Source organism: Salmo salar, chromosome ssa10, assembly GCF_905237065.1.
Source record: "Salmo salar chromosome ssa10, Ssal_v3.1, whole genome shotgun sequence".
Taxonomy (NCBI): Eukaryota; Metazoa; Chordata; class Actinopteri; order Salmoniformes; family Salmonidae; genus Salmo; species Salmo salar.
The window spans coordinates 19,101,618-19,169,095 of record NC_059451.1 but is presented as its reverse complement, the minus strand read 5'-3'; the positions used below and the strand labels follow the sequence as shown (position 1 = coordinate 19,169,095).

General features: G+C 40.7%; 2 protein-coding genes across 3 annotated transcripts; both read right to left on the bottom strand.

Moving 5' to 3' along the window:
• Positions 1–28,356: 28,356 nt before the first annotated feature.
• On the bottom strand, positions 28,357–54,340 carry ranb3 (Ran-binding protein 3). The gene is given in 4 exon segments (NM_001146453.1): positions 28,357–29,378; positions 47,215–47,228; positions 47,385–47,440; positions 54,305–54,340. Coding segments are annotated over 4 exon segments (261 nt in total). The 5' UTR covers positions 54,327–54,340; the 3' UTR covers positions 28,357–29,209.
• Positions 54,341–54,456: 116 nt separating this feature from the next.
• Positions 54,457–63,522, bottom strand: LOC106613706 (cystinosin). Of its 2 annotated transcripts, XM_014216240.2 has the most exons (11): positions 63,447–63,522; positions 63,163–63,235; positions 62,985–63,063; positions 62,793–62,880; positions 62,434–62,537; positions 62,182–62,319; positions 61,976–62,075; positions 61,657–61,776; positions 61,238–61,408; positions 60,979–61,096; positions 54,457–57,449 (listed from the first exon to the last, which is right to left on the bottom strand). In XM_014216240.2, the coding sequence occupies exons 2-11, from the start codon at positions 63,221–63,223 to the stop codon at positions 57,307–57,309; spliced, it is 1,122 nt and encodes a 373-aa protein (XP_014071715.1). In that variant the 5' UTR covers positions 63,224–63,235; positions 63,447–63,522; the 3' UTR covers positions 54,457–57,306. The 2 variants fall into 2 exon arrangements, with proteins under 2 accessions (XP_014071715.1, XP_014071716.1); XM_014216241.2 differs by having other exon boundaries at positions 63,163–63,451.
• Between the last annotated feature and the right edge of the window lie 3,956 nt (positions 63,523–67,478).

The window sequence follows — 67,478 nt, the reverse complement described above, 5'->3', positions numbered from 1 at the left end:
GAGACAGAAAGAGAGTGATGAGCTGAGCAGCCCACAACAGCGGGTAGTTTAAAAAAGATGACAAGTATTATTGTTTGTATTATGCACAGCTCATGAGGCCCCTTGATGATGTGAGGCCTGAGGCAATTGCCTCTTCTGCCTAATGGTAACTATGCCACTGGGGGTAGGCCACATCAAATTAAGAGGTCATGATGAGAGTATTAATCTCAGTCCAGAATCATGCAATGAAAACATTGCCTCCATTTTGGATGAAAGACTTGTATACTTGCCTCCCGAGTGGCGCAGCGGTCTAAGGCACTCCATCGCAGTGCTGAGGTGCCACTATAGCCTCGGGTTTGATCCCAGGCTGTGCCACAGCTGGCTGTGACCGGGAGCCCCATGGGGTGGCGCACAATTGGCCCAGCGTTGTCAGGGTTAGGAGAGGGTTTGGCTGGGGTGGATTTCCATGGCTCATCGTGCTCTAGCGACTCCTTGTGGTGTTGCGGGCCGGGACCCAGCAAGCTGACTTCGGTTATCTGTTGGGTGGTGTTTCCTCTGTCACATTGGTGCCTGCTGGCTTCCGGGTTAAGCGAGCAGTGTGTTAAGAAGCAGCAGGTCATGTTTTGGAGCACGCATGACTCTTGACCTTCGCCTCTCCCGAGTCCGTTGGGGAGTTGCAGTGATGAGGGAAGACTGTAACTACCAATTGGATATCACAAAAAAGGGGGTAAAACAGACGTGTATACATTATGTGTCTTGTACTTGTTTGAAGTTTAATTGGAAAGGGGTGAAGTGTAATTAGGAAGGGAGAAGTTACTCATTCATTGTACTAGCTGTTAAACCTGTTTGTAGACCTACACAACTACATAGGAACGAAAATGAAAGCAACTTTGACGTGTCAACCTTTAAACCTATGTTCTTAAGAATTTCTTCAGAAAACGCTATGGTCATGAAAGCGTACATAGGCTTATGGACCAATCATGAACTTGAAAGCTGTATAGTCCATGCCAAGTTTATCTGTAACGCTACTATGTCTATCTTCACACCAGTATCCAGATTTCAAAAGACATCAGGGCCTATATGATACTATTTGTGTTTTTTTGTTAAGGCCCTAATGACAGTGAGTAAGTGGTTTAACTGGAAGAGGCTGATAGCATCTCTCTATCTCTACAACCAGCTTCAGTTCTAGTTGGAAGTCAAGTATCTAGGTGCTCCATAATGATCAGGGTGGCAAAATAATTTATTTTTGCCTGTATATTCATCTCTGACAATCATTTCAGGGAAGGCTGTTATGACAATTCACTCCTTTACCGTTAACACCTGTATGAAATTGCTTTGTTTCTCCTGTTTCAATAAGAGATCTGAACGTGATGACAGACTAGCGTTATCAAGCGAACATGCTGTTCTTTCAGGTATGTTCTACAGTTACTGAATAGGTCTACCTGTTTTCACAAAGTACTGTGAGGAGTGATGGGTTCATTTATTTGCCCAGAGACATACAGTTGAAGTTCGGAAGTTTACATACACTTAGGTTAGAGTCATTAAAACGTGTCTTTCAACCACTCCACAAATGTCTTGTTAACAAACCATAGTTTTGGCAAGTCGGTTAGGACATCTACTTTGTGCATGACACAAGTAATTTTTCCAACAATTGTTTACAGACAGATTATTTCACATATAATTCACTGTATCACAATTCCAGTGGGTCAGAAGTTTACATACACTAAATTGACTGTGCCCTAAAACAGCTTGGAAAATGCCAGAAAATGATGTCATGGCTTTAGAAGCTTCTGATAGGCTAATTGACATAATTTGAGTCAATTGGAGGTGTACCTGTGGATGTATTTCAAGGTCTACCTTCAAACTCAGTGCCTCTTTGCTTGACATCATGGGAAAATCAAAAGAAATAAGCCAAGACCTCAGAAAAAAAATTGTAGACCTCCACAAGAATGGTTCATCCTTGGGAGCAATTTCCAAACGCCTGAAGGTACCACGTTCATCTGTACAAACAATATTACGCAAGTATAAACACCATGGGACCACGCAGCCGTCATACCGCTCAGCAAGGAGACGCGTTCTGTCTCCTAGAGATGAACATGGGGACAAAGATTGTACTTTTTGGAGAAATGCCCTCTGGTCTGATGAAACAAAATAGAACTGTTTGGCCATAATGACCATCTTTATGTTTGGAGGAAAAAGGGGGAGGCTTGCAAGCTTAAGAACACCATCCCAACCGTGAAGCTCGGGTATGGCAGAATCATGTTGTGGGGGTGCTTTGCTGCAGGAGGGACTGGTACACTTTACAAAATAGATGGCATCATGAGGTAGGACAATTATATGGATATATTGAAGCAACATCTCAAGACATCAGTCAGGAAGTTAAAGCTTGGTCGCAAATAGGTCTTCCAAATGAACAATGACCCCAAGCATAGTTCCAAAGTTGTGGCAAAATGGCTTTAGGACAACAAAGTCAAGTTATTGGAGTGGCCATCACAAAGCCCTGACCTCAATCCTATAGACAATTTGTGGGCAGAACTTAAAAGGATAGCGGTGTGAGGATAGTAGTGTGCGAACAAGGAGGCCTACAAACCTGACTCAGTTACACCAGCTCTGTTAAGAGGAATGGGCCAAAATTCACAAAACTTATTGTGGGAAGCTTGTGGAAGGCTACTTGAAACGTTTGACCCAAGTTAAACCATTTAAAGGCAATGCTACCAAATACTAATGGAGTGTATGTAAACTTCTGACCCGCTGGGAATGTGATGAAATAAATAAAATCTGAAAGAAATAATTCTCTCTGCTATTATTCTGACATTTCACATTCTTAAAATAAAGTGGTAATCTTAACTGACCTAAGACAGGGAATTTTTACTAGGATTAAATGTCAGGAGTTGTGAAAAACTGAGTTTAAATGTATTTGGCTAAGGTGTATGTAAACTTCCGACTTCAACTGTATGTGAAATGTTTAAGTTGAATCACAGATGCTTTGTTGTACACTTATTCTAACATTAGTATTTTATTAGGATCCCCATTAGCTAATTCCAAGGCAGCCACTACTCTTGCTGGGGTCCAAACGGGAACAAAGCAACACATCACAACTACGGCTGTGGCGGTCACGAAATTTCGTCAGCCGGTGATTGTCAAACAAATAACTGTTGGTCTTACGGGTAATTGGCCCAGAATTAACATAAACACATTTAGCATCTCCTGGCTTTGGTTGAGTCCTCAACTAATGTGAATTCAACGTGAAATCAACAACAAAAAACACCATGTCATTGGATTACAAATTGGGTGAAAAAAATATGAAATGCCCTTACGTTGATGACTTTTTGCAAATACAATATGTTTTCCACATTGATTCAACCTCATCATATTCGATTTTTTGGGTTAAAATGATGTGGAAACTGTCACGGTTTTCGTCGGTTATGGTGGACCAAAACGCAGCAGGTATGTGTATACTCATCTTCTTTATTTACGGGAAAAGAAGGAAAAAAACCAAACAAACACGTATACAAAAAAATAACAACGCAATGACCGACAAAATAACAGTCTTGAAGGCAACACAGCAATCCAAGAACAATCTCCCACAAATACAAGACAAACACACCCAACTAATATAGGACTTCCAATCAAAGGCAACACCAAACAGCTGCCTTCAATTGGAAGTCCACCCCAATTAACTCAACATAGAAACACACTCACTAGACTACACATAGAAATACATAAACATAGACCATAACTCAAAACCCGGTAATAATAAATCAAACACCCTCCTAACTAACACACCACCCTGAACCACATAAAACAAATACCCTCTGCCACGTCCTGACCAAACTACAATAACAATTAACCCTTATACTGGCCAGGACGTAACAGAAACAATGTTGATTCAATCAGTTTTGCCCAGTGGGTAATGACTGGTTTGTTCTTTCATAGCCATCATAACAACACTGCTAGAATCTCTATCTTCTGCATATTTTACTCAGGAAGCTGAAGACTTTTTGAAGGGAGGCCCTCCTATAGAATCATTAGCTTTATACTGTAGGCCTAAAACCAGAAACATCATGCTGTCCACAACCTATTTTGAGCGTGCATGCAGCTCAGCATACAGTATGGTCTTGGAAAAGAGGGCAGGCCTCTGAGATGATAACTGAACTGTGTCTTCCCTCTGGCTGTGGTGTTTTGAAAAGTGAGCAGGATAAGACTGCTCCACTCTTGTTCAGTATGTGGCCCTTTACTGTAGTCTTTTAGGCTACCACAGGCCATTGCCTTTGCCTCTGTCATTGGAGCAGCACATTAACACTGAGGGGCAACACTCTGTTTCCCCTGTTTTTCCATAGCCACCTAACACACTGTTGGCCAAGTGTGAACTGAACACACAGTAGCACCGAGAGACTCATTTGCATGCAGATCGTTTCACACTCCATTTGAGTGCATTGTGCGATGTGTGTCCCTCACTTCGATGTGATAGTAGGCCTATTTATCCCCATTCAGACTGCTTGGTGTTGAGAAGGATTTATTGATGAATACGGTCCCCTATGTACTGTACTGTAATACCTAAATTCAGATTGTGTGTTCATCAAATCAAATCAAAGTGTATCGGTCACATACACATATTTAGCAGATGTTATTGCAGATGTAGCGAAATGCTTGTAATCCAAAATGTGTGCATCATGGATTACAATATAATATACAAGTTAAATGGACACATTAGGTAATAGCCTAACAGAATATCATGCCTAAATTATTGACCATGCATGTCTTAGGCACTTCTGGTAAACCCCAGCAACAGTGAAGATGTTTTAAACAAGGGGCATGTGAAAACCTGCTTTGGACTGCTGACATATTTTCAGTACGCTAGTATAAAAAAATTCAGTAGCACTGAACAAACAAAACAAGACTGCTAAGCAGTGGCATTCCAAACACATTTAACAAACTTCCCAATAGTTTCAGAGAAGTAACCGAACATAAGACTATTGATGACTATACAAAGATTAAGGACTGCATGATCTCGTCCCCCTATTATTGGTGTTGCGTCAGTGTCTGTGTCTTAAAAGTAAAGGTTGCGTAAAAACAACTATACCATTATTCATCTGCAACATCTAGCTGTTGTACTATAGCCAACACAACAAAGAAAGGAACACCTCCATTTCCGAAACTAAAAACGCAGACTTCTCTAGTACCCAGACCTGTAGTCCTTACAATGAACCTCCTGGTTGGCTAAACAGACCTTTTGTCACGACACAGTAAGACAACTCTATATGGAGCAGGGATCAAAGGAATTGAGTGCGAGTCACTTTGACGGGCGTCTGTATCATGTTTTCTTTAGCCAGATGCATCATCAATCATGGTCCCTCAACCATGTTTGTTTTTCCCTTTGTACTCAGCCTGTGGATGAGGTATGAATATCATTGGGCATAGAGTTGTGTGTGTATCATTGGGCATAGAGTTGTGTGTGTGTGTGTGTGTGTGTGTGTGTGTGTGTGTGTGTGTGTGTGTGTGTGTGTGTGTGTGTGTGTGTGTGTGTGTGTGTCAAAGTGTCAGAAACCATCATAGACACACACACAGACAAAATACACCTGTGGAAATGCCTCTTTGCATAGATATCCAATACTTATCTCATGACAGGCTGCACTTTATGAGTCATGTACAAAATATGGCAGTTGCTACAGTGAAGAGTTCCACAGAAAGTCAACCGCAATATCATAATAAGCAAACGTTGAATAATGTTGTTTCATCTTCTCAGTGTAAGAAATGCCGCCTCTATTCCAGAGAAATACAGGTAGTCAAGCAGGTACAGAGCAGGGCAGAGAAGAAAATACCAATTCTCAGAAAACAGTTTACGGTCACCAAATGGGAAGTGTCTTTCCACATAACTTTCCACATAACAAGCACAGTAATAATCCCACACATTTTACTGTACTTATCAGGACTCAGGATAAGACCCAAATGCAGACAGTTCGAATCACAGATGTTAATTTACAAAACAGGGGTGCAGGCAAATGACAGGTCAAGGGCAGGTAGAGGTCAGTAATCCAGGGCAGAGTCAGAAAGGTACAGAACGACAGGCAGGCTCAGGGTCAGGGCAGGCAGAATAGTCAAAACTGGGAAGACTGGTTGGGGGGATGCGCTGCTGACAGCAGGGTTACTGAGAGGCTGGGAGGTTACGGCAGTGGCTGGCTGTCTAATAGAAAATCCACGGACTTGCTCCAGCAACGTGTGGAAAGCACGGTTGTGGCGTTCCGCCAAGGTCTGGAATCCTTCCATAAGGTTGTGAAGTAACTCCTCTTTTCTTCCAATGGTGGCTCTGTGGGAGGAGACGGCGTCACGGACCTGGTCCGAGTCTGCTGAGTCAGTCATGGCCAGTTCATACTATCAGGACTCAGGATAAGACCCAGATGCAGACAGTTCGAATCACAGATGTTTATTTACAAAACAGGGGGCAGGCAAATGACAGGTAAAAGGCAGGCAGAGGTCAGTAATCCAGGGCAGAGTCAGAAAGGTACAGAACGACAGGCAGGCTCAGGGTCAGGGCAGGCAGAGGTCAGTAATCCAGGGCAGTGTCACAAAGGTACAGAACGACAGGCAGGCTCAGGGTCAGGGCAGGCAGAGGTCAGTAATCCAGGGCAGAGTCAGAAAGGTACAGAACGGCAGGCAGGCTCAGGGTCAGGGCAGGCAGAGGTCAGTAATCCAGGGCAGAGTCAGAAAGGTACAGAACGGCAGGCAGGCTCAGGGTCAGGGCAGGCAGAGGTCAGTAATCCAGGGCAGAGTCAGAAAGGTACAGAACGACAGGCAGGCTCAGGGTCAGGGCAGGCAGAGGTCAGTAATCCAGGGCAGAGTCAGAAAGGTACAGAACGACAGGCAGGCTCAGGGTCAGGGCAGGCAGAGGTCAGTAATCCAGGGCAGTGTCAGAAAGGTACAGAACGGCAGGCAGGCTCAGGGTCAGGGCAGGCAGAGGTCAGTAATCCAGGGCAGAGTCAGAAAGGTACAGAACGGCAGGCAGGCTCAGGGTCAGGGCAGGCAGAGGTCAGTAATCCAGGGCAGAGTCAGAAAGGTACAGAACGACAGGCAGGCTCAGGGTCAGGGCAGGCAGAGGTCAGTAATCCAGGGCAGTGTCAGAAAGGTACAGAACGGCAGGCAGGCTCAGGGTCAGGGCAGGCAGAGGTCAGTAATCCAGGGCAGAGTCAGAAAGGTACAGAACGACAGGCAGGCTCAGGGTCAGGGCAGGCAGAGGTCAGTAATCCAGGGCAGAGTCAGAAAGGTACAGAACGACAGGCAGGCTCAGGGTCAGGGCAGGCAGAGGTCAGTAATCCAGGGCAGAGTCAGAAAGGTACAGAACGGCAGGCAGGCTCAGGGTCAGGGCAGGCAGAGGTCAGTAATCCAGGGCAGAGTCAGAAAGGTACAGAACGGCAGGCAGGCTCAGGGTCAGGGCAGGCAGAGGTCAGTAATCCAGGGCAGAGTCAGAAAGGTACAGAACGGCAGGCAGGCTCAGGGTCAGGGCAGGCAGAGGTCAGTAATCCAGGGCAGAGTCAGAAAGGTACAGAACGGCAGGCAGGCTCAGGGTCAGGGCAGGCAGAGGTCAGTAATCCAGGGCAGTGTCAGAAAGGTACAGAACGACAGGCAGGCTCAGGGTCAGGGCAGGCAGAGGTCAGTAATCCAGGGCAGAGTCAGAAAGGTACAGAACGACAGGCAGGCTCAGGGTCAGGGCAGGCAGAGGTCAGTAATCCAGGGCAGTGTCAGAAAGGTACAGAACGGCAGGCAGGCTCAGGGTCAGGGCAGGCAGAGGTCAGTAATCCAGGGCAGTGTCAGAAAGGTACAGAACGGCAGGCAGGCTCAGGGTCAGGGCAGGCAGAATGGTCAAACCTGGGAAGACTAGGAAGAACAAAAACTAGAGCACAGAAAACACGGGAATACACTGGTAGGACTTGATGGGACAAGACGAACTGGCAACAGACAAACCGAAAACGCAGGTATAAATACACAGGAGATAATGGGGACAAATGGGAAACACCCGAAGATAGGTGAAACAGATCAGGGTGTGACAGTACTGTCTGGAACATAAAGCACAGCACACAAGAGGCTTCAATTCCAAGAGGAACAACATGATTTTCATATTCTCTAAAATATGAAATACACAGGTCGTTGAGGAGAAACCAAGTGAAGCCATAAGCTATTACTTTCACTATGTTATTTCTTGATACAAACTGTGGCGATTTGACGTGTAATTACAAACTGTGGGAAGTAAATGAGGAGCTTTGGCTGTGGCCCATGTTTACTGAAGCTTCTGAGCCCAGGCCAACCAATCAGCACACCGTGTACAAGTACAGTATACAATACATGTTTAGACAGAGAGATATAAGAAGCTCATATCCCTTCAGACTGTGGAATTTATCCATAGCAGTGTGGTGTCAACACACTACATTTATAGAATAGAAAGGTGAAAGAGACGTGCAGTGCCTTCAGAAAGTATTCACACCCCTTGACTTTGTTGTGTTACAGCCTGAATTACATTTCAATTCTGGGTTACTGATCCACACACAATATCCCATAATGCCAAAGTGGAATTTAGCTTTTTAGAATTTTTTACAAATTAATTCAAAATGAAAAGCTGAAATGTATTGAGTCAATAAGTATTCAACCCTTTTGTTATGGCAAGCCTAAATAAGTTTAGGAGAGAAAAAAATGCTTAACAAGTCAGATAATAAGTGCACTCAGTGTGCAATAATAATGGATAACATTATTTTTGAATGACTACTCCATCTCTGTACCCCACACATAGTACAATTATCGGGTGTGAATACCTTCTGAAGGCACCGCATACCTGTTGATGGAGAACTGACAATGGAAAGGTTTTCAATTTAATATCAGAATGTTCTACAAATATTATTTAGTATATTTTGTGGATAAGTAGGATGGTAGACAGTTCTACCCACAGATCCCCAATTTAACCCTTAATTGCATATCACAATATCACATATCACAACAGATCTGTTCTGGTCCATAATGTAATAATATAGGAATATTCACACAATTCACACAAGCATTGACCATTGAAATGATCATGACAACAAACACATAAGACAATACAGATGCATAACCTAAGACAAGTGGACAGCATCTCCATTTGTTGTCAAACTGCAAGACTGGGCAGTCACTCCAGTTAATTGTAGTAACTATAGAAAAACTGGGAAAGGTCTTGAAATAGCAAGGAATTAGGAATGTGAGCTGCCTTAAATCATTTAACGCATGACTGCTTCAACAGTTTTTTATAATAGGAGAATCAAGAACTGTAACTATGTACCAGTTTTAATCTCTAGATTCCCACTTTGTGTCATGTTGAAAGTGAGCTGTTCTTATTATGTTCTAGAAAAGGTGTAATCTTGGATTGTGGCTGTAAAGACTCATAATATTAATTTGTATATACCCTTATAATTAATTTCAGCTTTTTTATGTTTTTTATAACCTTTATTTAACTAGGCAAGTCAGTTAAGAAAAACCCAGACGAAGCTGGGCCAATTGTGTGTTGCCCTATGGGACTCCCGATCACGGCTGGCTGTGATACAGCCTGGGATCGAACCAGGGTCTGTAGTGATGCCTCTAGCACTGAGATCCTGTGCCTTAGACCGCTGCGCCACTCAGGATCCCCTATCATGTGTGCTATTAAGACATTTATAGACAGCTACACAGCTGGACCACTTTGTGAGTCAAATAAAAAACAATGCATTAAAACAGCATTAGTGCATTGGTAATCGACTCATCCTCATAATTTATTTTCATTGTGTGTTGGAAAGGGAAAGTCCTGAAGAACGTCCTTTTAAACAACCTCTTACTATGTCATTTGTTATTTGTGTATAATAGAATAAAAGATCAATGGAGAGAGAGAGAGAGAGCGAGAGCAAGAGAGAGGTTATTGTGTAAGTCCTAAAGGCATAATGAGTGGGTTGGCCTGGAATAAATAAATAAAAACCTGATCATGGGGCCTGTAGAAGGTGATGTGACTCATATCTCTTCCAGTCCTGACACTTCTCTGATATGTTTGTATTGTGGTAACTACAGCCAGACAATGTATTTGTTTTCCTTTTTAGTCATAATTACTTTTGTGTATATACCCTTTGGTGAGAAGCCATCAAAATGCATAAACCTTAAGGAAAAATGAAAATAAATAAAAATGTTTCCAACCTCCCTAATCAGTCCAGATCAGTCCAGCCTGAATTTTTCTGTGAACATAGCCATTGAGAAATAAAAAATTGCAATTCCTAATTGGAAATTATATAGCATTTGGAAACAAAAACAAAAATCCCTAAAAACACTACCTTAAACGTAAACCACAATGACGGGCTATCAGGACATGTAGGCTACTGTCCAGTGGCTTAGAGAGTCACAACACACTCCTGTTATTTTGAGAAACAGCCTTTTCAAAACCATGTCTAGTTGGAGAGCTGCTCTACTCTACACTCTTAGAAAAAAGGTGCTATCTAGTGCCTAAAAGTTGTTTGGGGCTGTCCCCATAGGAGAACCCATTGAAGAACCCTATTTGGTTCCAGATAGAACCCTTTTAGGTTCCATGTAGAACCCTTGGGGATGGCCAAAGAATTCTTTTTTTTCTAAGAGTGTAGCATAACATGTCTATCAAAGTCTGGCTGCCACCGTTTCCTTCACTGCTCCACAGTCAGATGGGCAGCAGCGAACCATGTTGTATCTGTCTGGCCGAAAGCTATGTGATTTAAATAAAGACTTTCAGATGCTCATTGTGTGGGGCCATAACACATGACAAATGGGGCCACACCAATAATCCACACTAATTTCAAGGGCTCAATTTCAAGTGCTAATTTCAAGTGACATTGACGCCCCCTTAGAGTTTGGGTTTAATATTTATCTTTCAGAATCAGTTCCACTAATTGAGGGGCCTAGTATTACCACTGTCCTGGTGGAAGGTTGAAATGAACCACTGGTATTCAGACATGGGTTCAATGAGAGAGCCAAGCCCCAGGGTGAGACGCCCTGTACTAGGATTTCACACTCGTTACTCGTAAAGCTACACAATGCTGTGTTTACTAAAACGGGAAAAGTGGGACCTACGTGATGAACAACGTTCCCGAAATATGCACTATATTTACGTCTGTGACGGAAAAAAAGATGGAGAGTATTTACACTGAGCTCAACTCTGCACTGTGTCAGTTTCCCGGAGGCAGATGTGTTCTCTAAACAAAGCCATGGCCACTTGAAAGTTTAAACCGTTTGAGCTACGGCTATAATGGCACACTTCTCATAACAGAGGCCTAGACTCACATTATTTACAACGGACTGGCAATGATATTAACATACACTAGTGATACTGTACTGTCTGGGCAACCTGTCACATTTACAGGTGTGACATTAGGTAGCTACTTCACACGTAGTATAGAAGGGCAATGATAGTATTCCATTCAAATCATGCCTCATCCACATTTCGCATATTATCGAAAAATGTTGCCCTTTGCTGAAAAGGATAATTTGGACCTTGCTTCCCGCCATTCACAACCCTTGAATGTGGACTTCTGCTTCTGTGGGGTGATGATCACCAACTCGATGGAACTTTCCAGATTCCTGCATTTTCGGGGAAGAGTGCCGTAACAGTTCAGAGCTTTCCACACACACTCCTATAACACCCCTGTGTTTACGGCTTAGGCCAATCAGAGAGCTAGAGGAATGGAGACACATATGGAAGACATCTTTACAGGATTTGGGGTTTCGTGCCTCTCACTCAGCCAAAGGCTTAATTTTTAGACATGCTATGAGTGCCGTTCTGAGAAATTACACCAATTGATTGGACAAGTTGGGTTTCAACACGATGGACTTTCAATTAGTTGCTTTTCCAGTCAGTTTTATGAAAGCACTGCTTTGGTGTCCTGGAACATTTCCCCCCACTATTATGACTCGTAGTAAAAATATAAGTCTGTATATAGTTCTTGTGAATCAACTAGTGATGGGGGGGAAATGATGTATACAGTTACGTATCGGGTTATTTTTTACAATATATCATATCGTTTGGACACTATCCCTATATTACTTTTGCACTTGTTTCCTGTGCTTTTGTTCAGTGTCTATTGCTGTCTAATAACAGTGTAATTGCAGCGGTGAGTAACACATGACAGTCATGGCCGTGCTTAGAGGTCATTAAGTGTTTGTCCTTCAAAGGAAAATCTCCTTCAGCTCTGTAACTATTTCTGATAGCTACCTAGCAGAATGACTGGCATTGACCTAGCAGAGAAATAATCCCCTTGTCTAGGCTACATGGTTATTCCTCTCACAGACCCACCATTGGGTCAGGTATGATTGAAGTTAAATGGTTCATATTGGGTCTTTATGATGGCCCCTCCATCCTGTTCTAACCCAAGCCAGGCTCTTCTTCACCTGGCCTCCGTTGACCGTAGGGCATCAAAAGACATGTCGGAATGGAAGCTTTTAAGAGAAAACTGTTCAATATGACAAGGATCATTTGTACTCTATTACGCAGTTCAAAGAACATTCTCTGAATTACCCCCAAATGACTCTCCCACAAACTCATATGTCGATTTTCGAAAAGAAAATTCACAAAAAAGAATTCACATTTTGGACTTGACTATGGGAGCAACCTAATAACACACATTTAATGGTCTTACCAGAATGTAGCAGAATCTATTATTGTGCCAATGTCGCCAAAACAAAACAAGAAATACAGAGTGCCACAAACACAAACAACCAAGTATTCAAATGACACGTGTCACAAATGCCACTCCCCTTTAGAAAAGCCTTCAATACAAAAGTAGGCAGTAAAACTGCATATGACATGTATATTTGGTTGTGAGGCCTGCCTATCTTCTGTATCATCTGGTAGTTGTCACCCCCCCCCCCTTCTGTAAACAGAGGCTGGGAGAGAAGATCTGTGGCGTTCTGCCGTGGAGTTCCTGTAGGTACACCACCTCCTCCTTTCCGGCTGGGAATCTGGGACTTCTCAAAGACTATGTAGCCTCCAAGTTCAAGGGAGGTTGAGCCTTTCACTCGCTTAAAATTCCTCCCTGATCGCTTACTTCCTGAAAATAACACCTCTGGCCCTGCCACACACACACACACACACACACACACACACACACACACACACACACACACACACACACACACACACACTCCTGTACTAATACCAGTCAAAACGCCAGACTGAGCAAATCATTAATTGTCTCTAAGCCTGGCAACTGAAAGGCACATTACTTGAATTTCTTGTTAAAACAAACAAGGTTGTACCATGTCAAATGTCTTTATTGTTACAAAAATGGGTAGGTAAAAAATAATGGAAAGAAGGAACAGTGAAACATTAGATGAGCTGAAACAGTGTTCATCAACATGTTCTACTTTGTAGTCAACTTACATTGCTCTCTCTTCCTTAAACATCACGATTAATACTTTGATGAGTGACTTGACCTTATGTGAGGGTCAAATTCACAGTGCAATGTGAAAAGAATTCTTCAACAACGCATTGACTGGAAAACCTCTCCCAAGAGAGCACTGAAGAAAATATTACCTGGGTAAAAATAGTCTAATGTTAGCTCTCTTGCTGAGAGACAGACAACGCTACTGATAATAACTGAAGTATTTAAAAATGTGCCCAATAAATAAAACTGTCTTGATGAAAAATATGGAGGCTTATACTTGCTTTTAAGATGCAAAGATAGACACGCTAAGCTGTGATCATTTATATCAAGACATAACTTTTCAGAAGTTTCATGATGAATATCTAATTGTGAGTTGCATTGACACAGTTGGAGTTTGAATTTAATCATTGCATACAGTACCAGTCAAAAGTTTGAACACCTACTCATTCCAGAGTTTTCCTTTATTTTTACTATTTTCTACATTGTAGAATAATAGTGAAGACATCGGAACTATATATTAACACATATGGAACCATGTAGTAACCAAAAAAGTGTTAACCAAATCAAAATATATTTTATATTTGAGATTCTTCAATGTAGCCACCCCATTGCCTTGATGACAGCTTTGCATACTCTTGGCATTCTCTCAACCAGCTTCATGACATGAGGTAGTGCCCTGGAATGCATTTCAATTAACATGTGTGCCTTGTTAAAAGTTAATTTGTGGAATTTCGTTCCTTCTTAATGGAATTGAGCCAATCAGCTGTGTTGTGTCAAGGTAGGGGTGGTATACAGAAGATAGCCCTACTTGGTAAAATACCAAGTCTATATTATGGCAAGAACAGCTCAAATAAGCAAAGAGAAACAACAGGCCATCATTACTTTAAGACATGAAGGTCAGTCAATGCAGAACATTTATATTACTTTCTTCAAGGGCAAAAACCATCAAGCACTATGATGAAACTGGCTCTCTATGTAGAAAATTGTAAAATAAATAAAAACTCTTGAGTAAGGAGGTGTGTCCAAACTTTTGACTAGTACTAGACTAATTGGACATGTTTCCGTGTTTGACAAAGAATAACAAAGAAAGATGGTTTTAATTTTTATATATATATTAAAAAATTAAAACCATCTTTCTTTGTTATTCTTTGTCAATGTTCACCATATAAGACTGCGGCTCAGTTGGTAGAGCATGGTGTGTGCAACGCCAGAGTTGTGGATTCGATTCCCACGGGGGGCCAGTACAAAAAAAATGCATGGTATGAAATGTATGCATTCACTACTGTAAGTCGCTCTGGATAAGAGCGTCTGCTAAATGACTAAAATGTAAAATGTAAAGTTCAATCAATGTGTTTTGTAAATATTTTAAGTCTTACCAAATCACTATGAAATGGAAATATTGAATGAATATAATAATGTATACAATTAACAGTTTTCCAGTTGTTCACAATAGTTGTTTTGTTTATGTCACACTTGAAATGAAAATGCTAAGTGTAAGTGGCAAGTCTGATTCTGATTGTTGCTAGTTGCAGTTTACTAAACAAACAGTAGGGAGACTGCATTTGTATCTCAACAAGTTACAGCAGAGAACGTTTTAGAAAACTGGAGTGATTATCTTAGAACATACAATTCTATTGTGCATAAGGAAATGTTTTATACTTTTTGGGGGTAATTTTTGGTTCATTGAAAGAAGCAGACTCACATGTAGGCATTATGCCCAGTGCCAATATGTAGACATAATTTATGTACAGTGCATCCGGAAAGTATTCAGACCCCTTTACTTTTTATACATTTTGTTACATTACAGCCTTATTTTAAAATGGATTACATCGTTTTTTTCCCTCATTGATTTTTAAAAACTGAAATATCACATTTACATAATTATTCAGACTCTTTACTCAGTGCTTTGTTGAAGCACCTTTGGCAGCAATTACAGCCTCGAGTCTTCTTGGGTATGACGCTACAGGCTTGGCACACCTGTATTTGGGGAGTTTCTCCTATTCTTCTCTGCAGATCCTCTCAAGCGCTGTCAGGTTGGATGGGGAGCGTCTCTGCACAGCTCATTTCAGGTCTCTCCAGAGATGTTTGATTGGGTTCAAGTCCGGGCTCTGGCTGGGCCATTCAAGGACATTCAGTGACCTTTCCCCAATCTACTCCTGCATTGTCTATGCTGTGTGCTTAGGGTCATTGTCCTGTTGGAAGGTGAACCTTCTGAGAGTCCTTTAGATGGGGGCTCCCGAGTGGCGCAGCAGTCTAAGGCACTCAGTGCTTGAGGCGTCACTACAAACACCCTGGTTCGAATCCAGGCTGTATCACAACTGGCCGTGAGGGCGGCGCACAATTGGCAAAGCGTCGTCTGGGTTTGGCTGGTGTAGGTCGTCATTGTAAATAACTTAACTGACTTGCCTGGTTAAATAAATAAAAAATAAAGGTGCCTTTAGGCAAATTCCAAGCGGGCCGTCATGTGCCTTTTACTGAGGCGTGGCTTCCGTCTGGGCACTCTACCATAAAGGCCTGATTGGTGGAGTGCTGCAAAAATGGTTGTTCTTCTGGAAGGTTTTCCCATCTCCACAGAGGAACTCTGGAGCCATGTTAAAGTGCCCATCGAGTTCTTGGTCACCTCCCTGACCAAAGCCCTTCTCCCCCGATTGCTCAGTTTGGCCTAACAAGAATATTGGTGGTTCCAAACTTCTTCCATTTAAGAATGAAAGAGGCCACTGTGTTCTTGGGGACCTTCAATGATAAAAAACATTCTAAAAACCAGTTTTTGCTTTGTCCTTACGGGCATTGTGTGTAGATTGATGAGTAAAAACATGTATTTAATCCATTTTAGAATAAGGATGTAATGTAACAAAATGTTTAAAAAGTGAAGGGGTCTGAATACTTTCCAAATTCAGTACACTGTCAGAAATAAACAGTCATGTCTTCATGAAGAATTTGGCCTCATGAACATTGACCCTAAGACTTACAGCAATATCTCCAAGTATTACAGCAGGCACTCATCTAATTTCCTATTACATGGCTCCTCAAGAGATAGGCCGGTAACTCATGCGTGAGGTCGTTTTGTGCTCAGGAAATAATCCAAATATAAACGTCTGACAAAACTCCAGCAGGAACAGATACAGTGAATTCGGAAAGTATTAAGACCCCTTCGCCTTTTCCACATTTCGTTACGTTACAGCCATATTCTAAAATGTATTAAATCGTTTTTCCCCTCATCAATCTACACACAATACCCCATAATGACAAAGCAAAAACAGGTTTTTAGAAATGTAGGTTCCAGTCCTTAACCCTAAATCAACCCTAACTCTACGTCTCTACCCAAACAGGACATCACAGTGCCTGGGACATCGTCTGCATATGTGAGATTTGAGCGTGCCTGCTCCTTGCTGCAGCTGGATACTGTATATTGTGGGGCAGCGCTACAGAAGAGTGTTAGGTGAACTATGGCGCTGGGAGAGAACAGCGTCCAAATCCCTCTGATTTATTATAGGGATTAACGTGTCTCTGATGAACCCTGAATCCTCATTGTCATCCAACCCTCTGCAGGTGTAACCAATTACCAGCCTTTATTACAGACACACTGCCCTTAATCACTGGCCGTATAAGAGCACTCACGGATATTGTTATAAGTTAGTGTGTGTATACGGTTTGTGGTTGTGTGTGTGTGTGTGTTATACACTGTCTAAGCCTATCAGATGTGTCGTTGTGAGTCAGGAGAAGAACATGCCAATTGTCTGGAAGTTGAAATGAATCTACTGTATTAGTCAATCATTTGTGGTCTAAATCATCTGAGTACATAGGAATGCCAGGGTGGCCTTACCAAAATAGTTATGCACCACTTGCAAGCATGTAATATGGAAAATACATAGATGTACTATACTGTAGGCTATTTATTCAGCAGGAACTGCAGAAATAGCATACTAAGACAAATACATGTTAGCATTGTTTTCAGAGGTATTATTCGAAAATTATAATAATGTTTAAAAAATATGATTCATGTCCTTTACACAATTTTGATTACATTTTGAGGCTTTGGTATTGCTAAGATGAGCAGTCTCTGTTGATCCTTTCTTGACACTGTACAATCTTCAAACCAAGAGCACCCTCCTGTGGTGAGATACCAACACTTACACGGACAGCGACGGACTGAGCTTTCAGGCTTGTCTACTAATAGGTAGTGCTGAGCGATTAGTGCTTTTTGCTGTTGCTTCTGTTTCTGTTCGATGATTAAAAATGAATGACGGTTTTCGATTTCGATTATTATTATCATGTTTTTTTTTACATTAAATGCACTATGCATTATGTGGGTTGGATGCTGTAACAACACTGAATAAAACAATTAATAAAAGTCCCATGATGGTAATGACTGCCCATTACTGCATAATTTACTCACATTACTTTAATAAAATATTTGTTTTATTTGATGACTATTATTTCATTCCAAGTCATCATCTCATCTCTATTGAGCTGCTGTCTATGCTGTCTTAAAAAATATATATTTTAGTAGTTCTTCAAGTAAATAAGGCATACTTTTATGACTGCTGAATACCAACTATCAATCACTTAGATCATGTATTTTAAGGCTTGCGAAGCAACTACTTTCTATCCCTCTCGATCGCACATTCTCTCTTCTCTCGGTTTCTTCTCTTAGTTTCGGCGTCTGTTCCACACATTAGGACAAGTTTAAACGGGTGCGCAATGGATTATGGTCACTGTAGTTAATTATCACGTTTCTGCGCTAAACTATGTATAATATTTACCTGTTGGAAACTACAACTCCCTACTCCATAGCACAGTTCAGGCTTGGTCGGATTTATGTCTACAGACATTGCACATCCAGCTCACAAATAAAACGGAACTAAATGGAATTCGATCATTTAACCTACGTTGGTCAATTAGTTGTTTAAAAAAAACATTCATTTATGTTAATCGCTCAGCACTACTAATAGGGTTGCAAAGGGAGGGCATGTTATTGATAACTTTTAAAGTTTACCAGTAAATTACCAGAATTTTGGTAACTTTCAAGTTTTTTATTTTATCACATTACATCTAGTGGCCTTTTTGGGTACATCACATTATCACAGGCGTCTGTAATTGTCTCTGGCCCCTATAGTAGGCACTATGCATTGGGGCAGGTAGCGTTCTCCTGGCATCCGCCAAACCCAGATTCGTCGGTTGGACTGCCAGATGGTCAAGGGTGATTCATCACTCTAGAAAACGTGTTTCCACTGTTCCTGAGCCCAATTGCGGCGAGCTTTACACCACTCCAGCCAACACATGGTGATCTTAGGCTTGTGTGAGGCTGCTTGGCCATGGAAACCCATTTCATAAAGCTCCCGACATTGTTATTTTGCTGACGTTGCTTCCAGAGGAAGTTTGGAACTTGGTAGTGAGTGTTGCAACCGAGGACAGATGATTTTTACGCGCTATGCGCTTCAGGACTCGGCGGTCCCGCTCTGTGAGCTTGTGTGGCCTACCACTTCGCGGCTGAGCCATTGTTGCTAGACGTATCCACTTCACAATAACAGCACTTACAGTTGACCAGGTCAGCTCTAGCAGGGCAGAAATTCGACGAACTGACTTGTTGGAAAGGTGGCATCCTATGACGGTGACACATTGAAAGTCGCTGAGCTCTACAGTAAGGCCATTTTACTGCCAATGTTTGTCTATGAAGATTACATGGCTGTGCGCTCGATTTTATACACCGTTCAGCAATGAGTGTGGCTAAAATAGCCGAATCCACTCATTTGAAGGGGTGTCCACATACTTTTGTATATACTGTGTATTTCCACACTATGAGGTTGGAATAATACAGTGAAATTGTGAAAATTATGATAATGCCCTTTTAGTGCATGTGCTGTTTGAAAAGACTGCCTGAAATTTCAGCCTGTTTTGGTGGGAGGGAGTTTTGGCCTTCCGAGGTAAGTTAGTAAATAGACTAATAAGAAAGAGTTCCAAACCTCTCTGCCAATAACAGCTAATTTCCAGTTTTCCCCTCCCCACTTAAACCACTCCAGGACAGACCTAGCAAAATTCTTGCTTGAGAATCTGCTCTTTGCTATGAAGCTATTTTTGACAATTTTAATTTAAACAATCACAGTTAGGTACTTAACTGTTACATGCTGACCAAACCGGGCGTCCGCATGTTGATGTTGTACCCCCCACACCAGACACGATCAGGTAACGCAGGTTGAAATATCAAAACAAACTCTGAACCATTTATATACATTTGGGGACAGGTCGAAAAGCATTAAACATTTATGGCAATTTAGCTAGCTAGCTAGCTTGCGGTTGCTAGCAGATTTTTCCTGGGATATAAACATTGGGTTGTTAATTTACCTGAAATGCACAAGGTCCTCTACTCCGACAATTAATTCACACATAAAACGGTCAACCGAATCCCTTTCTCGTCATCTCTCCTCCTTCCTCAGGCTTCTTTTTTACTTCTTTGGACTTTATATGGCGGTTGGCAACCAACTTTAACGTGCATTACTACAACCAACTGGAGTATGGACGTCAGTTCATCTTTCAATCACCCATGTGGGTATATGCTCCTAAACACCAATGAGGACATGGCAGAGGCCAAACTTGCAGCGCGTTGAGCGTCACAAATAGAACCTATTTCTATTTTAGCGCCTGGCCATGCAGATGCTCACTGAGGCGCGCGAGCAGTGTGGGTGCAATGATTGAATAACGTGTTCATTTATTTTGCAACGCTCGCGGTGTGGTCAACATGTTACCCATAAATAATTTGATAGAGAAAAAGAAATCACTGCATTGGACCTTTAAAGCATAGAGAAATAATTTATTGAAGTTTTGTAATATTTTGGCATTACCCAGGCCTAATAAACCAGGTTTCCATGCAACCATTTCATGCAGATGAATTACCCGATGCATGAAAAAAGTTGAGACTGGGCTGATGGAAATGCCGGTACAATTGTATAAATGTTGACAGACAATTTGTTCGTTAGACAGGGTATGATCTTTTTGTGTTGGTAAAACTAATTATGCGGGGAAACACTTTATGCGCAAGTATTGATATAATAACCACCATATTGAAGTGAACTTGGAGTCACTCAATGATACGTTTTGTGGTCCTCCCTCCCACTACAACTCGGGAAAGCATACAGTTTATTAGGCTACAGGTTAAATCATTTATGATGAATTTCACAGGGTGGTGAAAATGCACGATGATGAGCTTGATGCTCCTTTCCAATAAATCTTGAGGGTCTTATTCTGGTAACATGATGATCGATGCATGGCTGCAGTTTGACAAATAAAAAGAATTATCCATAATGTAGGTGTCCTGTATCAGCAAAATGTTGGATAGAGCGCAGGTGCCAAGACCAGAGTGGGCACATTTGTGATAGAATTCAACAGTTTTTGTGACAAAACCATCCGTAGAGACGAAAATGCAATAGAAACCCATTCAACTTGTATTTTTTATTCGCTACATGGGAATTTAACCACAAGTTTTTTTTATGGGCACTAGTCAGCACGCACAGCCATTTACTCACAATAAGTCAGTTTGATGGAAACATCTCTGGTGGAAAAATGTGCATATTTTTATATGCAGATTTTAGAATATTGGCAGGAAAATCTGTCGCCAATTGGATGGAAACCTAGCTACAGTTGAAGTCGGAAGTTTACATAAACCTTAGCCAAATACATTTAAACTCAGTTTTTCACAATTCCTGACATTTAATCCGAGTAAAAATTCCCTGTCTAAGGTCAGTAAGGATCACCACTTTATTTTAAGAATGTGAAATGTCAGAATAATAGTAGAGATAATTATTTATTTCAGCTTTTATTTCATCACATTCCCAGTGGGTCAGAAGTTTACATACACTCAATTAGTATTTGGTAGCATTGCCTTTAAATTGTTTAACTTGGGTCAAAAGTTTTGGGTTGCCTCCAAAAGCCTTCCACAATAAGTTGGGTGAATTTTGGCCCATTCCTCCTGACAGAGCTGATGTAACTGAGTCAGGTATGTAGGCTTCCTTGTTCGCACAAGCTTTTTCAGTTCCGCCCACACATTTTCTGTAGGATTGAGGTCAGGGCTTTGTGATGGCCAATCCCATACCTTGACTTTGTTGTCCTTAAGCCATTTTGCCACAACTTTGGAAGTATGCTTGTGGTCATTGTCCATTTTTAAGACCCATTTGCGACCTAGCTTTAACTTCCTGACTGATGTCTTGAGATGCTGCTTCAATGTATCCACATAATTTTCCCTCATCATGATGCCATCTATTTTGTGAAGTGCACCAGACCCTCCTGCAGCAAAGCACCCCCACAACATGATGCTGCCACCCCCGTGCTTCACGGTTGGGATGGTGTTCTTCGGCTTGCAAGCCTCCCCCTTTTCCCTCCAAACATAACGATGGTCATTATGGCCAAACAGTTCTATTTTTGTTTCATCAGACCAGAGGGCGTTTCTCCAACAATTACGATCTTTGTCCCCATGTGCAGTTGCAAACCGTGGTCTGTCTTTTTTATGGCGGTTTTGGAGCAGTGGCCTCTTCCTTACTGAGTGGCCTTTCAGGTTATGTCGATATAGGACTCGTTTTACTGTGGATATAGATACTTTTGTACCTGTTTCCTCCAGCATCTTCACAAGGTCCTTTGCTGTTGTTCTGGGATTGATTTGCACTTTTCGCACCAAAGTACGTTCATCTCTAGGAGACAGAACGGTGGCTCCTTCCTGAGAGGTATGAGGGCTGCGTGGTCCCATGGTGTTTATACTTGCATACTATTGTTTGAACAGATAAACGTGGAACCTTCAGGCATTTGGAAATTGCTCCCAAGGATGAACCAGACTTGTGGAGGTCTACAATGTTTTTTCTGAGGTCTTGGCTGATTTCTTTTGATTTTCCCATGATGTCAAGCAAAGAGGCACTCAGTTTGAAAGTAGGCCTTGAAATACATCCACAGGTACACCTCCAATTGACTCAAATTATGTCAATTAGCCTAACAGAAGCTTCTAAAGCCATGACATAATTTTCTGGAATTTTCCAAGCTGTTTAAAGGCACAGTCAACTTAGTGTACGTAAACTTCTGACCCACTGGAATTTTGATAGTGAATTATAAGTGAAATAATCTGTCTGTAAACAATTGTTGGAAACATTACTTGTGTCATGCACAAAGTACAGTGAGGGGAAAAAAGTATTTGATCCCCTGCTGATTTTGTACATTTGCCCACTGACAAAGAAATTATCAGTCTATAATTTTAATGGTAGGTTTATTTGAACAGTGAGAGAGAATAACAAAAGATTCCAGAAAAACGCATGTCAAAAATGTTATGAATTGATTTGCATTTTAATGAGGGAAATAAGTATTTGACCCCTCTGCAAAACATGACTTAGTACTTGGTGGCAAAACCCTTGATGGCAATCACAGAGGTCAGACGTTTCTTGTAGTAGGCCACCAGGTTTGCACACATCTCAGAAGGGATTTTGTCCCACTCTTCTTTGCAGATCTTCTCCAAGTCATTAAGGTTTCGAGGCTGACGTTTGGCAACTCGAACCTTCAGCTCCCTCCACAGATTTTCTATGGGATTAAGGTCTGGAGACTGGCTAGGCCACTCCAGGACCTTAATGTGCTTCTTCTTTAGCCACTCCTTTGTTGCCTTGGCCATGTGTTTTGGGTCATTGTCGTGCTGGAATACCCATCCACGACCCATTTTCAATGCCCTGGCTGAGGGAAGGAGGTTCTCACCCAAGATTTCACGGTACATGGCCCCGTCCATCGTCCCTTTGATGCGTTGAAGTTGTCCTGTCCCCTTAGCAGAAAAACACCCCCAAAGCATAATGTTTCCACCTCCATATTTGACGGTGGGTATGGTGTTCTTGGGGTCATAGGCAGCATTCCTCCTCCTCCAAACATGTTGAGTTGATGCCAAAGAGCTCCATTTTGGTCTCATCTGACCACAACACTTTCACCAGTTGTCCTCTGAATCATTCAGATGTTCATTGGCAAACTTCAGACGGGCATGTATATGTGCTTTCTTGAGCAGGGGGACCTTGCGACGCTGCAGGATTTCAGTCCTTCACGGCGTAGTGTGTTAACAATTGTTTTCTTGGTGACTATGGTCCCAGCTGCCTTGAGATCATTGACAAGATCCTCCCATGTATTTCTGGGCTGATTCCTCACCGTTCTCATGATCAGTGCAACTCCACGAGGTGAGATCTTGCATGGAGCCCCAGGCCGAGGGAGATTGACTGTTCTTTTGTGTTTCTTCCATTTGCGAATAATCGCACCAACTGTTGTCACCTTCTCACCAAGTTGCTTGGCGATGGTCTTGTAGCCCATTCCAGCCTTGTGTAGGTCTACAATCTTGTCCCTGACATCCTTGGAGAGCTCTGTGGTCTTGGCCATGGTGGAGAGTTTGGAATCTGATTGATTGATTGATTGATTGATTGATTGGCTTCTGTGGACAGGTGTCTTTTATACAGGTAACAAGCTGAGATTAGGAACACTCCCTTTAAGAGTGTGCTCCTAATCTTAGCTCGTTACCTGTATAAAAGACACCTGGGAGCCAGAAATCTTTCTGATTGAGAGGGGGTCAAATACTTATTTCCCTCATTAAAATGCAAATCAATTTATAACATTTTTGACATGCGTTCTTCTGGATTTTTTTGTTGTTATTCTGTCTCTCACTGTTCAAATAAACCTACCATTACAATTAGACTGATCATTCCTTTGTCAGTGGGCAAACGTACAAAATCAGCAGGGGATCAAATACTTTTTTCCCACACTGTAGATGTCCTAACCGACTTGCCAAAACTATAGTTTGTTAACAAGAAATTTGTGGAGTGGTTGAAAAACGAGTTTTAATGACTCCAACCTAAGTGTATGTAAACTTCTGACTTCAACTGTGTATAAAGCCTTACCGCTTGCTCTGCAATACGAGTAGTATTTCGATTTCAGTGACAATTTTTCACAAATGTATGAATATTCAAATATATAACATTTTTGATTTGGCTAATTTCTATATATATATATATATATTGTTGAACATAACATACTATACGGGCATATCAAAGTTCCAGACTGGGATCTCTGATACTTTTGGAGTGATGATCCAATTTGTAAGCATTACCAATAGGGTGAATGTGAAAATGGATTCAAATTGGTCGCTTCTGTTGGTGATTTGTAGGATTTGCAGTGATGAAAGTAAAAAGAGGGCTGTGATTGCCTATTATGACAATTTCTCTGTATAAAATGGGTCTTAACTATAAAACTAGCAGATATCCCACTCTGGAACTTTGATATGCCCGTGGAGTATATTATGTTCAATAATTTGGTGAAAAATGTGCCAATATATATTTGTCAATATTTGTTTTATTTAAATCCAAATACTATTTATATTACAGAGCAGGTAAAACTTAATATAACAAACAACTTTTGTCTTTGTAGTACCTACAGATGAAACATTATGGGGTCTTAAAGGTTGAGTAAATTCTGTCCACAAAAGTACCCACATTTGTATTATATGTAAATAGTTTGATTAATTAATGCCATAATGTAGCCATTTTGTTAGATACTTCTCCATATTAGCTGAAATATAATTTTTTTCAAAGCCATTTTAGCTGTCACACTAGCTGTTCGGTCCGAAACAGCTTTGCACACGGTCTCCCTCCAAAGCATGAGTTGCTAGGCAACCTCCATGCACCTTTCTGGGCAGGCCTGGTCCCTCTGTGGCTAAAGCCAGTGTGAAAAAAAGGTGCTAATAAATATTTGTGTTATAAAATGAGAAATACTGCACTGACCCACAAAACATATTTGCTAGATTCATGATACTGTTGTTAGAAAAGCAAGGAAAGTGAACGACAAAACGCCATGTAGTTTTATTGGAATTTTCAGCTGTTGGCAAGTAATACATCTGCTAGCTTCTGATATGACTGCAACTAGAAATGAGACTTGGTTAAGGCCAAAATGTAAAATGTTCCAACTTCAATTAATGATTAGTCAATTATGGTATAAGATACAAATGGGATCGTTCTATCGTTTCCATTTAAAATCCAATTAGTCAGGGTCTTGTTTTGTTCTAGTTTCGTGAGGAATCCCACCAAAGCTATCTGACCAGTCCAAATACAAAATCTTTAGAAAACTCAGTAAACCATGAAAACAAGTTTTGCTTTCTGTTAAAAGTTTTAATGTAATTCTGAAATACATTTGATATGACAATTTTACATACTTTTTTTTTCTCATAACAAGTGATTATTTTTTTTGCTTCTTTTTGTAGCCATTTTATATTAAAGCTCAAAGCAAAAAATAACATGATGATTGTTGAAACAGGCAAGACAGTAGGCTCAACAATACATTTCAGGGGAAGGGACTGGGGCAGTGGTGGGCAACTCCATTCATGGAGACCTGTACAGGCTTTTGTTTCACCAGTGTTCAGGGCTTATTCTATCATTCTATTCCTTCTTCAATTTTATTGTAAATCATTATGTGCAAATAACCAAAAGTCTCTAATGCCTGCACTCACTGCAGCTCTCCAGGTCCGGAGTTGCCCATCCCTGGACTGAGGGTTCCCCACCCAGACCTTTTAGCATCCCTGTGGTTTGTTTGGACTGGTGGACAGACCTCTATGGTTTGGTGACGGACAGCAGTGTTGTAAACACGTCTATGCCACGTTTCCTTGCCTTCCTTGAGTAAGTCCAGACCACTAAAATGACTCACTGCAATGCTGTGGTTCTCCAGCCCAATGTCCCTCAGCAATCTAAGCAGTCATGTCCTGGTCACTCATCTCTTACATGTCTATAGGGCGGTGGAAGGGAGGGGAACATGTTGACATTTACCGTCTTTGTTATCCTCAAAACCTTCAAGGAGAAATCAAAGAAAAGTCCAAAAGGCTAAAATGTGTCAATGACATTTGACGGCACTATACTAAGGTTATTAGAATGATGCCTTCCATCGAGTTAATGCATTAGAGATTCGTTAAAAATATATTGCAGATAGTGGATGCTCTGACAACCGTACAAGATATGATTGAGGAGGAGGAGATTGAAAGTGGTCTTTCTGTGGAGGGATTCTGTGATACACATATCAACAGGGCTGAATGGTACAGTACTGCTGTGTGTTGCCTGAATGGAGATTTGCTATGACGATGCTATGACCTTTTTAGCTTATCTATTGCTATGATATGACAGCATCTTTGCCCTTGTTCCACACATACTGGGTGATCGATATCAAAATGACTGGTAACGACGTGGGCATTGTTGAAAAGAGACATGTAGCTATTCTAGTGTTCCTCAATGACAAGCATCTTTCTCCCGATAGGTATGGTCCGTCTTTACATGTCTCTATTGCAGTTGCGGACCATTGGAAAGAGAGAGGATAGCTGGTTAAAAAGCCTATCCCATAAGTGGGAAACAATACAGCTTTCTCTGTTCATTTCATAAGCCTATTATGGAACACTCCTGATCCCTTACGCATCTCTGGCGCACCTACTCTATGACCACATCTCCGTTGTATTGGACTAATCAAAATAAGCAGCAATGCCACTACTGTGAACTATCAGCTAATGTATTGAAATGAATGACATGTTTAGAAGCCAATGCAGATGACATTATTATGATAACATATTCCAGTCACAGATACAGTATGGGACAGGTGCTCTTGTACAATAGCGGCAAGGGCTCGTCATGTCAACTAAAGTTTCAGAACATCACCACTTGACTTCCATTCAAAGATGTACTGTTTTGATAGAATTCTAACGGAATATCAACATTGACTTGTATAGTGATAGGAACGGCAACAAAATAGCACCCGGTTATGGAACAACTACACCTAACTTAAAACAGAAAAAAAGGTAGACATTTTGAGGGACAATAGCAGACATGGACAACCAATACAGCAACACAAATATAACATGAACAAAAGTGTTTCTGTCTTACAGTCACTCCCCAGCAAATAACCATCAACAGCCCCAATGTAAACAACATTCAACACTTCATCATTGACCACCATTTGCCATTTTATTAATGGACAGCCCAAGTTAATTTGCATTTACGAACATTTAAAAATTCATATTGACGGGAGAAATATAACAGAGAAGGAAAAGTGCTGAAGAGCGTCGGCCCCTGGCTCTTTATACGGACCCAAAAATGCCATACATTCATGTCTGAGCCCCATGTCCGGAGGAATAGTCCTATGTTTGTCGCTACATAAGCAGAATGTGAAGAATGGAGAGAACACAAACGTACAGAGCACACTACATGGTGAGGTTTCTACAGACAACGGTGAAGAAGAGTACAAAATAAGGAGGGGCATCCTTTTTATTTTTTTACACTTAAAGGCTGCTCAATAATATACATTACGGGATTTATACATTTTAACCAAAAACATTTCTACTTGCCTGTTTTTTTAATCATTTTTTTCCCAGTTTTCTTAGTGTGCTTTTTTTGTGTTAAAAATACATATTTTCACATGAAAGGCTTGTAGTACATGAAAAAGGATCACACTATAATACAACAGTTTAGAGATATGACTAATTCCACTGATATGAAGAAGAAAGGCTTAAAACAAGAGGAGCCACACTTCACTGAAGGAAATATAACTGCAGTCATCTATTCTCGTAGGGGATCCGTTTTAAATACACCAAACCAAAGCCACTGATTAACAGAGGAATAAAGAGGGCTCAGCACCAGACTATTGGTGAGAAACAATGTACTTGTAGTCTTCCAATCATGTGCGTGTAGAACCACCTGTTCCAATGCCTATAGCTCTTTGAATTAAAATGGCAGCATTAGTTGTTCTGAGAGTATATGTGCATTTTGTAGGGTTTTGAGGTCAAACCCATTTAGGATAGATGCAAATAACGACATGTTAGGAGAAACAAACTGCCAACACCCAAACCTAGAAGTTATTATATTGACCTTTCTCATGGTGTGAAAAAACATACGTAAAATATGTTTGCAAATGATCGAGGTTGTTATAAACAATGTCTGTGTAACTTATTTAAAGCAAACAAAAAAATTGTAAACAACTAATAAAATTGGTTTATTCAATATATATTTGGGAAAATGATATATTTTCAGATCCATCTAAAAATGTTTTATATTTTTGAAACAAACAAATCTAACATCTATATTTAGGGAAAACTTTGGGGTCATGGAAAAAAACCTGTTGTAAAACTATCAAATCCAACTAGCTTATTTGCAAAATAGGTTCATTTTCGAATGAACTTCAAAATCAAAGTCGATATATCAACTATCAATAATAATAATCATCATAATAATGAACACAGGTCAACTCCATTATTAAATGGAATTCTTTATTAAATCATTTACGTCAAAGCAGGTGTTTGCACAAGGGCTTCTATTTCAAATGATTTGTGGTCAAAAATAATTTCTAATGTAGACTACAGACTAAACAACTAAGTGGCCAAAGGAGGTATCGACGGACTTAAAACACAAAATAAAACTTGAAGTGAGAGTTCAGACACTCTTCAATGACAGACAACTCAGTGAAATAAAAAAGACTTTATAAACAATTATTTGCTAGGCAACTAGATCTTTACCTCTCTGAACAAAATACAAGCCCCACTGGATTTGAAGTGCCCGAGGTCTGTTTTCTTGCAAGGTGGATAAAGAGGTCCCACTTTTAACGGCAAGCTCTTTAGAATGTACTTACATCGGCAAGAGAAGAAAATTGCTTTCTCATTCCGTCTTGCAACGTCTCACTCATCAATATGATGAGCGACAATTCAAACTCCAAAAAATATATATTTTTCAGTTCTATAGGTTAAAAAAACTAAAATAAAAAACAAACAAAAAGACCATCCATCCCGGATATACTGCGAATGCAGAGAGACTGAACTGCACAGAGTTAAGTTAGTAGCACCTGCATAGGATCCTTCCTGGAACTCCACTGTGACCTCTGACCATTGGGGAAATGCTGGACTGAGGTGTCCGTGGAGGTGCCTGTAGGGGTCCTGACTGCAGCGTGTGGAGGGGGGCAGGCGCTATGAGGACCCACTCCCGCTGGCCTGGACCTCTGGACCCTCTAGGGAGAGGAGAGACAGGCATGGTGAGTGATTGTCATTGGACTGTTGTTTTAAATTACATTCTTGGACCTTTTGAATGGGCGCGATGTAGCTTGAATCAAATAAGACAACATCCAAGACAACTGACAACATCCAATGAAAAAGTACAAAAGTAAAAAGTCCCATTCAAAGATGCCCCGATAACTTCCTTGGACCCCCAGATACCTTCTTTGGCACATCAGTGGGGGTGTCCAAGATCACTTACTTGGACTTTAAAATATGTTTGTTTGACAGTTAGGGGGCATGTCCAGGCGACCTTTTTGAACCCCGAGATAACTTTTATGGACCATCGATAGGGGTCTCCCAGATCACTACCTTGGAACACCAGATAACACTTTTGGACTATCATTTTGTCCAGATATCATCAATTCACTTTTTTGAATAAATCACAGTAAGGGGTGTGATGGAAATTGTTATGTTAGTGCTTTTCTATTTACCAATTTCTATGTTCTATGTTTGTGCTATTCTATAAACCAATTTCTGTGTTCATGCAAGTGACTGATTGAACGAATTTCGCAGTACGCCCAGAAACTTGTTTAGAGAAAGGGCTCTCTCAGTTTCAAGGTGTCAGCTTAGAGAGAAGCCTCGCTATCCAGTTGGCGTCTGCGAGGAAAATCGGTGGCACATATTATGAAGCGTGAGGGAAATTCCCGTCTGACCTAAAGATGACGAGACCCACCCAGACCCTTACTGTGAGCTGCCCAGGAGGAGACACATCATCGGCCAACAATTGAGGGATGGCAACTGATTTCAGTAAGTCAATTTAAAATGTATAAAAGTGAGAGGGAAAAAAATGAATGAAATCAAGGCGAGTAACCCATAAAAAGATACCCATAATCTTCTAGAGAGAAGACTATTCAGTAGTTTTATGAGAAGACTAGTGTGAGGGCGTAACAATATCATGGAATGCCCCGCTGACAGCTGTCTGTAGGCATTTAGAAGAAACGTCTACCGCCACTACGAAATAACAAGATATTATTGAATACGGGGTGTTATTTATATGTATAGCAAGTAGCGACAAGAGAACCATTGAAGATGCACATGGGGTGTGTTTGGGAATAGTAATAAGTGAATATGGATGTGAATGTGTGATTGTAAGTAGAGGTCGACCGATTATTGGAGGGCCAAAAAAGCCGATACCGATTAATCGGCCGATTTTTTTATTATTATTTGTTTATTTATAATAATGACAGTTACAACAATACTGAATTAACACTTATTTTAACTTAATATAATACATTAATAAAATCAATTTAGCCTCAAATAAATAATGAAACAAGTTCAATTTGGTTTAAATAATGCAAAACAAAGTGTTGGAGAAGAAAGTAAAAGTGCAATATGTGCCATGTAAAAAAGCTAAGGTTTAAGTTCCTTGTTCAGAACATGGGAACATATGAAAGCTGGTGGTTCCTTTTAACATGAGTCTTCAATATTCCCAGGTAAGTTTTAGGTTGTAGTTATTATAGGAATTATAGGACTATTTCTCTCTATACGATTTGTATTTCATATACCTTTGACTATTGGATGTTCATATAGGCACTTTAGTATTGCCAGTGTAACAGTATAGCTTCCGTCCCTCTCCTCGCTCCTACCTGGGCTTGAACCAGGAACACATCGACAACAGCCACCCTCGAAGCAGCGTTACCCATGCAGAGGAGGGGAATCAACTACTCCAAGTCTCAGAGCGATTGACGTTTGAAACGCTATTAGCGCGCACCCCGCTAACTAGCTAGCCATTTCACATCGGTTACACCAGCCTAATCTTGGGAGTTGACAGGCTTGAAGGGGTGGGTATAATTTGTGGAACGTTCCAACAGGAATCTGTTCCAAAAAACGTAAAGTAAAAGGTTGCCAACCAACAACGCATACAAAGTAGCAACGCATACAAACCTAGCTAACTAGCTGCCGAATAGGCATCAACTCACCACGTAGCTTATTCTTAATGTTTGTCTATAGGCAACCAGAGTGAGGACAGACATTTTTCGGAATAAACGTGATGAGTGAAAAACGCTATGAAATAGACCACTCACAACCCGGTATTTTATTCTGCCGCTATACAACTTTGTATGCGTTGTTTTTTGGCAACCTTGTTATTTACGAAGTTTTTGGAATAGATTTATTGTTGGAATGTTCCACAAATTATTCCCACCCGGTTTGAAGTCATAAACAGCTTGAAACACAGCGAAGAGCTGCTGGCAAAACGCACGAAAGTGCTGTCTGAGTGAATGCTTATGAGTTATATTATGTCAATGTTATGTAATAATTACGTAAAATTCTGGCAAATTAGTTCGCAACGAGCCAGGCGGCCCAAACTGTTGCATATACCCTGACTCTGCGTGCAATGAACACTAGAGATGTGACACAATTTCATGTTAGCAGGCAATATTAACCAAATATGCAGGTTTAAAAATATATACTTGTTTATTGATTTTAAAGAAAGGCATTGATGTTTATGGTTAGGTACATTGGTGCAACAACAGTGCTTTTTTCGCAAATGCGCTTGTTAAATCAACACCCGTTTGGCGAAATAGGCTGTGATTCAATGATAAATTAACAGGCACTGCATCGATTATATGCCAACGCAGGACACGTTAGATAAACTTGTAATATCATCAACCATGTGTAGTTAACTAGTGATTATGTTAAGATTTATCTTATAAAAAACGATCAGTTTAATGCTAGCTAGCAACTTACCTTGGCTTCTTACTGCCCTCGCGTAACAGGTAGTCAGCCCCTGAACAAGGCAGTTAACCCCCGTTCCTAGGCTGTCATTGAAAATAAGAATGTGTTCTTAATATATATATATATATATATATATATATATATATATATAAATGCCCCCCCCCCAAACTAATAAAATAAAAAATATTTAAACATTTGGCAAATCGGTGGCGAAAAATACCGATTAGCGATTGTTATGAAAACTTGAAATCGGCCCTAATTAATCGGCCATTCCGATTAATCGGCCGACCTCTAATTGTGGGATATGACATATTAAGCTGATTGAAAATTGGATAATACATGGATTTAAATTATTACTATTAAAATTGGAATACGGATTATAAGATTGAAATGTGGATATTAAGCTGATGGAAATCTGGCTGATTGAAATTTGGATAATGCATGGACTTAAATTATTACTATTAAGATTGGAATAAGGCTTATAAGACTGAAATGTGGATATCAAGCTGATTGAAATTTGGATAACAAGATTGAGATTGAAATTTGGATAATGCATGGACTTAAATTATTACTATTAAGATTGGAATAAGGCTTATAAAACTGAAATGTGGATATCAAGCTGATTGAAATTTGGATAACAAGATTGAGATTGAAATATAGCTATAAATTATTGAGTGATTGAGAGCTGTCAGGGGACTAGCTCATGTGTGAAAGAGGTGAATGAATGCCCCAACCAGTTCTGTGAGCTGAGTTTTTTGATCTATAACGTTATCTAGGGCTCTGTCCACCACCGCTGTTGGATCTACAGGTAAAGGATAACATGTCTCATAAATCTCATAGGTAACATGTCTCAGTAGTGACGAGGATAACATGTCTCAGTAGATAACATGTCTCATTAGTAACGAAGACAACATGTTATCCTTGTTACTAATGAGACATGTCTCTGAGGATAACATGACTTTAGATTACATGAGGATAACATGACCCATCCGTGGAGTTTGATGGTATAACGTTATTATGTGTGTGGAGATATGAAAGAAGAGAGTATTATTTCCGAATAAGCTGTTAAATAGAACACTAGTGAATATTTAAACTCCTATATGAATATAACACTAGTGTAGAGGAGGAACTTGTGATGTAACACAAATGTATAATGGGTTATTAGAGAAAGATAATATTTGTTTAATGGGTTACTAGAGATCTGATGAAGTAACAATAGAAAAAATAATAACATTTAACTTGCACACCCACACGTAGACGTACATAAGTGGTGTAAAAAATATTCTGCGAAATGTTCGGAGTGGTCCCTTTAGAGATCATTTGAGTTATGATAAGGTTAAAGCATTGTACGGGACTTGACTTACCCCTAACAAACAAAAAACTAGAAATAGTTTTAACTAAACAATTTATTGTACTCCTGGAGTTTTCATTGATATCCAAAACGATGAGATATTAAACCAATGAGTAAGCAGGCAAATTGAGGAGTGGGGGTCTGAGACTGTCTCCCAATCTATTTTGTCTCAGGTGCCAGAAACCTTATGGATAGAACATTCCAATGACAGTGGACTGATAGGCAGTGCTAGCCCAGTTATAATAACGGTTTCTCTCTCTCCTTCTGAATTGACCGATGTATTTTATAAATTTGGCACATTATATATGAATCTTAAAATAATCGATATTTAATAAGTGTGAAGCAAAAAGTGAATATCCAACAGAAATTTGAAATAAATATTAAGAGTAACATTGTTAGGGTAGACAAAAATGAAAACAATGCCTTCCAATAAGGAGAAATGCATGTTTGTTTTGATTTGTTTTCAACCTTGCAGAATGTTGTTTGAGAGTGATCCGTGTGTATTAGTAGTAGAAGATTGAGAAGGTCTTCCTATTGGGAGTAAGGGAGTCCTAGTTGAAGGAAACATGGAGACTAATGAAAGTTACAGAGTGAATGGTAATTGGCTTACAGATAGCCCTCTAACGATGCAATATCTTAGTAATTTGATTGAGCATTGGGACTGATTAAATTAGAGGCCGCTCACTCTTAAATGCCTGGTTCTATGCTCTCTCATCTATGCTCTCTGTTTGGGTTAGAGATAACCTTCCTGTGGAACAATAGATAGCTTCCAGTATACACTGAACTGAAACAGGCTGTAAGCGAGACAATGGGGAAATTAGGGACAGTTTGTACAGAACTGTATGTCAAAGTCAAAATGACTGATTACAAGAGAGGGGCTTTGGGATTGTTTACTTTAGAAAGCGCCTATTCGATGTGTCTGAAGGATAATTCTGTATACGACTGATGGAACGTCCGATACCAAGTTTTTTTTCTCTTCATGTTTATCAATGATTCTGTATCTCTCCCTTTGAAAGGCTTGCTAAGGCAAGTGCCTTAGAAGAGCAGTTTAAGGTTCCCGGATCCAGCTGTTAACCTGTTAGGGCTAGGGGGCAGTATTGACACGGCCGGATAAAAAACATACCCGATTTAATCTGGTTACTACTCCTGCCCAGTAACTAGAATATGCATATAATATGGCTTTGGATAGAAAACACCCTAAAGTTTCTAAAACTGTTTGAATGGTGTCTGTGAGTATAACAGAACTCATATGGCAGGCCAAAACCTGAGAAGATTCCATGCAGGAAGTGGCCTGTCTGACAAGTTGTTGTTCATCTTGGCTCTTTTTATTGAAGACTGAGGATCTTTGCGATAACGTGACACTTCCTACGGCTCCCATAGGCTCTCAGAGCCCGGGAAAAAGCTGAATGATATCGAGGCAGCCTCTGGCTGAAACACATTATCGCGTTTGGCAAGTGGCCGATCAGAGTACTATGGGCTTAGGCGCGTGCCCGAGTCGACTCCATGCTTTATTTTCTTTCGTCTGTTTACCTAAACGCAGATTCCCGGTCGGAATATTATCGCTTTTTTATGAGAAAAATGGCATAAAAATTGATTTTAAACAGCGGTTGACATGCTTCGAAGTACGGTAATGGAATATTTAGAAATTTTTGGGCACGTAATGCGCCATGCTCGTGACCCTTATTTACCCTTTCGGATAGTGTCTTGAACGCACGAACAAAATGCCGCTATTTGGATATAACAATGGATTATTTGGGACCAAACCAACATTTGTTATTGAAGTAGAAGTCCTGGGAGTGCATTCTGACGAAGAACAGCAAAGGTAATAACATTTTTCTTATAGTAAATCTGACTTTGGTGAGTGCTAAACTTGCTGGGTGTCTAAATAGCTAGCCCTGTGATGTCGGGCTATCTACTGAGAATATTGCAAAATGTGCTTTCACCGAAAAGCTATTTTAAAATCGGACATAGAGTGCATAGAGGAGTTCTGTATCTATAATTCTTAAAATAATTGTTATGTTTTTTGTGAACGTTTATCGTGAGTACTTTAGTAAATTCACTGGCAGTGTTCGGTGGGAATGCTAGTCACATGCTAATGTAAAAAGCTGGTTTTTTGATATAAATATGAACTTGATTGAACAAAACATGCATGTATTGTATAACATAATGTCCTAAGGTGGCATCTGATGAAGATCATCAAAGGTTAGTGCTGCATTTAGCTGTGGTTTGGGTTCATGTGACATTATATGCTAGCTTGAAAAATGGGTGTCTGATTATTTCTGGCTGGGTACTCTGCTGACATAATGTTTTGCTTTCGCTGTAAAGCCTTTTTGAAATCGGACAGTGTGGTTAGATTAATGAGAGTCTTGTCTTTAAAATGGTGTAAAATAGTCATATGTTTGAAAAATTGAAGTTTTTGCATTTTTGAGGTATTTGAATATCGCGCCACGGGATTACACTGGCTGTTGAGTAGTAGCCCATAGAGGTTAAGGGAGCTCCCAAATGAAGTAAGGCCTGGCCATTTTGTTTGTTTTTAATCTACGATTTTTACCACACACACACCTGTTAATGAATATTTGGTAGTGGTTAATAATCTGTTTGATTTATTGTATGGGGTCTTTTTATTTTGGATTTAGGATGCTGTACACAAAAGTTTATATTGTCAGAGTTTTGGGTGTACACGTAAATTCTCTTGATAAGAAGAAATGTAAATCTGACACACAACATTTTTGAAATATTGGAAACATCTTTAAATAATGTCTGAGGTACAGGAAAACAAACACTCACTTAATGGGGTGGAATGACCTGTGACCTCTGTTCTGACTTCCTGGTGAGGCCTGATCACCCTCACTAGAAAGACTGGAGACATTGGGTGAGATTTAAATGGGCTATGTAAACACTAATAATTAGAAGAAGTTGATAATTTATCAATAGTCTCATGTGTGATTCAGACCACGAGAAGGACAGAGAGATAGCGCTGCCCCTGAATGAGGGACGCCTGTCTCTAGTCTATTTTTCCATTACCTGATGGGATACAATTATTTCCTTATGGAGTTATCAAGAGTTGTAATTCTAATATGATTTGTTATTCTAATTTGTTTATTTTGGATTTAACATGCAGTGTTGTTTCTTTGGACGCATGAATCACAATGTGACTCATGTATCCAAGAGAGGGAATTACCAGTCCCCTAGGGCCCTTAAGTAAATATGCAAATTGATGTATTGATGCCTTCACATTCGTGCCTGTAATATGAAAAAAATAGATGTTGGTAATGGTTGACAGTTACTCCAAATGGATTGAATTTCCCCCCACATCAAGTGATGTGTATTGCTGTTGTTTTATTTTCTTTCTTTTTATGTCTTGCTTCAATAAAAACATCTCTCCAGATTGGGTCTGCTGGATGCTCAGGATTTCTCCCTAAGCATTAGCCCTCAACTCCCTGACCTGTACCTCCGCAGTGAGATCACCAAGATGATAGGGGAGTATAAGCCAATTTGGAGGGGAAAAAATGGTTTCAACTGTGTGTTGTTATTCTCTTTGACATTTGTTTTAGAAATCTGTATTAACTTCTATGGGCTACGTGGGAGCGTCCCAGCTAGCATCCCACCTGCGGGACACAGCCAGTGAAATATCAGGGCGGCAAATTCAAAAACAACAAAATGTCATAATTCAACTTTCTCAAACGTACAACCGTTTTACACCATTTTAAAGATACACTTCTCCTTGATGTAACCACATTGTCTGATTTTAAAAAGGCTTTACAGCGAAAGCAAAACATTAGATTATGTTAGAGTACATAGACAAAAATAATCACACAGCCATTTTCCAAGCAAGGACATGTGTCAATAAAACCCAAAACACAGCTAAATGTAGCACTAACCTTTGACGATCTTCATCAGATGACACTCCTAGGACATTATGTTACACAATACATATATGTTTTGTTCGATAAAGTTCATATTTATATCCAAAAACAGCATTTTACATTGGCGCGTGATGTTCAGAAAATGTATTCCCACCAAAACTCCCAGTGAATGTGCACATCAATTTACAAAAATACTCATCATAAACGTTGACAAAATATAAAACAATTATTTAAAGAATTATAGATAGACTACTCCTGGATGCAACCGCTGTGTCAGATTTTAAAATAGCTTTACGGAGAAAGCCCATTTTTCAATAATCTGAGTACATAGCTCAGCCATCACAGCGAGCTATACAGACACCCGCCAAGTTCGGGGCAACCTAAACTCAGAATTAGTATTAGAAATATTCTCTTACCTTTGCTGATCTTCGTCAGAATGCACTCCCAGGACTGCTACTTCCACAAGAAATGTTGTTTTTGTTCGAAATAATCCATATTTATGTACAAATACCTCCGTTTTGTTCATGCGTACAGATCACTTATCCAAAGGCATAACGCTCGAACGCGGAACCAGAGACGAAAAGTCAAAATGTTCCATTACCGTACTTAGAAGCATGTCAAACGCTGTTTAAAATCAATCTTTATGGTATTTTTTACGTAAAATTGCGATAATATTCCAACCGGACAATAGCATATTCATTCAAGAAGAAAAAGAAGGAACGGTGCGCTCACGTGACTGCGCATATCCAATCCCTTTGTCTCCAGGCCATCCACTCAGTAACTAAGCTCCTATTATCTGCCCAGTGACAGGAGAATGCTCAAACCACTTTCTGAAGGCTGTTGACAGCCAATGGAAACTTTAGGAAGTGCAACGTCACTCCACAGACACTGTAGTTTCGATAGAGAATCAAAAGAAGAACTACAATTCTGACTTTCCCCTTCCTGCTTGGATTTTTCTCAGGTTTTTGCCTGCCATACGAGTTCTGTTATACTCAGACACCATTCAAACAGTTTTAGAAATTTCAGAGTGTTTTCTATCCAAATCTACTAATAATATGCATATTCTAGTTTCTGGGCCAGAGTAGTAACCTGTTTAAATTGGGTACGTTTTTCATCCGGCCGTGAAAATACTGACCCTACACCCCAACAGCTTAAGAATCGGGTAGTAGTAATAATTTGTCATACAGTTAATAATTTGTCTGGATTTCCTGAATCAGAAATTCCCTAAACTAAACTGTTGTTCTTGTCTGTCCTCTCCCGAGGTTATGGCGAAGGTGACCACAGATGGTGTCTAGATGCATGGAAGGGATAATTTGACCAAGAACAGTGTGAACCTCAAACCCCCCCTAACCGGCTGAAGTAATGGTGAAAATGGCATTCAATATGGTCCTTCACCACTACCTTGAGGCCTGAGTCTGAGCCAGAAACCTGTACACAGCATTCAGACGAAGCTATCAACTGCCTTTTCTCTCAGGAGTGCGACAACAGTCCACATGGAGTGAGCATGGAGAGATCCCGTGCAAACTTGCTGGTGTACTGGTAGGAAAAGGGACAAGACATAATGGACTGTAAAGGACTGTGGCGGCTCAGGTGAGAGACATTATCAAGGGCTGTCCACTTTGAACATGTCCTGTTAAAAGGACGAAGTGAAACACTATCTGAAAAACAACATGAAGAAACACCAAGCTGTCATTACCACAAGTGATGAGAAAAGTTAATGCTAGAAATATAAGATGTATATACTGTATGTCAATGTACATTCTACCAGTATCTGTGTGTGCTAAGTTGAGGGTCTTAAATTGTAGTGATAGAACCAACGTGAAGCAATAAGGACTGTCATTATAAATTTGGGTTGGATTCTTTATCAATTGTTATAATTATGATTTGGAAAGGCTTCTTGAGACAGAGCTATGCCCCTAAATTGTGAGGAGAGCCACTCGATTGTAGCTTGTGCCAACCTTGCCCCAATCTCATTCTTATCAAGGTTGATGTGAAACTGTTATAACATGTGTTCTCTCGCTTCCCTGTGAAAGTCAATATGCATGTGCCCTAGACCAAATTTGGGAGATCTCTAGAGACGTAGAGAAAATTGGCATTGCTAAAATAATTGTGTAATTGGGCTCTGCAAAACAGAGGCTCTGGACTATGTTTTGTTTTGTTAACATGCTGTAAGGCGATCTGTGCCTCTCTGGCTGGTAAGATTTCAGCAGCTATCATGTTTTATGCTCCTCCAGAGGATGGTGAAACTAATGAGCTGACTACTCTGGAAGAGCTCCCATTTCCCCCTGTAGATGAGTAATGATTGAAGGTTGTTTTCGTTTAACAAGTTGAGGGTAAGGTCATCTAAACCCTTAACCTGTTCCCATTATGTGAACACTGAGCTGATGAGCCAGCACCAGCCTTTTGAAGAGTTTAGTAGAATTGTTAATGGAGTTTAGGCCATGAAACTGTGTGTATGCTAATTTAGAAATGTTGACCTAATCAGACAAGAGAAAATTGCCTTGGATCAGAGAGCAGGGTCAGGCCCAGAACAGAAGATGGACGGGGTGTGATTCTGACATCTAGCTAAACAGAGAGAGGACCATGGACATTCCACAGGGGAGCCAGAGGGAAACTCATTGGGGTCATAAAATGTATAGCTGGGGAGGTGACACCTACAAGAGGGGGGAAAGAGTATAAAATGGGTTGTAAACTTTCTAAATGCATGCACTCAGCTGACTGTATCCTTGGTATTAAACACTTGAAACTTCAAGCTTTGTCTCAATTCCTTATTGCAAAGAAGTTGCAATAGAATTTTTATCAAGCTTTATTAGGATTTATTATAATGTAGTTAATAGAAGTATAACCTTTACTATGATGTAATCTCATAGAACCTCCTTTTGATAGAAGCTTAAATCTTACATTAAAATGTAATGATTATTATCACACAAGTGATAAGAGGATGGAATGTGATGGAAATTGTATGTTTGTGCTTTTCTATTTATCAATTTCTAAATCCCGCTATACCCTCCGACGAACCATCAAACAGGCAAAGCTTCAATACAGGACTAAGATTGAATCCTACTACCCCGGCTCCGACACTCGTTGGATGTGGCAGGGCTTGCAAACTATTACGGACTACAAAGGGAAGCACAGCTGCGAGCTGCCCAGTGACACGAGCCTACCAGATGAGCTCAATTACTTCTATGCGCGCTTCGAGGCAAGCAACACAGAAGCATGCATGAGAACAGCAGCTGTTCCGGATCGCTGCGTGATAATGCTCTCCATAGCCAATGTGAGTAAGACCTTTAACCTGTTATGGCTAGGGGGCAGTATTTTCACAGCTGGATAAAAAACGTACCCGATTTAATCTGATTATTACTCCTGCCCAGAAACTAGAATATGCATATAATTATTAGCTTTGGATAGAAAACACTCCAAAGTTTCTAAAACTGTTTGAATGGTGTCTGTGAGTATAACAGAACTCAAATGGCAGGTCAAAACCTGAGAGATTCCTTTACAGGAAGTGGCCTGTCTGACCATTTATTGTCTTTCTTTGACATCTCATTCCATTACAAAGGATCTCTGCGGTAACGTGACACTTCCCACGGCTCCAATAGGCTCTCAGAGCCCGGGAAAAACCTGAATGTCGTCATTCCAGCCCCAGGCTGAAACACATTATCGCCTTTCTCAAGTGGCCGATCAAGGGACTGTGGGCTTAGGCGCGTGCACTGGCCGCCCCCGTCTTTGTGTTTTTTCCTCTGTTTACCGAAAAGGAGATTCCCGGTCGGAATATTATCGCTTTTTTTACGAGATAAATTGCATAAAAATTGATTTTAAACAGCGGTTGACATGCTTCGAAGTACGGTAATGGAATATTTAGATTTTTTTTTTGTCACGAAATGCGCACGACCCTGATTTACCATTTCGGATAGTTTCTGGAACGCACGAACAAAACGCCGCTATTTGGATATAACGATGGATTATTTTGGACCAAACCAACATTTGTTATTGAAGTAGCAGTCCTGGGAGTGCATTCTGACGAAGACAACAAAAGGTAATCAAACTTTTGTAATAGTAAATCTGATTTTGGTGAAGGCTAAACTTGCCGGGTGTCTAAATAGCTAGCCCGTGATGGCTGGGCTATGTACTTAGAATATTGCAAAATGTGCTTTCACCAAAAAGCTATTTTAAAATCGGACATATCGAGTGCATAGAGGAGTTCTGTATCTATAATTCTTAAAATAATTGTTATGCTTTTTGTGAACGTTTATCGTGAGTAATTTAGTAAATTGTTAGTAAATTCCCCGGAAGTTTGCGGGGGGTATGCTAGTTCTGAACGTCACATGCTAATGTAAAAAGCTGTTTTTTGATATAAATATGAACTTGATTGAACAAAACATGCATGTATTGTATAACAATGTCCTAGGGTTGTCATCTGATGAAGATCATCAAAGGTTAGTGCTGCATTTAGCTGTCTTCTGGGTTTTTGTGACATTATATGCTAGCTTGAAAAATGGGTGTCTGATTATTTCTGGCTGGGTACTCTGCTGACATAATCTAATGTTTTGCTTTCGTTGTAAAGCCTTTTTGAAATCGCACAGTGTGGTTAGATTAACGAGAGTCTTGTCTTTAAATAGCTGTAAAATAGTCATATGTTTGAGAAATTGAAGTAATAGGATTTTTAAGGTATTTGAAAATCGCGCCACTGGATTACACTGGCTGTTACGTAGGTGGGACGATTACGTCCCGCCTAGCCCATAGAGGTTAACAGCTTCTACCCCCAAGCCATAAGACTCCTGAACAGCTAATCAAAATGGCTACCCGGACTATTTGCATTGACCTCCCCCATCATCCCCATTTTTACACCGCTGCTACGCTCTGTTTATTATCTATGCATAGTCACTTTACCTACATGTACATGTTACTTCAATTAACTCGACTGACCTGTGCCCCCGCACATTGACTCTGTACCAGTAGCCCCTGTATATAGCCTCGTTACAGTTATTTTATTGTTGCTCTTTAATTATTTGTTATGTTATTTTTCTATTTTCTTGTCTTTTTTTACTTCAGTTTATTTTAATAAATACTTAACACTTATTTTTCTTAAAACTGCATTGTTGGTTCAGGGCTTGTAAGTAAGCATTTCACTGTAAGGTCTGTTGTATTTGGCGCATGTTACATAACATTTGATTTGATTTTGAACCTTTTTTAGAGAAAGGGATATCTCAGTTTCAAGGTCTCAGCTTAGAGAGAAGAAGCCTCGTGAGGTACGGGACAGTATTGGTCGTCACATGACTTAAGCAAACATGAATTATGAATGATGAATAAGCTGAATCATGCAAATATAAGTATGTAAGGGAACTAACGGGACTGCCCCGTTAGAGCTCCTGACAGACGTTCAAGTTTGTTGCAACCTCTCCAGCGCACTGACAAACAATTATTTTGATTCTTTTAAGATTGACTGAGTGTCCCTGTGTAAGAATTTTCACGACAGAGGTCTTCAGATCCGTTTGGGGTGATTAGATCAGTTAGGGTAACAGTTAGATTAAAAGGGTTCTATAGTTTACCTGTGATGTTGGCAGTGGGTGTGAGCGATTCGTCCTCATCACTATCCTCCTCGTTAGACTGGGGGTGAGGGATGTGGCCGTCTAGAATGGGGACCCGGGGCTCTGGCTCCTGGTCTGAGCGGCTCCGCAGTGCCAGGATACGGTGATGCAGCGCTGCGTACAGCTGACCCGTGTCCTTAGAGCTCGCCTGGAACAGTCACATAACTAACACATCAGTACTATACAGAATGTCATGGCAGTGTTAGATATACTCAACTCATCTATTTACCATGTAATTATAGTGTAATTACTAGGGATGGGCAAAATATTTTACTATTCAAATAACATGACATTTTTTTAGATATCCAGAAAGTCGAAATTCAATCTTGGACCTTTCTGAATGACGCAAATGCACATGGCAGAAGTAAACAGCGGATATCTGCTTTTCTCCAAAAGTTTGGCTTGCAGCAACAGAGACAAGAAGTTTTCACCATTATAGAACTTATTCTGTTACAAAAAGGTTATCTGGTTAGTGTTTTGCATTGATCTATGTCAGATATTGTGGAAACTCTGTTAGGCGAGTGCCTGTAATAGCTATTTGAAGTGGGGAAAATAGCATACTGATGTCAGGGCAGCCTGGAGGGATAAATGCGCAGCAGTAGCTCAAAGTACCGTTCAAAAAACAACATTCAAAAGTTTGTTTTATTAAATTAAGAATTTCAAATGTTATGGTATATCCTTGTAGATAAAAATGTCAAATGGATAAAGTTATTTAGACAAAGCTTTTTCATTGTCAAAATAGGTCTACAATTTTTTTCTCCTAAGATGAACACTCAAGTAATCGCACACTAACGTCCGTTCGCATATTGGGATATTCCAATAACCGTGCGCATCCTTAGTAATTACTATGTAATAAGTAATGTCGTCTTACTCGTACCGATATGAGGAAGACCTTGACCCCCTGGTCCTCAGTGTCCATGGCTGTGATGCGGACGCTCTTCTCGCTGGCTTTGTCCGTCTGCATTTGGGGCCACAGCTTGGTGTTGAGGATCAGACGCAAACTGCCCTGGGTCCTCATCACTACAGGGCCAGAACAGCACAAACTCAGGTCATACACAATGCATATAATAACCAATGTAATACATTCAAACGGGAGTTACGTTTTGACATGATTTGATTCAAGTGTTATGCCACTGCAATGACTGTACCTAGCCTGGACTGTAACGATCCCTCCTCTGTGGAGGCCATATCATTAAGCCTCAGTAGACCTCTGCCTCTCTCCACCCAAGACTGAGATGCTTTGTCAAACACAAACAACTTGCATTGGACCTGAGAAAAAAATAAGAACATTCCATTGTCAGATGAATGTTAATTGACGATTTCAGCCTATTTCCAACCCTGTCTGAGGTGACATGTAAACACAAAACTACTGTGGGTAACTTTACATCAACAACTGCTAAATGTTCTGGTGAAGTAAATTGAACGTTACTATAAATGCACTAACATTGAACAACAAACAACTAGAGCTTGTGCATACCTGTAGTACATTACTCTCCGACTCCTCTCCAGTTCTGACCTCTACCTTCTCTAACAAGCACTTCTTGGCTGTGGCTTTGGTGTAGGCCGCTGCCGACTCCTCCAAAGACTCTGTCACATTGGTATCTGCAAAGAGAACCACAAACCCATTTGAAAATGAACAGCAAACAAGGAGGACACGTTGGACACCTGAAAATAAGCCCGTCTCTCCTTTCTTGGATTGCCATTATTATATGGGCATAGTAACATGAATGTATGTATCTTATTTTCTCTGCCCACCTTTGTCGGGGCTGCTGTCCAGTGAGGGTGGCTCACATGGCGGGGTGGCAGGGGGATCTCTGCTGCTCTCTGCTGCCTGCTCACATTTCAGCGGACTCTGCAAAACAAGAATGTGATACAACATGTTTTAACATAACTTTGTGGATCCTGTCTTTAGTTGGCAGGGGAACAAATGATAGAAAAACGACAGAGATAACAGATGAGTAGATTAGCCTCACAAAACAACACGTCTCACCAGGACACGATCCGACATGTTCTGTCCAAACACAAACTTAGCCCCGTCGTCGGTGTTGTTCTCAGCCTTCTGTAAGCTGGGTGGAAAACATACAGCGGAAAGGATGTTATATTAATAACATTATAAAATTGTGATAAAGTATTAGCCTAATAAAAGTGATAACTGATCATATCCATTGGAGCCAGAATCCATGAGAGACTAACCTGGGAGTGCTTCTGTACTGTAGGAAATAATTGGTTTCCCCTGATTCTGCTGACAGAGACACTTTCTTTTCACTGCTTCCCTCAACCTAGACGAATGGGGGAAAAAAGGTAATGATCAGACAAATAACAACAAAAAGAACATAAAACTCACATAATAAAGCATGCAAGGCCACAAGAGGCTGCTATATTTAAGCAATAAGGCCCAAGGAAGTGTGGTTTATGACCAATATACCACGGCTAAGGGCTGTTCTTAAAGCGCATCGCAACGTGGAGTGCCTGAATACAGCCCTTATATTGGCCATATGCCACAAACCCCCGAGGTGCCTTATTGCTATTATAAACTGTTTACCAACGTAATTAGAGCAGTAAAAATAAATGTTTTGTCATATCCGTGGTATAAGGTCTGATATTCCACGGCTGTCAGCCAAATCAGCATTCAGGGCCAGAACTACCCAGTTTATAATTTGATTTACCCACACCTCAATGGGGTGTTGTTAGGTATGAGGCAAAGCCCAGAGTATCTTTCAAATGTATTCCATATGACATGCACTTTAGTTAACTATTCAAGCCACCTTGGCTCGGTCTCTGACATTCTGACCAAATACAAATGTGGATTCCACAGGAGGATCTGTTCTCTCTCCATTCCTGCTCTCATCGCTCTCGCTTTTCTTCTCCTAGAAAGATGAGAGCAGCGAGACACATTCATGGAAATTCCATGCTAAATGTCCAAGAATAAAACCTTCCTTGTGTCCTGTTGTGTTCTCTGTTGTTGTTAGGAGCTTGATAACTATATAGGTTATTATCGGCCACTGTGGAGCCCTTCCAATCAGGAAACATGTAGCTAGCGTGGCACCCTTTGACCTCTCAGCTTACCTGTGACTTGGCCATATTGTCTGTGGAGCCATCACAGTTCTCTGTGTTGTTCTGGGTGACTGGCAGACCATCGGACGATCTGTTCACTCCATTCGTACCACTGTTCAAACCTATGAGGACCACAAGAGGAGAGTCAGGGACATTCCAGAAATGGCTAGATTTCCCTCAACAGATGTTTTGTCCAAGCACATTGAGATGAAAGAAAGCTGGAGGAGAATGGCCATCGCAGAACAGAAGGAAGTAGCAGAGCTGTTTGTCTGAGAGGATCTGAAGACTTTGAGGTTAAGCTTTCCTCAGTGTACCTACCGGTCAGGGTTAGTGATTTGCTAGGCGGAGGGGCCTGCAGTACTGCGGGTCGTAGTACGCTGCGGTGCTGCTCCTTGGGCTTCTGGCTCGGGACGCCTGCAACACATTATACTTGGCCTAAATATAAGGCTCTGGACAGACCAATGCCAGACAAACAAGGGCCATCTTCTTTCCAACTTATTGTGATGTTTTGTACATTGCTTTTGTGACTGAGCCTGTGTGCTGAAACCCCCGAAACACATTTCATATTTCACTCAATGGACAATAAAGCCTCTCTGAAATTGACAGGGGAGAGCAGCCACCTGCACGAGGAGCCTGTCCATGGATCAGGGTGGGAGGCTTCAGGCGAAATCCAACCGTCTTCTCCTCTGTTGACATCAGAGAAAGATGGAGAAAGAGAGGGAATATGAGATGGCCAGAACTTTGATTAAGGAGAAAAAGCAAACCATTCTTGTCATGATTCTTCAAGGGTCATTCTCCTTATCATACAAATACCAAGTAAATTAAAAAGGAGATCTTAAGACAACTATTCAGGAACTCACCAGGTTCTGAATCTGAATTATTTCCTGTCGGGGACTGACAGAAACTGGATGGCATGAACACATTGTTCTTAGAAACTGCAAGAGACAATGAGAAATAACATGAGTACAGACCCTTTCTCTACACACTAACAAAATAATATTTTAATTCAACAAAACGTACAATTACCTGAATGTGCGGGTGGGAATTGTGTTAGTGATGATGTTCTCTCTCTCTTGGCCGGGGGACAGTAACTACTCTCATCTTTATCAGAGTCTAGAGGAGACAGAATCAGCAAAGATTAGCAAAGTAACTACAATACAGTAATATAAAATGGACGTGTCATTTTTCCAAAGAACCATAACCTGCTAGGTTATCCTCCTCATCCTTACCTTCTCCATCCTCAGCACTGGACCCTTCTGCTGATCTCTGTTATGGGTATGACAGAAAAAGAGAGAGAGGAAGAAACAGACAGTCAGACACATGAAACTGAGTGAATTATCCAGCCAGTGTGAAGCCAAGTCTGACTCATAGTGTGCCGTCACACTTTCAATTTTCAGCAGAGGTGTGAAAAGAGTCTCTCACCTTCTGTGCTTTATCTTCCTGGAACACAAACACAGGTGGGGCTATGGCAGGTTTCTCTGCAAGAGAAATCAGATGTCACTGTTGAAGATATAATTTCGCACATCTTTGGGCAAAAGCTTAAAGGGAAAATCCACTCAAAATCTAGTCAAAGGTCCCCCGGTACAAGTTGAAAAAAATGTTGGAAGTATACAGCACCAGTCAAAAGTTTGGACACACCTACTCATTCAAGGGTTTTTCCTTTTTTTTACTATTTTCTACATTTTAGAATAATAGTGAAGACATAAAAACAATGAAATAACACATGGAATCATGTAGTAACCAAAAGTGTAAAACAAATAAAAATATATGTTATATTTGAGATTCTTCAAAGTAGCCACCCTTTGCCTTGATGAAAGCTTTGCACACGCTTGGCATTCTCTCAACCAGCTTCACCTGGAATACTTTTCCAACAGTCTTGAAGAAGTTCTCACATATGCTGAGCACTTGTTGGCTGCTTTTCCTTCACTCTGCGGTCCAACTCATACCAAACCATCTCAATTGGGTTGAGGTCAGGTGATTCTGGAGGCCAGGTCATCTGATGCAGCACTCCATCACTCTCCTTCTTGGTTAAATAGCCCTTACACAGCCTGGAGGTGTGGTTGGTCCATCTGTTGAAAAACAAATGAGAGTCCCACTAAGCACAAACCAGGCGGGATGGCGTGTCGTTGCAGAATGCTGTGGTAGCCATGCTGGTCACCTACTCTGCATCTCACAAAGACATGGCGATTGGAACCAAGAATGTCAAATTTGGACTCATCAAACCAAAAGGACAGATTTCCACCGATCTAATGTCCATTGCTCGTGTTTCTTGGCACAAGCAAGTTTCTTCTTATTGGCATCCTTTAGTAGTGGTTTCTTTGCAGCAATTCGACCATGAAGGCCTGATTCATGCAGTATCGTCTAAACAGTTGATGTTGAGATGTGTCTGTTACTTGTTCTCTGTGAATTATTTATTTGGGCTGCAATCTGAGGCTGGTAACTCTAATGAACTTATCCACTGCAGCAGAGGTAACTCTGTCTTCCGTTCCTGTTGCGTTCCTCATGAGAGCCAGTTTCATAACGTTTGATGGTTTTTGACATTTTCCAGATTGACTGACCTTCATGTCTTAAAGTAATGATGGACTGTTGTTTCTCTTCACTTATTTGAGCTGTTCTTGCCATAATATGGACTTGGTCTTTTACCAAATAGGGCTATCCTCTGTATACCACCCTACCTTGTCACAATACAACTGGATTGGCTCAAATGCATTACGGAAAGACATTCCACAAATTAACTTTTAACAAGGCACACTTGTTAATTTAAATTAATTCCAGGTGACTACCTCATGAAGCTGGTTAAGAGAATGCCAAGAGTGTGCAAAGCTGTCATCAAGGCAAAGTTTGGCTACTTTTTAGAATCTTAAATATATTTATATTTGTTTAACACTTTTTTGGTTACTACATGATTCCATATGTGTTATTTCATAGTAAAAATAAAGAAAGACCCTTGCATGAGTAGGTGTCCAAACTTTTGACTGGTACTGTATATGGAGAATTTTTAGTGCCAAAAATACATAGAATTATTATTTATTTAATTTTTTTTATTGGGTTTCCTGTTTATCATCTGTCGCAAACAAAGGACACAAATTTCCTTTGATTTTTTTGGGCGGACATCTGTTCCATTTAGTGAATCTGTTATTCAATGCTTTTGTATGGGCTAATAGCAGTAAGACCAAATAACATTTCTCATCAAATATTTTTTTATTTTGATACTTCAAGAGGTCTTAAAATTCTAAATCAAATAGCTAAATGATCCTTGGTATGACCTTAAAACAATTCCATATAGCTTAGTAGAACCCCCTACCCCAGGCATAAACAGGGCGTACACTGTAACGGATTAACCTTTATGATGACGTCTCTTGACATTGTCCATAAAACCCCTCTAATTCTATTCATGAGCCTTCTCTGTACTCCTAAATTACAAATATTACCAATTAGGCTTGGACGGTATACCGTATACCGGGGTATTTAGAAAAGACACGGAATGGTTTTTCAATAGCGTCAAAATTATTTCCTTGGAAGATTTTTTAATCCATTTGAATATTTGTAGCTACTTTTAAAATACTTTGCAGTCAATGTTTGTAATACGTTAGGAGATAAAGAACATTGCGTTCTTCATTTCACCTGTCACATTATTAAAAGGCTTACGGTAGTCCCCAGTCATGGGCTGTTTGGGATTTTAGGCTGGGTTTCTGTACAGCACTTTGAGATATCAGCTGATGCAAGAAGGGCTATATAAATAAATTTGATTTGGTGTTTGTTTACAAGCACACAATGACGAAAGACCGGAGCCTTGTAAGTCACTCACTGGTGATCTACAATATACATACACAAATGTATGTGGACAGTGGACACCCTTCAAATTAGTGGATTTATCAACACCCGTTGCTGACAGGTGTATAAAAATCGAGGTCACATCCATGCAATATCCATAAACAATCGCCTTAATGAAGAGCTCAGTGACTTTCAACTTTCTGCCCTGCTATAACTTCCCCGGTTAACTGTAAGTGCTGTTATCGCGAAGTGAAAATATCTAGGAGCAACAACAGCTCAGCCACAAAGTGGTAGGCCACACAAGCTCACAGAACGTGACCGCCGAGTGTTGAAGCGCATAGCATGTACAAATTGTCTGTCCTTAGTTGCAACTCTCCCTACTCTGTTCCAAACTGCCCCTGAAAGTAATGTCAGCGCAAGAACTGTTTATCGGGAGCTTCATGAAATGGGTTTACATTGTCGAGCAGCCGCACACAAGCTTAAGATCACCTTTCGCAATGCCGAGCGTTGGCTGGAGTGGTGTAAAGCTCGCCGCCATTGGACTCTGGAGCAGTGTAAACACTTTCTCTGGAGTGATGAATCACGCGTCATCATCTGGCATTCCGACGGACGAATCTGGGATTGACAGATGCCAGGAGAACGCTACCTGACCCAATGCATAGTGCCAACTCTAAAGTTTGGTGGAGGAGGAATAATGGAACGGGGCTGTTTCTCATGGTTCGGGCTATTTCTAGTGAACGAAAATCTTAACACTACAACATACAACATTCTAAACGAATCTGTGCTTCCAACTTTGTGGCAACAAAGCATGACAATTCCCCCGTTCACGAAGCGAGGTCCATACAGAAATGGTTTGTTGAGATCGGTGTGGAGAACTTGACTGGCCTGCACAAAGCCCTGACCTCAACCCCATCGAACACCTTTGGGATGAATTAGAACGCTGATTGCGAGCCAGGCCTAAACACCCAGCATTAGTGCCCGACCTCACTAATGCTCGTGGCTGAATGGAAGCAAGTCCCCGCAGCAATGTTCCAACATTTGGTGGAAAGCCTCCCCAGAAGAGTGGAGGCTGTTATAGAAGCAAAGGGGAGACAAACTCCATATTAATGCCCATGATTTTGGAATGAGATGTTCGACGAGCAGGTGTCCACATACTTTCAGTCATGTAGTGTAATTACAGTATGCAATTCACAACTAAATGTTTGCCAGTTAGATATCTTATAACTATTGAGTTAACTGTCTAAAATGTGCTGAATGCTCTGCAGTTGTGCATTTGGTTTGCTAATACTTGTATAGTTTAGGTCAGAAACTGTTCGCAATGCGCTCTTTAGCATTTAGACAGCATTCTCTATGGGATTTGACATGTACTTGTTAGCATTGCTAACCTTCAGATTACAGAGTATCAGTGGGGTTTGAAAACAGTGCCGGTATTACCGAAGATCCCAGTATGGCACAACGTCGGTATGAAGGTATGACAATATGGATACCGCCCAAGCCTAAATGAAATTCTACAGAGCTGACAAAGACCTGCAGGTTAGGCCAAGGTGAAAAAGTAACAGGTTTTGTTGAAATGTGCACTTGCTTCACCTCCCCCAGAACACCACTAACCTCAGGGCTCAGGCATCCCAGTCAGTGTAAATAGACTCCCTGTCACTGTCAGTACCCACTCAGCTTTGATAGTACCCCAGCCAGGACCAAATAAATCTTCTCCCCAGGCTATAACTAGAACTCTCTAGTCATGAGACTTCCCTGAATAAGAGGCTCTAGCCACTAACCCCAGTCCAGCTGGAATAGTCTTCTACAGCTGAGGGAGACGTGCCAGTTGTGATCGGGTAGGATGAGTGGAGGACTGCCAGCCCCAGCAGATGGATCTGAAGGATGATATCAACCCTAGAATGACTCACTGCTGCTAAAATTTGCCCTTGACTATTTTTAGGGTAAGCCACGTGGATGGGATCTGATTGCGAGGATGTGTGTATGACTTTATATAATTTGACCGCCTACGGGTGCTTCGCATTTTTAGGGATCCGGGTCAACATGATGAAACTACACTGGGGTTGACCCAATAAATCAGGCAATAAATATATAGAAACAAAACTAAAGGAGCTATGGTGAAGGTGATATGGCCATGAGAGGAGAAACATTCTGAGCGAAAGGGCGGCAAGGACATTACCTGTTTTAGAAGGCTGGGCAGGCAAATGCGCTTGCTACTGACACTGAACAGTAAAAGCAGATATAAAAGATAGCTTTTCAATATATAGACCTAGTAGCTTGAAGGTTTATGTGGTCAGTCATCCCCAGCTGAGGCACAAGGCTTTGTGATGACTTAGCATTGCTCATGTGCCCTGGAGGTGTGAAAGACATGCATAAATGCTTGCCAGAGATGGTGGATTCACACTGAAAAGTATTTGAGTTCTGCATAAATACAGTGTTTTACTGATGCCTCCAACCACATCACTGCTATTCTCTGTGATACGGCAATGAAACATTCCCCCTTTTTATAAAAACCAGAAGGAAAATACATGGATTTGCCTTGTCACAAAATGCACTTAAACTATCAGATTAAGGAAGTGGATCAAAGACTGCACTTCCTTGATTTAATCTAACTTTGAAACAATGCCGAGTTACACTCGATATAGCCTACACACTAGTCTATACTTGTTTGAAATGTAGTCTATAGCATTTCTGACTAGGCTAGTTCTTTCAGTCTCTTGACATTGACAGAGGAATGTCTGTTAAGTTAAAGTAAAGGCTACAATGCAACTCAATCTACTTCATGTAGCCTATAGCATTAGTTCTTTATCATGAGAGAGTAGCTTGCCTAAAAATAAGTGAGGTGACGCTGGCTTATTACATCACCAGAATTCAGGTGCCGGACTAAATAAAAGTCCACAACATTGCAACCAAACTACCTTCAATGAGGCAAAAATGATTTGGAAGGGGAAATAAATCACAAAGATCCACCTCGCACCAAAACATTCTCTCATTAAAGGTAGATTGAGTGCAAACTGGTTGTTTCTGGGTCACTTACATACTCAGCATAGATCCCCTCACCTTTGTCCTCATCAACGCTGTCAATTCTGATCCCTACCTCTGGCTCTAACTATCACAAGCTGAACATCTCATACTATTCCTGCTAAGAACAGAAGGAAAATCAGAAGTGTTTCAGTAAGGGGAACAAGTTGTCAAGACCAAAACAACTGATTCCTCTTGTCATTCGATTGAAATTGGAAACTGGTGGAAATTAATTATGTGTGATAGGCAGGCACGTCTCCTATGACCTCACGCATCGTAAGTAACTGCGGACGAAATGAGAAAGGAACCCAGGACACAGAAGAGAAGCTAGAGGGGTTTTTACGTTAACATGGAATTGGGGTTCTAGTGTCTTTCAATGGAGCAGCTGTCAAACAGACTAACTCCAGACCCCTCTACAGTGACATTCTGGAGAGAGAAAAAAAGTGTCTACAGGCATTAATCTCATTAGTCTTCGATTCACATAATGTCTAAGCCTCTTACTTTTGGGATAGCTGCACAACTTCAAATTTTCATTAAATCTTAAACATTTGAATGAAATTTCAGCATACACCGAAGAAAAGTTATTACAGCAAGCCATTGTTATTTTTGGTGGTGAAATCAGAAAAATAAGTCCAGAGTAAAGAGCCAGTTGAAGGTTTGAACTTTCGGTAGCTGTGCCTTAGCTCTATGTACAGCTCTATGTACCGTGATAGCTACTGTTCAATACGATATCTTTCTGTATTGGCATCATTCTACGTATATAAAATTGGATTGTTTTGAAACTGTATAAAAGTAATTCATTAAAATCCATCTAACTAAGTACTTTGCAAATCCTATTACGCAACTAGGCTATCTAGTTCTGGTACAGTATAGCTATGCATTGAACTCGCAACATTGTAGGCTGTACCTCAATGGGATAGACACCTGTAACATCGAGCAATGACAAGATCCAGTTGTCTGAAAACAGCCCCGCCATGCAAAAAAAATTAAAATAGCCAAGCTGGGACATGTTAACTGTGTTTTAACGATAACTACCTGATGTAGGCGTTTTGAACATAGAAGGCATACTGCAGATAGCTACATGGTGAAAGTGGGAGGTTTAAAAAGGCTATTCGATAAGAGCAAAATTCCACCCGGTGTGTTTCCCATGTGACCCACACAGAGCCCTAAATGTATATTGTTTGTGCTTCCATGTGCTTGATTTCTAAAATTGGAACACACATACATAGATTTACAAAAATGCAGTTAAATCGGAAGGTATTGTTCGCTCGCTACAGATGCGATATTTTCACGTCTGACAACTGCCCCTCCCCCGGTTGTGCCACACGGTCCGGCCTGCCGCCCCCCACTCCTCCCCCACGTAAAATATAGCAAAGGCCGGGACTCTTAACATATGCTGTTTAGTCAAATCGCTGCCACCACATCGCGCTGCTGGCGAAACGGAGCATTCCCTGCACATCTGCTGACAGTCCCGTCGCTGTCTGAACTACATGCACTCACTGTGGTGAATCATTAGATTTGTTTAGATTTCCCCCCAACGAGCAGTTCCTTACCTTCGTTTGCCAGGTCCGCCATTTTACTTCCTCACTGACACCCACAATACTCCGCGGTAGACATGCGTGTATGGCTGGGCTAACAAAATGCTACCACCACTAGAGGGAGTCATGTTCACACAATGTAAGCATAATGAAACATCACGTTAGAATTAAATTGAAAATATTTTATTAATTTGACAATAAAGCATCATGTTCTCTGTCTATTTCAAAGTAACAATTATCTTTCAAATATAGAAAAAAAATAACAAAAAAATAACAAAACTAAAAAACAGTCGTATTGTATTGCAAAAAGTGAGCCATTGCTTTGACAGATTTACAAGTTCAAGGCCTATACTCGTCAGTTTAAAAAAAAAACTACAGTTCCTCCCTTAGTGGTATCAAACCATAATTTATGGAACACAATGAAATCCCTATTATCCTACAATCATTTGAATGTTATTTAAGCAAAGGCCCTGGAGGCATACTTGCAAACAGAAAAAAGTTTAAAACGGGCCTTTGCTTAAAAAGCAAGTTTCTCAAAATGTGCATTGGCGAATTAAAATCGTTGATGTAGTTGCACGTGATAAAACGCTACACGTTAGCTGTTCCCATTACATAACCTGACACATTTAGCCCTATGCTAACCTGAGCAGCTGGCAGTGATTATTTCCTATAACAAAATCTGCATCAGCCTATCAACGTTACCAACCAATGGCATTTCTTAAAATAGGTCAAAATGGCCACCGGAAGGATATTTTAAACCTCCAAATTCTGCTTGGTATGTTTCAAGTATAGTGCCCCAATTGTACATGATGCATCCTTGACTACGCTACTAATATTAGACACATTTCAAACGGCACGTTTTCATATATGACAAATCCCAAGTTTTCGCACACATCAATGTGCTTTTACAGGAAAAAAAAGATAAGAGGTCTATGCAATATTTAAAGTGTATCATATATTGTTAAAAAAAGTTGAAAAGCCTTATGGACTTGTCAAATAGCTGTCATGTACCGTCATTATTCGGTCCTGGTGGCACACACTGTTGACGCTAAAATGACAGTGCTCATAAACCATGGGTTCAAGCCCACCTTGCGTCATGCATTTTTGTTAAGAAAAACACTTAATTGCTGGTCCTCAACGCTAGATTCAAATAATGCATTTGTGACGAAGTGGATGATTATAATAATGCATATAAAACGTAAGTGTAGCCTACACATATATTAGTGCTGAAGGATGTGTTTTAAGGTCGGTTCGGTTTCAGGTTTGATTCTGAAAACAATCACTTTTTCGATTTCGGTTTCCATATTATTATGTTTGTATACATTAAGTGCATATGTGGGTTGAATTCTGTAACACAGAATAAAACAACTAATACAAGTGCCATGATGGTAGTGACTGCCCATTACTGCTTATCACTTATCAACATTACTTTAATAAAATATTAGTTTTATTTGATAATTCTGCATTTCAAAAGGGGGAAAATAAACTCATGAGATTCAAATCCTTGCCACAATCTGCAACAATTACGTGGAGTTGGCACTCTACACAGAGAGCTATTTGACCAGTCAGTCAAACACACGTGATCTAGTTGCTTTGATTATCAGAACGTGTCGTTGGACTTTTAAGTACACTTTCATGAAAAAGTGTTGGCTCAGGTCCAACTACGTCAACGACCGATACAACATTTGAACCAGATATGATCACGGGCCTGCTGTGCAAGTTAACGTAACCTTAGCCTTGCGCTTCAAACCCATAAAAGAAACACCCTCCACCACTTATGCACGTTACATTTTTTGGGTAAAAAATGTAACCTTTATTTAACTTGGGGGAATCCCCGCAGCCATCTTTGTCGTCGGTCCAAATGATTAGCCAAGCAAGGGGAGTTGGCAACGTAAGCCCTTCTGCCCTCGCTTTTGGTCGAGTTTGCGAGTGTACAATTTTGTTCACTCCGGGGCTTGAAAAGCCCCATATTCAATTCGCGATGATTGTACATCCACTAAGAAAAGTCAGCCAAAACCAACATTAATATGGAGAAGTCAACATACAAGTGTAAGTAGAAACAAATGTAAATAAGTTAGAAATTGTGCTACTAATGCACATGACGGCTCAAACACTTCTCATACAATTCATTATGTTGTTTGTTTGGGTTTTGGAAACGTTTGCTTGCGCATATAACTTTCCCTGACATCACACTTATACATTGTAATTTTCGATTTACCGGATATAGTAGGATGGCTAACATTCAATGTCTGCGGAGGCGTTGTCTTCTAGCCAAGATATGAAATGCAATCATAATTGACTGTAGAGCATATAAGGCACATTCAACAGTTCCATGATGACTGAAAACACAACCGTGGGATGAACGAGTGACACATTTCCGGGCAAGAGCAGTCCATTTAAAATTAATTCATTCTTCCCTTGCCCTGCAGGTGTCAACTCATCAGACGTAATAATACGTCATCAGAAGTGTCCACTTAATTTGGGGGTGTGTCGTTTAAGTGTTTGGAACGCAACCTAAATCTGACAGGTTATCTGAAGGGAACGTCTAACATTAACGCCGCGTTCAAAACAACTGGGACCTGGAATATCTCAGACTTCCGAGCGTTCAAGACAACTGCTTACTGGAGGGGGGGAGGCTATCTACGACTGGGAAAATGTATTTTGAGCAGTCATCCAACTCGGAATTCCAAGTCGGGAACTCTAGCCTCTTTCTAGAGCTTTGACTTTCCGACCTGTTGATAGAGCACTGATGTCATGATTCAACCTCATTCCCCCCAACTCCCAGAGTTCCCAGTTGTCTTGAAAGCACCAACAGTGTTTGATCACGTGCAACTACGCCAACGATTTTAATTGGTTGACGCATTTTGAGACGGAGAAAGTATGGCCCCCCTGTGTCTAAATAGCTTCCCATTCAATGACTGGGAACACTGCATAGAAGAAAGCCCTTATATTAGTCCTTCAGTAAATCATTTGGACTCAGTCTCACTGGCAGAGGTAAAGAGTAAAAGGTAATTAGCCTATTCCTGGTCATCCACAAGCTCATAATGTGGTTTTTGTCTGTACAGACAGTAATGCTGAATGATGAACACCACATCAAAGAATATGGAGAACAAGCCAAGTCCTGCCTTTGTGGGATCCCCAAAGATGAGCTTCCATTCATCTAGGAAACAATAGAAAAAAATCATGAAACCCTGATGTAGACCATCAATTAATTCAGCAAGTGATGTATGTCACAATTCTGTTTAAGATCGATGGAATTAATCTGAAAAAACAAAATGCATCACTATTTCAATGTACTTTTGTAACCTTTTTAATACATTGTTTAAATAAATATTTTCCTTTTCTGTATGTTTTTGTAGTTATTATTTATATTATGACTTCTTTGTTATGATTTGTCTCTTCTCCCAGCCACAGGGAAAGAGATGGGTGGGTGGACATGAAAAGGAAATCTTGTATTATGAATATTGTGACACTGTTGTGTTAATGTACAGGAATAATTGTAAAAAAGTAATATATATATATATATACACACACCTTACCAGTCAAAAGTTTGGACACCTACTCATTGAAGGGTTTTTCTTTATATTTACTATTTTCTACATTGTAGAATAATAGTGAAGACATCAAAACTATGAAATAATACATATGGAATCATGTAACCAAAAAAAAGTGTTGGAGATTCTTCAAAGTAGCCAACCTTTGCCTTTGACAGCTTTGCACAGTCTTGGCATTATCTTAACCAGCTTTTATTTATTTAATTTTTTATAAAATGTAACCTTTATTTAACTAGGCAAGTCAGTTAAGAACAAATTGTTATTTACAATGACGGCCTACACCGGCCAAACACGAACAATGCTGGGCCAATTGTGCACCACCCTATGGGAGTTCCAATCAGGGCCGGTTGTGATACAGCCTGGAATTGAATGAGGTAGTCACCTTGAATGCATTAACAGGTGTGCCTTGTTAAAGGTTAACTTGAGGAATTTCTTTCCTTCTTAATGTGTTTGAGCCAATCAGTTGTGTTGTGACAAGGTAGGGTGGTATATAGAAGATAGCCCTATTTGGTAAAAGACCAAGTCCATATTATGGCAAGAACAACTCAACTAAGCAAAGAGAAATGACAGTCCATCATTACTTAAGACATGAAGGTCAGTAAATACGGAACATTTCAAAAACTTTTAAAGTTTCTTCAACAGCAGTTGCAAAAACCATCAAGCGCTATGATGAAACTGGCTTTCATGAGGACCGCCACAGGAAAGGAAGACCCAGAGTTACCTCTGCTACAGAAGTTCATAAGAGTTACCAGCCTCAGAAAATGCAGCCCAAAAAAAGTAACAGACACAAATCTCAACTGTTCAGAGGAGACTTCGTGAAATCAGGCCTTTATGGTCGAATTGCTGAAAAGAAACCACTACTAAAGGACACCAATAAGAAGAAGAGACTTGCTTGGGCCAAGAAACACGAGCAATGTACGTTAGATCGGTGGAAATCTGTCCTTTGGTCTGATGAGTCCAAATTTGAGATTTTTGGTTCCAACCACTGTGTCTGTGAGACAGAGTAGGTGAAATGATGATCTCCGCATGTGTAGTTTCCACCGTGAAACATGGAGGTGGTGTGATGGTGTGGGGGGTGCTTTGCTGGTGACACTGTCGGTGATTTCTTTAGAATTCAAGGCACACTTAACCAGCATGACTACGACAGCATTCTGCAGCGATACACCATCCCATCTGGTTTGCGCTAGTGGGAATATCCATTTTTTTTTCAACAGGACAATGACCCAACACACCTCCGGACTGTGTCAGGGCTATTTGACCAAGAAGGAGAGTGATGGTGCTGCATCAGATGACCTGGCCTCAACCCAAATGAGATGCTTTGGGATGAGTTGGACTGCAGAGTGAAGGAAAAGCAGCCAACAAGTGCTCAGCATATTTGCGAACTCCTTCAAGACTGTTGGAAAAGCATTCCTCATGAAGCTGGTTGAGAGAATGCCAAGAGTGTGCTAAGCTGTCAAAGGCAAAGGGTGGCTACTTTGAAGAATCTAAAATGTATTTAGAATTACTTATTAAATTTTTTTAAAAACATACCTTTTTACATAGTTATTCAGACACTTTGCTATGAGACTCAATTGAGCTCAGGTGCATCCTATTTCCATTCTTCATCCTTAATATGTTTCTACTTGATTTGAATTTACCACAGGTGCATCCTATTTCCATTGATTGGGCATGATTTGGAAAGGCACAGACACACCTCTCGATATAAGGTCCCACAGTTGACAGTGCATGTCAGAGCAAAAACCAAGCCATGAGGTCGAAGGAATTGTCTGTAGAGCTCCGAGACAGGATTGTGTCAGGGCACAGATCTGGGATGGGTACCAAAACATTTCTGCAGCATTGAAGGTCCCCAAGAACACAGTGGCCTCCATCATTCTTAAATGGAAGAAGTTTGGAACCACCAAGACTCTACCTAGAGCTGGCCAAACTGAGCAATCGGGGTAGAAGGGCTTTGGTCAGGGAGGTGACCAAAAACCCGATAGTCACTCTGACAGAGCTCCAGAGTTAATCTGTGGGAGAACCTTCCAGAAGAACAACCGTCTCTGGAGCCATACACCAATCAGGCCTTTACGGTAGTGGCCAGATGGAAGACACTCCTCAGTAAAAGGCAAATGACAGCCCGCTTGGAGTTTGCCAAAAGGCATCTAATGGACTCTCAGACCATGAGAAACAAGATTCTCTGGTCTGATGAAACCAAGACTTTGGCCTGAATGCCAAGCGTCACGTCTGGAGGAAACCAGGCAGCGCTCATCACCTGCCCAATACCATCCCTATGGTGAAGCATGGTGGTGGCAGCTTCATGCTGTGGGGATGTTTTTCAGCAGCAGGGACTGGGAGACTAGTAAGGATCGAGGGAAAGATGAACGGAGCAAATTACAGACAGATCCTTGATGAAAACCTGCTCCAGAGTGCTCAGGACCTCAGACTGGGTCGAAGGTTCACCTTCCAACAGGACAACGACCCTAAGCACACAGCCTAGACCACGCAGGAGTGGCAGCGGAACAAGTTTCTGAATGTCCTTGAGTGGCCCAGCCAGAGCCCGGACTTGAACCTGATCGAACATCTCTGGAGAAGACCTGAAAATAGCTGTGCAGCGATGCTCCACATCCAACCTGACAGAGCATGAGAGGATCTGCAGAGAAGAATGGGAGAAACTCTCCAAATACAGGTGTGCCAAGTTTATAGCGTCATACCCAAGAAGACTCAAGGCTGCAATCGCTGCCAAAGGTGCTTCAGCAAAGTACTGAACAATGGGTTTGAATACTTATGTAAATGTGATATTTCAGTTTGAATATTTAATACATTTGCAAAAATTTCTTAACCTGTTTTTGATTTTCCATTATGGGGTATTGTGTGTAGATTGATGTGGGAAAAAAAACCCAGATTTAATCTATTTTAGAATAAGGCTGTAACGTAACAAAATGTGGAAAAAGTGAAGGGGTCTTAATGCACTGTATACACACACAATGAATGACTATAAACAATTAATGACAACAATAAAAATGTTAAATGCCTGCAACTGAAGACACGTTTAGAATTTTTGGGACTGTCCTGTAAATATTTTCACTGACTAATTATTGCCTGTTCTACTGAGGCATGTGGACATTAGTGTACTACGGGAAGCGTGGGCAGCCTTACCGTTGTTATACGACTGAAGGAACATCTGAACGAGACTGAAGCTGCCTCCTGTGAAGTCCAGCAACACATTGCCAATGCTCCACCCCTCTGTGCTTTGTCTTTGGTAGTTCATGTAGACCTGAGGACACAGAGAGTGTGATCATGAAAATCAATAGTATCATACATTTCCAACTGAGGCGCAACAACATCTACTGTAACAAATGCTAATTGCATAAGCGAAAACCATCCGATATGCAGTAAAATATTGTGAAATCCATACCTGTGGGATGTATTTGACGAGGGTGACACCTAGCTTGATGTAAGAGAAATAGTAGAGATATTCCAGCCAGGTGATCTTACGGGCCACAGCAACAAAGAGGGTGACCAGGGCAAACGTCCAACCAATCACCAGAAGGCCAATAGCGATCTTGGACACCTTCTGCCCTCCTCTCTGCAACACAGGAACACAGTAATCACTTTCAAAATGCTTTTAACTATCAATGTTTCTTTGAGGCCTTGACAAAAATGCTTTCCTTCCAACAACAAAAAAAACAAAACACAAAGGATCAGATGAATATCTGTCTTTGCCAACAATCAAAACATAAGCTAATCATTATTTGGCCAGCCAACATCTGTCTCCTGTTTATAACCAAGGGGGACATCTAGGAAGTCACTAAAGACTGGTCTATTGTTACTCACTTCATAGATGGCACACTGAGAGACATATACAAGAGTCAGCACAACTGCATGGAGACTGAAGAACACATCGTTGGCATCCACTGGGTTTACACCATTTGGATTTATCTTCAAAAACTCTTCCTGTAAATAAAAAAAACACACTGCTATATAACCATATGGAGTAAAAACTGAGTCAATAGGACCATAGAATACTATCCAGCGCAAATCCCCATTGGTATCAATGCATGACTGACAACATTTGCAGAGTTGTGTATGCAGATCTCAGGTCAGGATTCGTCCCAATTTGTTACACCGTTTGTGAGGGCATGTAAGCGGTTACCTTCATGTACGGAACCCAGAAGAGGCCTACATTGAAGACACTGTAGGCAATGAATCCTGTCAAGTTGAGTGCCAGAAAATCAAAGTTCAGCCCCACCACACTGTCAAACAGACAAAGTTAGTCAGAAACCATATCCAAAAGTCCTTTAGCTCTAAATCCTGTGATGCAGAGGATTTTGAAAAAAGTCCAAGTGTCAGAGGCACTACCTTTTCCTTCTCCAGTTCTCATATACTTGAGGGTAGAATGATATAGACCATGCTAGGAAGTAAATCCAACCAATTACTTGGTTAATGATATCAACGATGTTGCTTCTAATGACCAAGAAACGGATTCGGGTCTTATGGCTGGAAAACATAAATGAGAGAGTTTTAGTACATTATGTTGGTTTAAAAATCAGTCTGAAAGTGAGAAGTGTTCATGGAGTTGGAATTCACTGACAGAAACCCTGTACAGCTCACCTTGCAATGCCAGTGTTGTTGCTGTATAAATAGGCTGTCACCTGACCCACATGTTCTGCATGAACCTCAAAAGTGCTTGATGTGGCGTTTGCAGGCAACTCTACCTGGAGATCAGAAATACAGAACATATAAAGTCGGAAATACTGCACTTAAATAATAATAAAATATATAAAAAGTGACTGTAAACAATTGTTACATTTAGACATAATATGCGTTTATGCTTCCAACGTAAGTGCTAGTATTTATTTTACACACAGTGGCCATTGTAGTTCATTTAAATATGATAGATGCATTAATAATCAATTACATGGTTATTGGTTCTTGCTCTTCAGTTAGGTTGAATGAAACAAAATGCATACCTGCTGAGGCAGTTGAAGTATTGAGGTAACATTTGCGGAGGAGTCAGTGAAGTTAAAAATAATGAGTGCTGAGACACTCTGAGGAGAGCTGCAAAAATAAAGAAATGCCAAACACTGCATCAAATTATCACAACAAATATATATAATACTGATAAAAACTGGTAGTAGATAACCAGCTATAAGCATAGTTACCTAGGCGTTATGGTGATATTGGCTGAACTTTTCTCCTCCAGATTTACAGTGGCTGGAGCAGATAGGGATACACTCCCATCTGTTGAAGGAATATGACATTTCAGTATTCAAATAGGGGATGTTTCAATGTAAATATATTAAATCAGAGCTTATGTTGGTTGGACAAGGACAAACTCACCACATGTAATGACCGTACAGAGTGTTATGAACAAGAATAACAGAAAGTTCTTATCTGCCATCTCGAGGGATAGCTGAACTCGAAAGTGCAAATGAAGAAGAGATGACAGATTTGTATGAGGGACAAACAATCTGCATTAAGCAACATATGCCTCCATACAAATCCATAATTACAACAGAAATGTGCCATATACATAACGGTAAAAAAGCTTCGTCTTAACAACAATAGTTAGCTAGTTCAACACAGTATCTAACTAATCCTGAAATCAACTAATTATACTCTACCGCAGCTGAGCAGTCCTTTGGTTTCCTCTGCTTCCGTGAGTTTGCGCTAATGTAAGGTCATATGACTTGGCTCGTCTGTAGGCTATGACGCGTTGTCTAGGGTGCGTTCAAGACTTTCAATGTTGTGGGATGTTTAACGCGCAGTTAAAGCAATCCTAAAGAGGGTGTTCTACTAAGCTGACATATGGAATTGTTTTAAGATGGCCATACCAAGGATCATTTAGCTATTCGATTTGGAATTTTAGGACCTCCAAATAATTTGATGAAACATTGAATTTTGCCTACTGGTTTTAGTCCATAGAAACACATTGAATAACAGATTCATACATGGGAAAACAGACAGCCAAAAAATAAATCAAACAGAAGTTTGTTTTAAAGTGTCTGTCCTATATCTGAGAGATGTTAAAAAGATTCAAATGAGATTTTTTATCCATTTGTAACCCCTTTTTTTGGTGGTGCACTAAACTACTTCCATTTATACTTCCTTAGATTTTTGTTACTTATACCGAGCCAGGGTCAGCGTTATGGACAGGCCATAGGGGGCCTGGCCCACCCAACCGTACCACCTTGCCCGTCCACATAAAATATTTCAATATTGATAATTAATTTGACCGAGACACTCGCAGAACAAAAGATCTCAGATAAAGCATCCGAGCGAGCGAAACAGCACCCCTCTGTCTCAGTATGTGTAGACCATACATCTGATATTGTCTGGACAAAAGGGGTATCGCATTTCATACTTTTTCTGGCCACACAGCATCGGCTACATAGCAAGACAGAGGGACACTGTTTCGCTTGCTAGTTTCAGCAGAGAGGATGATGTGAAGCTTGAGGGCTCAATCTCATCAAAATCTGTCCTGAATAAGCCCAATGTGTTTGTGGGCATAATGCAGACCTAAGCTTGTCGCCCGAATTCCTGCCTTTGGGACAACAACTTGCATTATTAGGGCGTAAACATGAGCATTTTGTCATTATATAAGCCTAGAGATCTCTGGTTTCAGCCACTTGCAAATTAGAAAGGAAATTTAGCGGGTACACATTGCACTTTTCAGATGCTGGCTTCCCCTAAAGTAAATTGTTTTCTCCAAAATTATAAGATTACTCCTGTCTAAATAAAATCATTCAAAATACTTTACCAGAGAGCTTGACTTAGCTGTGGATTGTTTCATAGGCCTATGCCTATTTGGGAAGCCCAGTAATTTGGGTAGCGCCCGTAGCAAAAGACCTAGCTGATTATCAAGTTGCGGCTGGCCACTGTCTGTCGCCAATTCTTGCACATTCATTGTTTCATTGTGTGAATTGTTTGCCCTTTGTTTATTTTATAAATTCCCCATTACATATGTAACCAGTAGGTCTAGTAAATATGCCGTTAATCCCCGTCATTTGGTTACATTAATTTCTGTTAATGCATGAATTAGGCATTTACCGTTGTGTTTACGTCCCTGTTACACAACGCCACAGATTTGATGTATTAAGTTGAGGGAGCGTGCAATTAGCATTCTGACTGCAGGAATGTCCACCAGAGTTGTTGCCAGAAATTTTAATTATAATTTATCTACCATAAGCCGCCTCTGTCGTTTTAGAGAATATGGCAGTACATCCACCCGGCCTAACAACCGCAGACCACGCGTAACCACACCAGTCCAGGACCTCCACATCTGGCTTCTTCACCTGGGGGATCATCTGAGACCAGCCACCCAGATAGCTGATGAAACTGAGGAGTATTTCTGGTCTGTAATAAATCCCTTTAGTGGGGAAAAACCTCATTCTGAGTGGGTGGGCCTGGCACTCACATGGGTGGGCCCAAGCCCTCCCAGGCCCACCCATGGCTGAGCCCCTGCCCTGTCATGTGAAACCCATATAGTAGGACCTAATGAATTTATTTTGTTATGTTCCCTAGCAAGAAAACCAAAAATGACACTCAAACAGAAGGGGGAAGTAACAACGTCAATGACAACAACCAAAACAGGTGGGGTTTAAGGAGGGGTTCTGAAATACACTCATGGGGGTGTCCACTGAAAGTTGACTACAAAAACTGGAACCTAAAAGACACCCACCATTAGCGCCCACTAAATTTGCCCAAGAAGAGGCAAACAAAATAAAACCAACACCAAACTTAAAGACAGAAACAAACCAAAAAGTGGAGCAAAACAAAATCAGATAAAGGAATGTTTGTCTAGAGAAAGAGAGAGAGAAAAATAATAATAATAATAAAATAGGGCGCACCAACTAAAGGTGTTGACCCTCCACATCTCTCAAGACAACTGAAGCACTGGGCCAGCCACTCTTAAATAGCACCTGGGCCAGAACAGGTGAAACAACTTCCTTCGCCTTCTAGGACCTATGAGATAAAGTCATGTATAACTTGCACAACTAAAGGAGTTGTTTATATGTTACAGTGCTTTTGCAATAAGATTTATATTGGAAAAACATCTTGCGCCTTGAAACTACGCATTGGAGAACATAAATCCACTATCAGACATCAAGATATCACCTCGCCAGAGACACTTTATAGAACAAAATTGATACGGGATCTAAAAAGATAATCCACTACACAGAGGTGATTACGACACCAAATTACTCCAAAGAGAAGCCATGTGGATATGTAAATTAAATTCTGTATCTCCATATGGTTTAAAACCTCTTAAGGATCCGCCCCTTTTTTTTTTACAATTTTGAACTAAAATGACATACCCAAATCTTAGTGCCTGTAGCTCAGGCCCTGAAGCAAGGATATGCATATTATTGATACCATTTGAAAGGAAACACTTTGAAGTTTGTGGAAATGTGGAATGTAGGAGAATATAACACATTAGAGCTGGTAAAAGATAATACAAAGATAAAACAAACCGTTTTTTTTTTCTTTTGTGCCATCATCTTTGAAATGCAAGCGAAAGGGCATAATGAATTATTCTAGCCCAGGTGCAACTTAGACTCTGAATAGATATGCAAGATTTCACTGGATCACTCTAAAACTTTGCACATATAGTGGCATATGTGCAAAGTTTTAGAGTGATCCAGTGAAATCTTGCATATCTTTACAAAATGTTGTATCAAATCAAATTTTATTTGTCACAAACACAACGTTAGCAGATGTTAATGTGAGTGTAGCGAAATGCTTGTGCTTCTAGTTCCGACCATGCAATAATATCTAACAAGTAATCTAACCTAACAATTTCACAACAACTACCTTATACACACACGTGTAAAGGAATGAATAAGATTATGTACATAAAAATATATGAATTAGTGATGGCCGAACGGCATAGGCAAGATGCAGTAGATGGTATAGAGTACAGTATATACATATGAGATGAGTAATGTAGGGTATGTAAACATTATATAAAGTGGCTATGTTTAAAGTGGCTAGTGATACATTTATTACATCAAATTGTCCATTATTAAAGCGGCTAGAGTTGAGTCAGTATGTTGGCAGCAGCCACTCAATGTTAGTGATGGCTGTTTAACAGTCTGATGGCCTTGAGATAGAAGCTGTTTTTCAGTCTCTCGGTTCCCGCTTTGATGCACCTGTACTGACCTCGCCTTCTGGATGATAGCGGGGTGAACAGGCAGTGGCTCGGGTGGTTGTTGTCCTTTTTGGCCTTCCTGTGACATCGGGTGGTGTAGGTGTCCTGGAGGGCAGGTAGTTTGCCCCCGGTGAAGCGTTGTGCAGACCTCACTACCCTCTGGAGAGCCTTATGTTTGTGGGCGGAGCAGTTGCCATATCAGGCGGTGATACAGCCCGACAGGATACTCTCGATTGTTCATGTGTAAAAGTTTGTGAGTGTTTTGGTGACAAGCCGAATTTCTTCAGCCTCCTGAGGTTGAAGAGGCGCTGCTGCACCTTCTTCACCACGCTCTCTGTGTGGGTGGACCATTTCAGTTTGTCCGTGATGTGTACGCCGAGGAACTTAAAACTTTCCACCTTCTCCACTACTGTCCTGTCGACTTGGATAGGGGGCTGCTCCCTCTGCTGTTTCCTGAAGTCCACGATCATCTCCTTTGTTTTGTTGACGTTGAGTGTGAGGTTAT

What these genes read in the sequence shown, in the direction of transcription:
- LOC106613706 (XM_014216240.2), bottom strand. Translation starts at nt 63,223, where the DNA reads ATGGCAGATAAGAACTTTCTGTTATTCTTGTTCATAACACTCTGTACG. An exon ending in GAGAACTGGAGAAGGAAAAG is followed by an intron (nt 62,076 to 62,181) that starts GTAGTGCCTCTG and finishes TCTGTTTGACAG; the next exon opens with TGTGGTGGGGCTGAACTTTG. An exon ending in CTCAGTGTGCCATCTATGAA is followed by an intron (nt 61,409 to 61,656) that starts GTGAGTAACAAT and finishes CCTGTGTTGCAG; the next exon opens with AGAGGAGGGCAGAAGGTGTC.